General features: G+C 55.7%; 2 protein-coding genes across 9 annotated transcripts; one reads left to right on the top strand and one right to left on the bottom strand.

Annotated features, from left to right (window-relative positions):
* The first annotated feature begins 2,776 nt into the window (after positions 1 to 2,776).
* On the top strand, positions 2,777 to 41,873 carry SNPH (syntaphilin). 6 transcript variants are annotated; one of them, XM_053926621.2, is made up of 6 exons: positions 2,777 to 2,923; positions 3,179 to 3,285; positions 30,279 to 30,375; positions 31,086 to 31,193; positions 34,413 to 34,562; positions 37,586 to 41,873. In XM_053926621.2, exons 3-6 carry the CDS (start codon positions 30,326 to 30,328, stop codon positions 38,754 to 38,756), a joined length of 1,479 nt encoding a protein of 492 aa, XP_053782596.1. In that variant the 5' UTR covers positions 2,777 to 2,923; positions 3,179 to 3,285; positions 30,279 to 30,325; the 3' UTR covers positions 38,757 to 41,873. The 6 variants fall into 6 exon arrangements, with proteins under 6 accessions (XP_053782596.1, XP_071077877.1, XP_071077876.1 ...); XM_071221776.1 differs by lacking the exon at positions 2,777 to 2,923 and adding an exon at positions 29,002 to 29,111 and having other exon boundaries at positions 3,197 to 3,285; positions 29,780 to 30,375; XM_071221775.1 differs by lacking the exon at positions 2,777 to 2,923 and adding an exon at positions 29,002 to 29,029 and having other exon boundaries at positions 3,197 to 3,285; positions 29,780 to 30,375.
* A 500-nt stretch (positions 41,874 to 42,373) lies between these two features.
* Positions 42,374 to 58,517, bottom strand: SDCBP2 (syndecan binding protein 2). 3 transcript variants are annotated; one of them, XM_024559492.3, is made up of 9 exons: positions 58,430 to 58,517; positions 51,273 to 51,345; positions 50,566 to 50,635; positions 49,710 to 49,810; positions 46,181 to 46,339; positions 45,436 to 45,611; positions 45,186 to 45,357; positions 43,139 to 43,230; positions 42,374 to 42,891 (listed from the first exon to the last, which is right to left on the bottom strand). In XM_024559492.3, exons 2-9 carry the CDS (start codon positions 51,324 to 51,326, stop codon positions 42,837 to 42,839), a joined length of 879 nt encoding a protein of 292 aa, XP_024415260.1. In that variant the 5' UTR covers positions 51,327 to 51,345; positions 58,430 to 58,517; the 3' UTR covers positions 42,374 to 42,836. The 3 variants fall into 3 exon arrangements, with proteins under 3 accessions (XP_024415260.1, XP_045050829.2, XP_045050831.1); XM_045194894.3 differs by lacking the exon at positions 58,430 to 58,517 and adding an exon at positions 58,088 to 58,132; XM_045194896.3 differs by lacking the exon at positions 58,430 to 58,517 and adding an exon at positions 52,063 to 52,085.
* Positions 58,518 to 68,940: the final 10,423 nt, after the last annotated feature.

Here is a 68,940-nt window from a genome sequence, read left to right on the forward strand (position 1 = left end):
GTACTGCTGCCGTCCATGGCTTCAGTGAGAAATCCGGTTATTCAAATCACTACTCCTGTATAATTAACACGTCATTTTTCTCTGACTGCTTTCAACAGTTTTTCTTTGTTTTTAGTTTTGAAAAGTAACTGGAAGTTATTATTTTTTCTATGGTATCATTATTACTATTTGGTTTGTCCTCTTTGGGATTCACCAGAAGGCCGGAGCTTGGAGCTTTGTTCTGTTCTGCTCTGCTCTGTTTTGCTGCCTTCTTCCCACAACTGACCCCGCACCTGGAGCCTAATGGTGGGAGAACAGAAAGAGACAAAAACAGCAGAGGCTCATCCTCTCAGCACCACAGCTACCCCGATGGGAAAGCTTCTCCTTCCTCAGAGCTTGCGGCCCCTGTGGGTCCCTGTCGTCCCCATCGACAGGATTGCCTGCAGGCTGGGTCATGAGACCACAGAGAAAAAGACTGGAAAAGAAAAGAAAAACTACTTCCCCCACTCCCCCTGAGCACTAGGGGTCTGCTTTCCTGATGCTCACGTCAGAACTAGGGAGCCCGTTTGAGAGCTTTCTTTGTGTTGATTATTTAATTCCAGGTTTTGCCTGCCTTCATGAGACCAGGGGATATCAGAGGAAATAAAAATGGTAAGTTCACTAGTGTGGTGGTAAGTCAAATTCTGGCCTTCCCCAATTTGCCTGCTAGTATTTGCTCTCCAGAGTCCTCAGGTAGTTGCTCTGTGCATTTTGTTCAGGCTTCCTACACCATTCACTGGGAGGGGTGTGCTTGGCCAAAACCGGAATCAAAATTGCCTTGAAACTAAACAAATTGAAGTATTTTCCAATTAGTACAAAGCAAAACTACTGATTTTTTAGACTACTTTTGTTTAATGCTTAAAATTCTCATTTGCTGTGATTTACATTGTAACTACACACTGGTTCTTTCAATCCCATGCTTTCCGATGCTGAGGAGCGGGCTCTTTCCTAGTTAACACCATTCCAGATGGGAGAACTGGGGACGGAGGTGCTCTAACTGAGGGAAGTTCCTTGTGGAGGTTGCTGGGAAATGTAGTCTTCTAGGTATCGAGCAAAAAACCAACACACATGGGGGACAGACAAAAAAGTATATTTTTAATGAGAATCTCAGTAATTATCCCCTGATAAACAAACATTAATTACACAGCTTCCTTTGGTTTTACTTTAAGTGTAAAAAAAGTCACATACTATGTAGGTGGGCCTTAGAGCAGATAAAACATTTTATCAATTAACTTGGACAATACAACATTAGGGTTTGGTGGGGTTTTTTTAGGCAGCAGGCCTTATTTCACATGGCTTTTTCAACTACAGTTTCCTATTCCTGCTACAGTTGCTCTCCATGTTTTCCCACAAAGCATAATGTGCCGATGGTCATTGGTCCTCTGATTAGAAAATTCAATTTAATGAACAGAGGGAGAAATATAGCCAAGGATGTATAGGCCTTTGTTGCAGGAGTATAGGCATTGTTATAAAGTGATTTACCCCAAACCAGAGCTACAGAAAAAAGATTTAACTTTGAAAAGTCACCATTAATTATTTTATTTAATTATTCTTTTCCACGTACATTAGAAATAGTAACCAGGCCAGTACTGCAGAGTCGCTGTATAAAATCAGGGAAGTCACTTCACGAATCTTCTGGAAAAGTCTGCCTAGGGTGGAGAAGAGGAGAGGGTCCCAAGGGCAGCCTTGCCACAAGGAGACAGCGACTTACGGACCTAGTGTTCTTACAGAAGAACAGGGCCTGGCGCCACGCGTGCTGCTGGCTCAATCACTTGGTCAGGATTTAGGAAACACCTACTCCAGGCGCTAAGGACACAGTAGTGGGGGACAAAACAGAGTACCTTCCCTCACAGAGTGTACATTCTAGTGGGGGTGACAATGACAGACTAACAAACAGTTAATACACATCAGCTGGTGGAGAGATGCGTGGAAAGGAGGGCAGAGGAAGTGGGGAAGAAGAGCGGTCGTGAAGGCCTCCCAAACAGCGACGCTTGTCAGGGATCTGGAAGAGGAGAGGGTGGCTTTGAGCAGCCCAACGACTGACCCCATCGCCAGGGCTGGTTCAGAAGGGGGTAGCCCCTTCCCACTGCTCCCCACTTCCCACACGGGCACCAGCCAAGAAACCAGGCCCTCCGGCTGCCTAGCTAGGAGTGGAAGGGCGAATTCCAGTTTTCTGGACTTCCCCCCACGCTTTCCCCGGTTTCTCCTGTGACAGTGACGGGAGACAGAGAGAAACGACGTTTCACGAACGTTCACTTTAGATTGTGATTGTTTACATTTCCGTCTTTCCAATGATTCACCATCTTCACTTCGAAGAAAAACATTTTCGTTGTCAGGTATTGAAGATTCTTGCTATCATTTTTCTTAGCAGTCCAGTGCAGTCGTCTTTAAATCACCCTGGTACTCGGAGGTACTCGGTTTCGGGGGTGAGAAATGTTCCTAAGACAATCGGATCAAATTGCTATCGCACGCCAGCCGACTGTGTGCGGGGAGGCGACGTTGCACCGTTGTCCCACGTTGCAGGCCAGAAAGCCGAGGCTCGGCGCGGTCGGGGGCTCGCCAGGGGTCGCACCGCCGGTCCGCGAACCCGCACACTTCCGGCGCCGCCCCGCGGCCCAGCCGCGAGCACCGGCGCGTGTGCAGGTGCACGCGCCTCGGTTCCCACGCCCTTCGGAGCGAGGTGCCAACTATCTCTTTAAGGAGGAAAGTGAAGACCGGCCGCTTACGCAGCCGCCGGCGAGCCGCGGACTGGCTCGTCCCTTCCACCCGCGTCCCCTCCCCTGCCCGCCCCTCCCTCCCGGCAGCCCCAGCCCCGGCGCGCGCCCTGGGAGCCGCTTCCAGCAGGGGCTCCGAGAGCAGTCCGGCGGCCCTGGCGGGGCAGCCGAGGCCATGGAAGCCTCCGCAGGTGATGACGGGACCCCGGGGACCTCCGGGGCCGCCCCCCCCCGCTGCGCCGCACGCAGCCCAGAGGGCCAAGTGCGGGGTGGGGGAGGGGAGACGCGGACCGCACCGGGGAGCAGAGCGAGCGCCCGGCAGGCAGCTTGCCCGCCCAGCTCCGCGGCTGCGGCGGCCCAGCTGTCTGCGGCCGAGGGCTCAGCTACCCGCGTGTCCCCGCCCGCGTTCATCCGCACCTGTCTGTCCTTTTCCCCCACCGCCGCAGGTTGCTGATCGGGGCCAGGCAGCTGCAGCAGCGACTGCAGAGGCGCTGCGCCAAGCCGGGCCGGAGTGGTGCGAGCCGGCCGAGCTGCGGAGGGCGAGTGGACACAGGTGAGGAGGCCGCGGCGAGCCAGAAGGGACCCCTGCGCTGCACCGCGGTGGATGGCGGGCGGGGGCCCTCTCGCTGCGGTAGAATCCTCAGAGGGCACCAGCCGAGGAGGGGTTAACTGTGACTCATTCTCACCCTCCTTCATTCCCCTACATCCTTCTAATTGCACCCCCCCTACCACCACCACCACCCTGAAATTCACAACTAGAGGGTGCTGATTGCAACGGGGAAGATGCCCAAGGTGGGCGATTAGGGGGTTTTAGGGTCTACCCTATTCCTATTTGTTTTCCTCTTCCAGCATTTGGCAAACATTTACGCCTCTTTCCTCTTGGAGGAGGAGAGGGGATACCTGGGGGTGGGAGCAGGATGGAACCCCACACCCAACCCAAGGTCAAGGGCTAGTGACTGCCTCCTTCCCATAATCCCCCACCCCCCTGAGAAGCATCAGGGCCCTGCAGTAGATCTGGAAAAAAATGCCCATGACCTCTAGGGTGGGAGATCGCGGAGTCTACCGGGAGCCTCCATGGGATGTGGAGCCGGGCTGTTTGGAACGCCTACTGGCCTGGGAAGCCCCATATGTATCCCTGTCCTCAGCCCGGCAGATGAGGAGAGGCCGGTTACACACCGCCGGCTTCCTCTGCCTGCTCTGCCGGTCTGGAGGTGTGGGATGGGCTGGAGTTGCTCGCCGAGAAAAGGCGATCTCCGCAAGCAGGGTGGTGTGGGGAAAGTGCTGCATATTGGGGTTCTGGTCCCTTTGCCTGCTACTAGGCCACTAGTAGCCATTTTAAAATTCTTCAGGCGTGGGTGTCTGCCTGCTCCTCTGTTCAATGCAGGACTTGAATTGGATGGTCCGTCCAATTCTCACGTGCCACTCAAGCAGCTCTAACACCTCAGGGGGACCTCTGTCTTAAAGCAACCTGGGGTTTAAACTTGAGCGTATGAAATAATTAGGGTTTCCTCAGTTGATCTCTTTCAACTCTGGGCTTCTCAAGTGAAACATTGACCTTGTGGGTCTCGTGGAACGGAAGGTGTAAGGCAGTCCTAGGCGGGCGTCCCTGTGCCCTCACTAGGGAAACCTCGGTCAAGTTACTTGCCTTCCCAAGCTTCAGTTTCCTCATCTGTAAATCTGGAAGGAGGGCACATGTATCACAGGGTTGATGTTAGAGTTAAAAGAAACACTTAAAATTGCACATGTGCCTGGCACAGAGTAGGTTCTCAGAGACACAGGACTTAGGAGACAGACTGGGGAAAAAGGAGTAGCTTCTTGCAGTCCTCTCCCCACCCCACCCCTGCCAGTCTCTTCTCCACCCCTGTGGCTGGTGTCCCTGCCCGGGGACAGCGAATGCCAGGGTGTGCTGAGCTGCTGGGCTGAGGGCCTAGGAAGCAACCAGGAGACACAAATGTTTCCACTGCAAGGACTGTGACATCATTTTAGCAAATCATGGTCCCAAGGAGGCACAGAAAGCCCAGCACTGGCTTTGGAAAATCTTGGCTTCTGAGAGCAGAGTCTCTAGGAGAACAGCAGCCTCAGACTCTTGTGTGCCAGCGGAGGGGCGGGGACCAAGGCTTCCTGATTTCAGATGGACCCCAGCGCTGCTCCCTTACCCTCCCCGGAGTCTCGCACTAGAGTCTCCCTGAGACGAGGCGGCTGAGTTTTGGGTGTCCATATTTTCTATTCTTTATCTTTGCTCCTGCTGTCATTTTCAGCCTCACATTCACCCTTTCCTGCTCTGGCGTGTTCCATAGACAGTCTGCCTCTTGACTTCGTGGTAAAGAAGGCTCCCCATGGGGAGGGGCAGGACGTTTTGCTGCTGTGCCATTTGGGCGAAAAGAAGTTGTGATGTCTCCACTGCCCTATACCCTCCCGGCAGAGGCCCCCTTTCCTCTCTGCGTCTCCAACCTCTAGGCCATGGCTAGGCGCAAAGTAGGTCTTCAGTAAGTTTGAGGAAATGACGTCCCTAAGCCAACTAGGTTAGGGAGCAGTTGCTGGAGCGTGTGGATGGTGCAGGTGAGAGCACTTTGAAGCACAGGGCACAGTGCAGTTGTTGGCAGTCATTTCTGTTACGATACTGTTACCATCACGATTGCCAGCGGCCACCAGTGGTTTTACCCTCTCAAGTCAGGTTTGAGGGGCTAGATGTGCCCACGAGAGTGGCATTGTCAGTAAGCAGATGGTGCTAAGATGACCGCCAAGGGAAGACAATTGGGAAGAGTGATCCCGGCCACGTGCTGTGTTTGGGGTGGGGGTGGCAGTTAAGAAGAATCAATGGGCCAAAATAGACGCACAGTAGATAATCAGGAGACCCAGGTCCCAAGTCTCATTCTGCCGTCTCATCGCATGACCTTGGGCCAATCACACCTCCACTCTAGACCCCTGGGTCTCTAGCTTTGACGGGGGAGGACTGGACTACCTGATCCCTAAGGTCCCCCTGGTTCTGACGGTTTTTTCTAGTGGATGTTGTTGAATAAAATTGAGACCAGTATTACTCTCAGTACCGTTGATGGAGTACCAGACCACTACTATCGCAGGTAACCCTCATAACAAAGTGTACCTAATTGAAAGGTGACGAGGCTGGGGCTTAGAGAGATTGACTCGCCGAAGATTGCACAGCTGGAAGTGGCAGAACTGCTCTCTGACGGCAGGTCTGTCTGACTAGGAGGAGCGCGCTCTTGCAGAAGTTTCGCTGCCTCCCTGTCAGACCTTGCTGTCATCGCTGTGAGCTGTGTGTGCGCTGCACGGCACGTGTGTGCAGGGGTTTGAGAAGGGAAAGGCGTTTCCCCAAAGTGATTACCGCAGAAGACTGGCTGGGCTGAGGAGCGCGTAAGTCAGTGCTGAGAAGCCTTCCCTCCACCGCGAGCCCCGCTGTGCAGGCGGTGGGTGCCTCTTTACCACGGAGGACGGCTAAGGGTGAATGACAGTCACGACAGACACGCTTGCTGAGCGCGTCCTGTGTGTGGTGCTGTTTTACACGGGCTCACTTTTTTATTGCTCAGTTGATCCTGTTATGTGGGCACTAGGGTTTCACCCATTTTACGAGGGAGAGGCAAGGGGTCTCGCCCAGAGTCACACAGCTAATCTGTTGTGAAACCCGAGAAGGCTTTGCCGGAAGTGTGCTGCGCTGGGAGTCAGGGAGACTCCCATTGACTGGGTAGCTTTGCAGAAGCCAGTTCCCTCTGAATGTCCGTGCTCCCATCCCCCAAATGGTCCTGATGCATCTACTGGCTCTAAAAGGCCTGAATGCCACCTTGGCCCAGAATAGGAGTGGAGGGGAATCCTTATCTAGCTAAACATCAATCAGCATTTGTTTATTTGTTAGTCACGCCCGGGATAAGTGCACAGGACACAAGAAAGAGTAAGAGTTCACCTTCACTTTAAGAAGCTCGTAGCTGACACGGGGAGACAAATACTTAGCAGTCTAGGAACTGAGATGGCACTGACATGGGGTGGCGTGGGTCACGGAGGGGTGGTCTTTCCCACTCAGGGGTCAGGAGAGCATTAGAGAGATGACACCTTTGTCGTCTCCTTATTTTCGGCATTGAGTTTGTGTGATGAGGAGGAGGACGATGATGATGATGGTACATGTTCTACCCAGCTTCGGATATTACCAAACAGTTTTAGAGACTTGTTGGTTTTTGAACCCAAAACGTGGCCACAGACGTCTGAGGGACAACTCAAGCTCACTCTGTGGCACAGTTCCGGTGGAACTTGCATTTGTCCCAGGTGGGCCCAAACCTTCCCTGTCCTCAGGGGCTTACAGAGACAGGGCTCTGACGTTCCTCTGGGAAGGCCTGGCCGGTGCCTACAACCATGCGTAGGCTTGGGGACTTCTTCCTCACATCCCTTCTCAGCCTTCCTCCCACCTGAAGCACCCAGCCCCTGGAGAGGTGAGGGCATTTACCCAGGATTACTCAGCAAGGCTGGGAGCACAGCTGTGGCCTGATGGGAATGGCACTTCTCAGCCGCGTGCAGTCATTCTGCATCCGGGTCACCAGGGGCCTCAGGGGCCATTCCTGCGCTGGATGGGCAGCTCGCACCGAGTGAAGGCTTGGCACAGGTGCTGTGAAGCTCAAGCGGGGCCCTGGGCAGGGAGATGCCTGTGTTCCCTCAGCTGCTTTGCAGCTCTTAATAAGCGGATGTTCATGGAGTGTTCCATCACACGCTCCGCACCGTCCTCCAAATCGAGGTGCTGAGTCCGTCAGAAGGGACTCTCTGGGAAGCAGCCTGGTGCAGTGGGAAGAGCCAGCGCTGAGGAGTTGGGGGACTCACCTCGGCTCTGCCCGCTCTGCCGCAGGCTCCCTGGGTGGCCTGAGGCACAGCCCTTGCGTTCCCACACCTGCAAAATGAGAGTCAAAGGTGAGCTCCAAGGGCTTTTCAAGCTCTGACTGGCTCACAACTCAGCCACTCTTCCTTCTGTTCTGTAGCCACTTCAGGGGGAATGAGAGTGGATAGGGCACCGATGACTGTAACTGGAGGAAGAATGAGATAACCATAGCAAGAGGGGTGAACAAATGCTTTGTGGGTTTGCTGCAGGGAGAGGGCTTGAACTGGGAGAAAGGCCCCATTCAAAAGCTGCCCCGTCAGCATCAGGAGGAGGTGCAGGTACAGGCGGTTTGCCGGCTTTGAACCAGGAGGAGCTGCAGAAGCACGCTGGCATTCTGGGACGGGAAGGCTTTATAGCAGAGTGGTGGCCCCCACACTTAGATTGCAAATATAAGTACATGGGGGGATCTCTCCTGGGTTGGCCAACGTTTTATTTTGCCATATAAGGACATTCAAATGACGTTTATTAGCACCACGCTCTTACCAACTGAGCTCACCAGCCATCCTCAGGTGACATTTAGAGTCCTGTTTATTATCCCTGTCATATAGTGAAAGAGTATTTTAATACCTCTGTCCCCAAAGAAAGAAGGCGATATGATACCAGGGAAGGAAGAGGTACTCCTTCACATGGAAGGCATTTTGCTTTACTAGACGCTCACTGCATTGCCCATATTTTGCTCATTTTCCTGCAGACCAGTGTCCTTGTGTTTGCCTTTGGGTTCGGGCTGCTTGGGTTTGGATCCTGGCCAGGTTCTGTTTCTCTCAGAGCCTCTGTTTCCTCATCTGAAAAAGGGGGAATGATGCTGTCTACCTCATAAGGTCATCAGGAAGTCCGTATGCCATCATTAAGCACGTAAAGCGAGGGACCTCAAACCCAGCTGTCTGCACAGGCAACAGGGGTTGGGCGGTTTGGGGGTTACAGCAAATTGAAAAGTGCTTGCTTGAAGGAGGCAGCTGCTAGCTGGCTCCTGGGCCCAGTGTCATCAGAGGTTCTGATTTATACAGAAATCTGGATGTTTGTGACACCTCTTAATGTTTAACATGTGGTCAACTAGGCAACATTTTAAATGCACCTACTAAACTGTGTCTGGGGCAGGTCATCCGTCTGTGTCCTGTGGTGTAAAGTTCCAGATGCTGGCCGCGTAGTGCCTGGCCGATGTCAGCTGAGCATGAGGGCGGAGGAGGGAGACAGGGCTGCAGGGGGGGCCTGGGCCAGGGCCTGCCTTGGCTGTGAGGCTGGGCACCACGTTCCTTTGGCGGCTGGTGATCGTCTGCTTCTGGGCCCGCCGCTTCAAAGGCCTTGTTTGTGTCCCTTTCGGTGGCCCTCTCGGGATTGAGTCTCTAGGGACCGAGGTCTCCAGACACCTCTGTGCCCCCTTAAAGTTGGCACTGGCCGGGCTTCCCTAGCCCAGGGTCTTTGGGAGCTTGGTCGGCAGCCTCAGAAGTGGGAACTTGGCTGATGGCCCGTGCAGCCTGGCACAGAAGCCACCTTGAGAGACGGGCGTGGTGAGAGACTCTGGCAGCTCCTCCGTGGGAGGGAGGGGTGGCTCCTGGCCTTTGGAAGCCACCCTGGCCTTGCTGCCAAGGTCCTGCCACCCTCTTCTTGGGCTGTGTGAGGTCTGGGCCATAAACAGTATCTGTATGTACAGCTCTGACACACGACCACCCCCTAGGAGAAGTGGGGACCTGGTTGTGGAGCAAGCCTAGAGCATCCTCAGAGAAAGCCCTCGCGGAGTTCCTGATGAGTAGGAGGAGCCGCACTGACTCGGTCTCGGGGCATCCTGGGATTCAGATTGGAGCCTCTAATGACAGTTTATACTGTGTGGCTCCAGTTAATCAAATATTCATCATGCGCCTACCACGGTGAGGCTTTATCCCGGCCACTGTGGGAAAATGCAGAGATGTGTTTACATCCATTCGTTCCACCAACATGCACGGAGCATCCAGGCACCCAGTCGCGGTCCCTACCCTCAGGGAGCTTTTTGGCCTGATAAAGATACACGAAGGGTGCGCAGGGCCTGACTCATCAGAATATTAATAGCAGCTGCCATTTGGTGAGTCATCTGAATATTGGGCACCAGCCGTGCAGCCCCCGTTTCAGAGGGTGGATATGGAGATTGAATTCGGGGCACACGACACGCTGCCCTCCACACAGAGATGCTCAGCGAGAAGGTAGCTGCGTCGTGCTCCCCTGGAGCACTGGGCAGCTCCAGAAGGAAGGTCCAGATGCTGATGGGGTGGAGAGAACAGGAAGCGGCCAACAGTTCAGGCCCACTAAGCACAGGGTACGGACGCGGTATAGGCGAGGGCGCTGAGGCCCAGAGAGGGCGTGGTCTGCCCTGGTACACAGCTGCCGTGGGGCGGAGCGTCCACGCCAGTGCTGGGCTGTTCAGCCTCAAAGCTCCGTCTCTCTCCTAAGCCATGTTGCCTCTAAATTAGTAATTAATGAGCAGAATGACGAAACTACCACACACGAATGGTGAAACACGGCTCCACCGGTGAGGGAGGAGGTTTTTACAGTTAAGAACAGTGGGGCTATCGGAAAGAGGAAACTGGCCGGAGTTACAGAACCATGAAGCGGTGGTAGGGTCGAGACCCCCACCCAGGCATACTGGATGCGGCTTCCCGCACTGTCGGGACAGAACAGTCTTCAGGGGTTAAAGATAATTGTCTGCAGGTACTCAAAGTACTGTCACAGCAGGGCTCCTGGGCTGAGCACGTAGGTCCGAACATTCTAAAAGGAATTCGTGCAAGGGGGATGGAGTTTGGAGTGGTTGTGCTTGACAGTCTTACAGCCCAGAGAATCTGGAATTCCAGTAGGACCAGTCACAGGTGTTACAAGTGGTGGGTGCCACCACTGGTGTTCCCAGGAGAAAGAATAACTGTAGGCTGGGGCTATCTAGGAAGACTTCCTGGAGGAGGAGGAAGAAGTAGTGCAAGATCTAAAGGTCTGGCAGAGTAAGGGCTGGGGAAAGGGAGAGCAGTGGGACTGTGTAAGGTAAACAAACCCTAGGGAAGTGAGCGCACTGGTCTGGCTGGGCCACAGGGCTGGTGCCCCCTGTTCTCTTGAGCTTTTTAAATGGCGGGAATGGAGGCATGGTGAATCCTGGGTCTTTCCCAAAGTCTCATTAGGAGGCCAGTTCGGCTCCACTTCTACCTCTTACCTCTCCTCATTGTGCCACTCACCTCCCTCCCAGCCTCCCTTTCAGCAGTGGCCAGCTTTGGACACTGAGTTCCACTGGGAGGCAGTCATGCCAAACTTCGCCTCTGCGGTGAAGGCTGTGGGAGAGCCTAGGATGGACGGCCTAGGCCATCTTCTTCACATTTGGGGCACAGAGCCAGGGTCCGGCAGAGCCTTGGCTCCTTCCACTGAGGCAGCCCTGGGCCTCCTAGGAGCTACTTGCTGCTCAGGGTGAGCACTGGCTTCAGAGCCAGGCCTGGGTCATCTCCAGTTCTGCTACTCGTTAACCTGGGATCTCAGACAAATTCCTTACCCCCGGAGCCATGTTCCCATCCTCCAAAGAGGGATCTGCTAGTTCCTCTGTGAGGAAGGGCCTGGAATACAGCAGGTGTCTGCTCTCTATGCGCCTCAGTTGCTGCCCTGCCCCGCTGCAGCCCAGCTCTTGTCCAGGCTGATGAAGACGGCAACGCTACACAGCAGGTGCAGGGACGTGTAACCTTGTAGCATCATCCTACAGCTCTGCGGAGGGAAGTACTGGTACAGAAGAGGAAATGGAGCCACAGGGAATTTAAGCAGCCCACCCAAGGTCCCACAGCCGTTACGTGTGGCTGAGCTACCAAGTCCCTGGCACCAGAGCCCACGTCCCCCACGACCACCACTACTACCCTTTTTCTTCCTTTGCTTTCTCGTTCTTTCTCTCCCTCTCTCTGTTCTCTCAGGCCTGTGAATATCCATTCCTCCCTCCTTGGTCCTTAGCTCAGCTCGTAAGAGTGATTTTACCAGCCCGGGGCCTCACTGGAGGGAGCCTGCATGAGACCTAGAGAAGGGCATTGGGATGCTTCGTCACCTCAGACATGTCCCTAAGGGGCCCTTGGATGCAGGCTTCCCCAGGTCAGTCGCACTCTCTCATTGGGCCATTCCTTTCCACCTCAGCTACCTGTACTCACCCCAGTTCCCTCCTCCTAAAATTTTCTTCCTGCCACCACTGCTGTCTCCCGTGCTCCTGTCTGTCTCAAGGCCCAGCCCAAATGCCACTTTCAGGGCCCCTCTCCGGACCCCCACAGCCCCTTCACAGAGCCCAGGCTCTTAGGCACCATGCACCTGGCCCCTCCCCGCTCACCCTTCCCTGCCCTGCAGGGCCTGGCCTTGCTGGGTGGTAGCGGGGCCCGGACTGGAGCTGCAGGACAGCCAGAGCCAGCTCCCCGTTCTGTGGCTTCCTGCTGGCAAGCTGCTCTCCACCCCCACAGGAGGGGGCCTCTCGCTCTGAGGGTCTTGTGCCTGGGAGGCGAGGAGCCTGAGTTTGGTGGGACTGGCAGGAGATTGTCACCAGCCAGGTGAAGGAAACCAGGATCCAAACCTAGGCGGCGGCAGACCCTTTGCCTGGAGAAGTGGAGAATGGAAAGCATGGGCTTGGGAGCCAGACGCACCTGGCTGCCATCTCGGTCTCTGCCACGGACTCACCTGGTGACCGTGGGCAAGTCGCTTGCCTTCTCAGACCCTTTGCTTCCTCAGTAGTGAAAACAGGCATCATAATCACAACCCCGGCCTCTTCGGAGCAAAACTGGCCTGAGAATTAAAATAGACTAGAAGTCCTACATGTGTGAGCATCCTGCACAGGGTTTAACACACAGTAGGTGCTTCATAAATGGCATATCCTTCCATCCACAGCCAGAAAGAAAGAACTTTATAACTTCTCTAGTTTTCCAAAGATCCATTGCATCTTCGGTTGGTAGTGAGCTCCCCTCTCACCAGAGGTATTCAAAACGGGCCTGAGGAATGTTATTCAGAGAAATGGAGCTTCAAACAGGTGGCTGTTGGGCGTTCAAACCTTCATTCTTCCCTGCTGTGAATGCCTGTGATTCCATGAAGACTTGACTCAGATCTCATTAGTCAATTATTAGAAATCAGTTGGGGTTTGGCAGGGACGTCCGTTTAACACAGATAAAGGATGCTGTTGGAGTTGTGCGCTACCTGAAGGCTGTCTCCCGAGAGGTGACGAGGCTGGAAACAAAGTCAGGCCCAGAGAGAGCTCTGATAGATCCAGTGAAGGGAGCCTGGCTGAGGCACTCGGGGCACGTGGCTACATGTGCAGGCTGAATATCGGGAAGGCTCTGCCGTGACTGATAGAATGAACCGCCTAAGGCAAGGACTGTTTGATTAACCTCTGGTTCGCAGTGCCCAGCTCCAGCCAGGCACACAGGAAGTACTCTGGACAAAATAAAATGAGCGAATGCAAAGTAGCCTTGGTGCCCCTAGCAGATCGAATCCTGGCTTGAGAGGCTCTTAGAGTAACCCTAGAGGCCAAGTGGAAGCTTCGTACTCAACGCACGTGGGTGCACACGCGTGTGTCTGGCTTCCTAAGTGAGACCTGTCCTGCTGGCTGCTGCTCCTCCTCTTTCCCCTTCCCCTCCTTCTCCTGTGCCAGCTGTATGGGATCGTTGTCAGCACACAACAAGCTGCACATATTTAAAGTGTACGATTCAGTTAGTTTTTGCATAGTATACAACCCACAAAACCATCGCCACAGTTAGTAATGAGCGCATGCGTCTTCCCCAAAAGTTTCCTCTTGCCCCTTTGCAGTTCCTCCCTCTGTGCCCCCCCCATCCCAGCCACCCCGCCCCAGGCAACCACTGATCTGCTCTTACTATGGATGACTTCGTGTTCTCTAGAATTTTACATAAATGGAATCATACAGTATGCACGCTTTTTTTGGTCTGGCATCTTTCCCTCGGCTTAATTATTTGAGATTCCTGTTGTTGTGTACATCAGTAGTTTATCCCTTTTTACCGCTGACAGCACTCCACTGCATGGAGGGATAAGCCATGGTTCATTTATTTCTTCACTTGTTGGACATTTGGAGGTTTCTTTAGAAATAAAGCCGCCAGAAGCACTTGTGTATAAGTCTTTGTGTAGGAATATACTTCCCTGTTCTCTTGGGTAAATACCTAGGAGTGGAGTGGCTGAATTATTCCGTAAATCTATGGTTAAGTCTTTAAGAAACTGCCCAGGTGTCTCCGAAGTGGCTGCGCCACCAGCGAGCGAGAGCTTGGGCCCCTCCACACCCTCGCCAGCACTTCGTAAATTTAACCATTCCAACAGGTGTGTATCGTAGCTCCTTGTGGCTTAATCTGCATTTTTCAATGAGTAATGATGTTGAGCACCTTTTATGGGCTTATTTGTCATCCATATGCCTTCTTTGGTGAAGCGTCTGTTTAAATATTTTGCCCACTTTAAACCTTTAAGCATTTGGTTGTTGGTCATCTTATTATTGCGTTGTAACAGTTCTTTACATATTATGGATACAAGTTCTTTGGCAAGTGTATATTTTACAAATATTTCCTCCCAGTCTGAGTCTTGCCACAGAGGGCCCTGTGGGAGGTTGGGGCTCTGTGCATACGTGTGTGCACGCGTGTGAATGTGTACGTGTGAGAGAAAGAGACGCAGAGAGAGACTGGCTTCCTGAGAGACTCCTGCTTCTGGATCCAGCTCCTCCCCGCCATCATCTAGAATCACAGAAAGACAGCGCCCACAGGTACTTTAAGGTCACACGTCTCACCAGCTTCATTTTGCAAACAGGGCACCTGAGTGCTTGAGATCCCATGGGGCACAGGTCAGAGCTCACACAGACCTCTGGCCTCCAGAAGGAGCAGGCCCAGGGCTGGATGCCTTGGCTTCTTTTACCCCTGTGACTCTGGGTGAGCCGGGTAACTTCCCCGAGCTTCTCTCACCCCGGCTGTGACGTGGGCACAGCAGTGCCTGCCTGTGCGTGAGTGGCCGGGGCCAGCCTTCTGGCCGACTGTCCCTACTGCCATCCGAAGGCCTTTGGGAGGCAGAGGCGGGGAGCCACGCTGGGCCGGGTTTGGGGATGTGCTGGCTGGAGCAGAGCTGGGAGCGTCTCCTGCTCCGCCCTGGGCTGTGTGGCGCCTGGCTGAGGGCGTCGTCACCTCTTCCGCCCCGCACAGCTCACCAGCAGCACACACGCTTCAGCCAAATGCTTCTGTGTGGGTGAGTGTGCACATGAGTGTGTGAATGTGTGTGCATGAGTGTGAGTGTCTGTGGGCTTAGGAACTCTCCAGAGACGGTCTCCAGGTGATGTGTGTAAACAGCCTGGGTCCTATTGGTGTGAGAAGTACTCCAAAAAGAGCGAGTGCAGTGCCCTCCCGGGGGAAGTGATGGGGGGCGGACGCGAACTCTGTGTCCGGTGAAGCTATGCCCAGGCGTCCGTGCCTGAATTGGGCTTCGGAAGAGAAGCAGGTAGAGGGACCTTGGAAGGGTTTTCAAGGCAAGAGGGCACCACACAGGCAGAAGCATGGCGAACCCACAAAGTGAGCCCGGGAGAGGATGTGCTGGGAGACAGCTGACAGGACAGCAGAGGTCAGGTGTCACAACAGCTCTGTGAGGTGGGGGTGCTGTCTCCATTCTACACATGGGGACCCTGCGGCACCACGAGATCGAGAGAGTGTGTCCTTAGTCCTGTGGGTCAGTGGCAGAGCTGAGTGTCGTGGCCCCCGCTGCTGTGCTCTGTCTGCTGCGTCTCCGGGGAGATGAATGGCGAGCCCTCCCACGGCCCCTTGTCCTGGTCCCTGGCTAGTGCGCAGGACTCAGGACTCCAGGGCACCTGGTTGGCCGCCTGGCTCCCTTCAGCAGGTGTTGTCTGGGCCTTGATTCTCAGCGCAGCCCTTTCCCGGCCCCTGGGAAGACTCCCAGCACTGAATGAGTGGCGCCCACCTCGCTGGTGGCGCTCGTGGGCTGCAGGACAGCTAGCCAGGTTCTCAAGCCCAGGCGTTGCCGCTGACAGTGCACGAGCCAGAACTACTGCTGTTGCTCTGGGGACTGGTGTGTGTGCAGCTGGCTATATTGCCATCCTTGAACAAAAATGGGGTTCTGTTATTAAGGGAGGGGGGCACCGAACATTCAGTGGGCAGTGATTAGCCTCCATCACCCCCACCTACCGGTGCCAGAGGCCCGGGTGCCGCCCACGGTTCTGCCCTGTCCCACGTTCCCCACAGCCAGCCCAACGCCCTGCGGCCCTGGGGCCCCGGAGAGCTACCTCCTACGTCTCCCTTGAATCCATCTTTGCTTCTCTCCCCTCCTCTCCTCCACTTCCGTCTCACTGTCCTGGTGCGTCTCAGCAGAGCTGGTCCAGGCTTGTCTCCTGTAACTAAACCTGACCTTGCCATTCCTCTGCCCAGGACTTTCTCCTGCAGGCTCAGACGGTGGTGCTCCCAGCCTTGCGCCCTGCTCCCCTCCTGCCCCCACACTCTCCCCTCTAGCCCCTTGGCTCCTACCCCTTCATGCCTCTGCAAGGTTAACCCGTCCCCCGCTTTGAATCTGGAGTGCTCCTGCGCAGGCGGCTGCGCGTCCATCCCTCAGAACCCTGCGCAAGGGTCCCTCCCCTTGAGCTCTGCACGGACACTCTCGCCCTCCTCCGCCCAGCCCCTTCCTGACCCGGTAACTGGGACTGTCAGAGGAGGACCCGGCACAGGGGACACTCGGTAAATACGGACTGAGTGGCCCTCCCAGAGCTGCCACAGAGAAGCACTGCCATCACGAGAGGGAAGACGCCTTGGGGGGACTTGCTTTCAGTCTTGGATCTGGGCCACCCCTAGGCCGGGTCTCTCCTGGGGGCCTCGGTTTTCCCCTCAGCCACAGGGCCGAAGAGACACAGAAAGGTCATCTGGGATAATTCTTGAGTTTGAACTTGAACCCTTTGCCTTTTAGGAGGTAAGGCTAAGTGCCAGGGGTATTGTGGAGGGGAAAATACAGCGGACACGCCTGAGTTATGGGGGGGGAGTCAGCCGGCGACTCAGGCCTCTAGGAAACCAGGTTGGCAGCATCTGCATACTTTCTGACCCTGCAAACCCACTGGGGACCCGTCCCGAGGAAATGAATCTAAATATGGAAGCACAATCATGCACAAAGATACCTATTACAGCGTTCTTTTTGAGGGAGAAAGTCTAAATGTTCCACCAACGGGGAGTGTTAACTGCGAAGGAGCCATGAAATGAAATATTATGCAGCCCATAAAATAATTCTAATGAAGCATATGCCATATTACGGGCAATTAAACTATGTTAAATTTTTTTAAAGATACAAAGGTTCATATATGCCATGGTTATAACGGTATGAAACTAACTCTACCCCCTCCAAAAAAAAGTTTTCTTCTGTGCCTAGAAAAAAAACTGGAAGAGGCAGCAAGAAAACTCATCAGTGGTTTAAGTGGCAAAACTGAAAGTTTTTTTTTAAAGGTATACGCTACTCTTAGACTGTAATAACTACTTTCATAAATATATTTAACATTTGAAAAACGCCCAGGCAGAGGTAAGGGAGCACATTTTAATGCATGACCTTCTTGGGATGAATTATTCACTCGTCTCTGGGCCTTGGTTTATAAAACAAGGGGGGGAAGCTAGTGTTCGCTGGGCAGTTTGTGCCAGGCCCTTCGCCGCACTATCTAATGAAATCGCCGCTGTTGAAACCCTGTTTTGCAGATGAGGGAGCTACAGTTCATGGTCGGTCTGCTTAGAACTAGGTTCCCAGCTGCATCCTGCCCGAGGACAGAGCCCCTGCGCTGCGGGCCACCCCAGGGCCCCTATGATTGTGATGGTCCCTGCCTGCTCAGCGGGAGAGGCAGGTGGGAGGGACACCTGAGAGCGCTGTGTCAACAGAGCCGCGCAGAAGTTTCTCTTACGGGGCGGGGCGGGGCGGGGCGGGGAGGGCGCGGTGTGCCAGCAGGCGGGGAGAGGAGCTGTTCGCTGCCTGCAGCCAGAGCCCGTGCTCTCGGCTGTGCCTCTCTAACCCAGCAGCCTCTTCCTGCACAGGTCGTTCGTCCCCCTCAGCCCAAGTCCCCTGTCATGTGTTCCCGGCCTCCTTGTGCACCCCAGCGCCCCGAATTCAGAGCTGCAAGCCTAGGGCTCCAGTGCTAGGCAGCTTCCACAACAGCCCAGGTGCGAGAGCAAGAGCTCTGATAAAACGCTGGCCCACCTTTGCCGTGCTGGAATGAGATGCACGGGCTGCAGGATCTTTGGGGTCTTTTAAGGCAAGCTAGAAATCTGGACCTATTAAAATAGGAAAGCTTTCAATCTGTAAACACTGACTAAAATTAAAATACACGCACATACAAGGAAAGTTGTTTACGGGCATGATGGGAACTGGGCTGCCAGTCTGGGACCTCTGTGGTCGCCCGCCGTTGAGCCCCTTCTGGCTTGACGCTCCAGCTCCAGTTCTGGTTCTGGTTCCAGTTCCTGCTGCACACACCCCGCTGGAGACAGTGCTGGGCAGGAGGAGGCCAGGCCTGCGAGAGCAGGAAGGTCGGTGTGCCGAGGAGGAAGAGGCCCTAAGATTGGCTCTTGGGGCCCCTGCATACACCCTAGGCAAACACGCAGGCCTTAAAAGGCTCTGTCCTGCTGCCGGCCAGAAACTGTGTCCCAGCTGTGGCTTGTGGGTTGCTGTGTGCCAGACGCTGTGCTTGGCAGTTTGACCCCACTTTCTGGTCATGGCGACGATTAACAGATGAGGAAAGTGGCCCTGACTGTGACTGGGCTGAAGGCGCCTAACGCCCGGTGAACGCAAGCGCATCTGACTACCCGCTGAGCACACGCGTGACAGTCATTCACCCCAGCTGGTGCCAAGGGCAGCGTTCGGGACAGGCAGCGGAGAGCACGCAGATGAGTGTGATTATGTGTGCACACTTGTGCGTGAACACAGCTAGACCTACTGTGGGCACATCTGTGGATTCTCATTGTTTGTAGTAGCTGCATTCTACAGAGCCGCCGCAGACCCTGAACTAGGGAGGACCGAAACCTCGCTCCTGAGAACACAGGGCCAGGTCCCTGCGAGCCTCTGGGCACAGCAGCTGCATCAGCTGCTCAATACATAACCTCACTTTCTGAGTATTTCTCTTTAAAGACACCTTCCTCAGTATAGATTGTTGATTCACTCCTACTGAGCTCGTGCCAACAGCCTATAATTTATACCTGAATGGAGCTTCTCTGACACCTTTTCTCCGTCGGGCACATGACAGGGACGCTAGACAGCATGTCAGCCCTGCACCCGCAGGCCACGTCAAACAGCAACATCACCAAACGGCACGTGACATTAATAGACCGCAGAACGGAAGCTTGTTGAAGGAACTGAGAAACAGACAAGCAGGTTGCCTTGTTCCACCTCAGCGGGAAACTGGGCGTCGGGCAACTCACGTGTTTCTGCTGCTCAGCGCGGGTCCGGGAATGACCGCAAGAACCCCGGGCGCCGACCTGAGGGTTACTAATAAATGGGAGGGAGTGGGTGAATTCACAGATACAGAATCCGCAAATCACGAGGATCAGCTGTGTGTCTCTCACCTTTTTCTGGGGCTGCCGTCGGAGTTCAGGGTTGCTGACTAATTGGATTTGCTGAGTGTGGGTGTCGTTTGGAGGGGCCGCTGGCATCGGCTCTGGGTCCCACTCTCGGTGTTGCCACCTACTTGCCATGCGCCCTCATGCAGGTTCACTGGTCTCTGCAGCCCGAGCTTCCCCGGGGGTAAAATGGAGAGAACGCCCTCTAGCGTTGGGGGGCTACGTAAGAGAGAATTGAGAGAATCGATGCAGAGCACACTCAAGACGGTGCCTGGCCAGATGCTGATGAAACGGCAGCTCGGAGGCTATGCCGCTCGAATCCATGCTTTCCCAGAAGATGCAGTTAGTTATAGGAGTTAAGCCCTCGGGCCCCTGCTGGATGCTAAAGACTCAGAGGAGACTGATACCCTCCGGCTCATAATCTAGTAGGAGAGACAAGCCACCTAAATGGATACTATGTGGCAAGAAAAAACCTATAATACTGTGAACAAAGAGCCACAGAGCTTTTTTTGCCCCGTTTTTGATTTACTAAGGAGCTTGCCCTCACTTGGGCGGGGCCATCAGTGAGTGTAGACCCACGTGTTTATTCAGCAAATATTTGCTGAAGGCCTGTGGGGTACTAGGCACTGGGAATTAATAAAGAACAAAATGGGCAAATATCTTTACCTTTCTGGAGCTCATATTCTAGGGACAGTAAGCAACATAAATGCGTAAATATATTAGCTGTTGCTAAGAACTGTGGAGGAAATAACGCATGGGAAGGAAGAGAGGGAGTGCTGGGGGACTGAGGGTTGTAATTTAAATGAAGTGGGCAAGGATGGGCCACTGAGAAGGTGAGGTTGGAGCAAAGACCCAAAGGGAGAGAGAGTAGGCTGGGCAGAGGGAACAGTACGTGCGAAGGCCCTGAGTGCCTGCGGGCAGAGTGGCTAGAGCCGCGTGAATGAGGGGCAGTGGTAGGCGGGTCAGAGAGAGAAGGGGGCGGGGCTTTACGTTAGCCACAGTAAGGACTTGGGCTGCTGTTCCAATCCAGGAGCTTGCAGTCTCCCTAACCATGAGAACAAGATGGGAGCATTTGAAAAGGTTTCGAGCGGAGGAGTGACATGATCTGATTCATACTGTAAAAGGATCCCTCTGGCCACTGCGTCAAGGTGGCAGGGGTGAGACTGCTGCATCGTCCTGGACAGAGGTGGTGGCGTGGACCAGGGAGGGAGCATAAGGTGCTGAGTGGCGCCACATTCAGATCGAGTTCCTACTTTGGACAAGGTCACTTTCAGATGCTCTGTTAGATCAAAGCGGCAATGTGCTGGAATTCTCTTGTTTAGTAGACAATGATTGGTTAGTGACTTTTTTCCTACTGCACAGCGCATGTCCGGAATGACTGCAAGAACCACGGGCGCCGACTTGAGGGTTGCCAATAAATTGGAGGGAGTGGGTGAATTCACAGATACAGAATCCGCAAACCAGGAGGATCAGCTGTGTATCTTTCATCTTTTTCTGGGGCTGCCGTTGGAGTTCAGGGTTGCTGACTAATTGGATTTGCTGAGTGCGGGTGTCGTTTGGAGGGGCCGCTGGCATCGGTTCTGGGTCCCACTCTCAGCGTTGCCACCGACTTGCCATGCGCCCTCATGCAGGTTCACTGGTCTCTGCAGCCAGTAGGCTTAAGTAGGTATAAACGATTCTGTAATCAAGGACCCCTGAGATACAAACTGTTACAACATTTCAGATTAAGATTTTGGAGTGGGATAAAGATGTAATTATATACAAAGAACATTAAGAGTAAGACTGTATTTAGGTGGCTCTAGCCAAGGGCCCAGTTGGTTGGAGCATCGTCCTGTACACCAAAATGTCTCGTGAGGTTGATCCCTGGCCAGGGCACACACCTAGGTGGCAGGTTCAGTCCCCTGTCAGGACGCGTAGGGGAGGCAACCGATGAACGTTTCTCTCTCACATGAATGTCTCCCTCTCTCTTTCTCTTTCTCCCCCCACCTCTCTAAAATCAATAAGCATATCCTTGGGTAAGGATTGGTTTAAAAGACTGTATTTGGGGGAATAAATCATCACCACAGGTCATGGAGTGCTTCCCCTCTGCCAGGCCCATGTGAGGCATCAGGCATGCGCTCTCGCTGACCACGGCCACACTTGGGCAGGGCGGTCATCGCCCCGCCTTACAGATGGTGCTGTGGCTTAAAGAAGTGAAGTGCCATTCCCACTGCCATGAAGGTGGTGCGTGGTGGAGTTTGGAATCCAAACCCAGGCGTATTTGAGCCCAAAGCCACAATTTCTTTCTGTTAGCTTGGCCGGCCTCTCAGCAACAAAGGGCTTTTTAAATAGGACACAGATATTTACAGGATCTCCCTTTTAAAAGATTTTTAAATGTTCACTTTAGCTAAATTAAGGCATGTGACAGCTTCTCCAGAGAGGGAAGACTTCTTGGAAGAGGGCTTTGTAATTCCCAGACGTCTTCCGGCAAGCCCGAGTCGTGTGGGATCCTGTCGAAGGCCCTGGACCTTAGCGAAGGCAAATGAATTCAGCCTGACATGGGAAATGCCATTGGAAATCAGCTGGGCAGGAGTCAGCTGCTCGGATGGCCGAGAAGCTGGCAGCTGGGGAGCAGAGGATCTGGGAGGAGAGAGAAAGCTTCTGACTCCATGGGTGGCAACTCCACGCAGAGCCTCCAGGAACTGCAAGGAGATGGATGAGACTTGGCTTCCAACAGGAGCAGTGTGTCCAGAGTTGGTGGTGGGACCGGGATCAGCTGGCTTTCAGCCTCATGCGCCTGCTCCTGTAGCTCACACTGTGGCCTTTGGCAAGTCCTCTGTTTTCTGCTTAGAAAATGTGGCAGTTGGACCAGATTGTCATGAGATGCCAGGAGAGGGCAAGAGAGGAAATGAATGTGAGTGAGAGAGACAATATGAATGAAGTGAGTTTGCGGGGTTCCGTTTTGGATTCCCAGGAAGACAGAAGCTCTCTGATTTCAGGTGGAGTCAGAAACTATCTCCATGGAACAGGACAGTGGTCCCAGGCAGAGCGGACACATCGCCACATCCCCATAGCTCTCCGGTCCTGTGTTCCACGGCTCCTTCACCCTCGCGTCCCCAAAGCACGGGACACACAGGGCAACTTGGGTGGGCTCCGAGGGCATTGGCTTTCCTCTGTCTTAGGACCCCCCCGCACCCCCCTTCCCTACAGCAAATCCCATGCCAAAATATTCCTCAGCATTCATTTTAGGGAGGGCTTTATTTCTCCTAAAGAATCGGTCTGCTTCCCACTCCCTCTTAACCATGGGAACAAGAAGACTGGGCATAATTTCGCGTTTTGCATCGGTGACCAGGAAGCTCGGCGTCAAATCTGAACCTTGTTATTGCTGCTGCTGTGGTTGTGTTTGTGGTCGGGCTGTGGCATTCCCTTCTTCCCGGGCCTTGGATTCAATGTCTGTTTTACTACATATCCTTTGTGAGCTGCCTTAGAATGGGTGAGACTCCTCCTGTCTTGCCTCCAGGCTTTCCTTCCCTGACTTCTTTACTCATAAAGCTATGCTTTGCTCTTATTTTACCACACTTTTGCCTGGATTCAAATGCGAGGAAGGGTTGGGGGCTGTGGTGCAGAAGCTGCGACACTAGGTCACTGGAGTCGGGAGTGGCCGCCAGCCCAGGCTCCAACCCCGCTTGCTAGGCAACCTCAGACAAATCACAGGCTCTCTCTGGGGGTCAGTTTCTCTCATAAAACGATGGGCTGTGACAAAGTCTACCCAAGATCCTTCCCATTCTAGAATTCTGAGAGTGTGTTAGCCTCTCAGAATTGTTGGTACTTGGGATAAAAGCAGGGAGGGCACCAACACAAGGGCCCTGAAAACCAGCACAGAGATCTGGAAAAAAGGGAGAATCCACAGAGATGGAGGCTCCTTCCTCTTCCCCCTCCTGTGATGCCTTAGAGCTGGAACCTCAGGAGCAGGGGCAGGTCCAGGAGCCGGGCTGAGGCTTGGCAGCTCTGTCAGCCGGGAAGCCCAGGGAAGCATATGCTGCAGCCAAGGTCGCTGAAGGGCCTCCATCTGCCAGGAGCCACTTGCCAGGCAGCCACCGAGCTGGGACTGGCCCCACAGTCCCTCTGTTTCCGACACCTCCCTGTGGCTGTCTGCAGAGGGGCTGCCCTAGCACACAGCCGGCTGGTGGAGGGATGGAAACCGGTGTTCCACCTGCTGCTTCTCCCCATGTTGGAGGCCTGCCAGACGTTGCCCTGGAGAGCCACCCACGGCAGGTGGCCTGGCAGAGGTGCCCGGAATTTCAGGCTCACCCCCTGGGCCTGCTCTGACCTCAGGGATAAAGCAAAGACTATCTCTGAGGAAGAAAGAGAGAGATGCCCTTCAAGAAGTGGTGGTTGTAATAACAAGAAGTGTTCAGTCTTCCCATTGCCCAAGAACATCCCCCATCCCTCCATTCCTTGCCTTGGCTGGATCCTGAAGAGACAGGCAGGGTCAGGAGGGAGATTCCCACCGATTACACTAGGCAGCTGAGACTGCAAGAGGTTAAGGCCCACGGAGGGGGACCATATGATGTGACTCGGGGAGCTGAGGGCCTCTCAGTGGTGGGCTAGCACAGGACCCACTGGGCTAAAGACTGGGTCACAGCTGCTGTGGGAAGAACTGAGAACAGTGGTTCCTCACAGTGAGGGCTTCTCCTTGGCCCCTGTGGCTGATCCTTGGAGGAACAAGAAAAGACTGACACAGTCTTCCTCACCCTGCCTTCCTCCTGTTTCTGTGATGCCTGCTTTTCTGGAAGCATGAGGAGGCCAGGATGGAGGGCTATAACCCCCTCATCTCACTGTGGTCTGAGAGTCTCCTGGGAAGGTGGAGTTTCCTCTTTCTTGCAGCCTTTAAATGACCCATGTCCCAGATCTCTTGTATCGTGAGGCCTTCCTGACGCAGTAGCAATGCAGATGCTCGTGACCCGGAAGTCCAAGGCATGACCTTGAGTGATCTTACAGCCTCTGCAGCTTGGGGTTTCCCGTGTATCACACGGAATAGGCTCTGCCTGGCCTCCTCCCTCCACAGGGGATCAGATGGGGTGTGCATTTGCAAAGCCTTCCCAAGGGGCGGTCTCAGTTGCTGTCTCCTCCAGGCCGACCTGGAGTCAGGGCTCCAGGGAAGAGCCTGAAGTCAGGAATACGGAGCGGGGCTGGTTCTAGTTCCTGGCCCGTCAGCATCCCAGGCAGTTTCCTTCCCCTCCCTGGACCGTGCCTGTCCGTTCACAACTGTTCAGTTAAAGCAGACATTTTCTAGATTTTTAAGTTTGTTTTTATTGAGATATCATTCACATACCATAAAATTCACCTTTTTAAAATGTGCAAGTCAAGGGTTCCCAGTGTATTCCCGAAGTTGTGCATCCGTCCCCAGTATCTAATTTCAAAACATTTTTGTCAGTCCAGAAAGAAACTTCATACCAATCAAGTCATTTCCTATTTCTCCTGCCCCCAGCCCTTGGCAACCACTAATCTGCGCTCTCTCTCTCTCTGTCTCTATGGATTTACCTGTTCTGGACATTTCCTATAAATGGAATCATGCGATACGTGGTCTTTGTGTTCGGCTTCTTTCATTTAGCCTAAGGTTCAGCCTGCGTGCATGCATGTGGCAGAATGTGTCAGGATCTCATTCGTTTTCATGACTAGGCGACATTCCGCTCTGTGTACACACTGCACTTGCTTCCCCATCATCCGCCAGCGGGTACCCTCCTTCTGGCTGTCGTGAGTAGTGCTGAATGAGCTTCCCGGGCAGGTCTTGTTTGAGCACCTACTTCCTGTTCTCTGGGGCACGCACCCACTGGTGGGGCTGCTGGGTCACGTGGCAACTCTTTGTTTAACTTCTGAGGAACCGCAGACCATTTTCCAGAGCAGCCGCACCATTTTACGTCCCACCAGCGGTGCGCGAAGGTTCCCATTTCTCCACATTCTCACTGACACTTGCCCATCGTTTTTATTATGGCCATCCTAGTAGACGTGAAGTAGTATCTCATTGTGGGAAATATGTTTTGTGTAGATTTTCAACCCACAAAACCTCTGTAAAAAGTGGTCTTCCTTCAGACGGTCCATACATGGATCACATACAAGAGGGGCCTCCTCGGGTGTGCCGGGGAGGAGGCCGGGGCTCGCCCCTCAGCAGCCCCAGAGGCTCGTTCTCGGGGGCCGTCCAGACCGCTGGGCTCCGTGCCCTCCAAGCCCTGGAATCCCAGTCTGGCTGCCAGTCTCAGCCTGGTTGCTGGGGAAGCCAGTCAGCCTTGGCCCCGCTGCAGGCCTGCCCTGCCATTGTGCTGGGGTTGCCCCGGTGAGGAGGAGGGGTCCAGGGGCTCCCATCTGTGGTTCCACCTCCGGGGGGCAGCTCGGGCAGGAGACAGGAAGCAAGCTGGAGAAATGAACCCCCTTCCCAAGTCCAGGAAGAATGGTCCGGGGTCTCGCTGACAGTGAGAAGGAATGTGGTGGCTGATGGGGTGGCGAAGCCAGTGGAGGGTTTACTGACCTCAGCTGCTGCCGGAGCCAGTGTGGCTGCTGGGACACTCCCAGGCTGGTCCTTCATCTCCCACTTCTCTCTGCATTAGCATTCTAGGAGTGCCCGCTGGGCACTCTGCTGTCTGATCGGTGGGATGTTCTGTGTTCTGTGTTGCCTTAGCAGCAAGAGGACCTCCCCCCATCCCTGCCCCCCAGGCTCTATTCTGTCGGTCGTGATGCTCTGCTTTCCACAGCTACAGAGGCTTGAGTCCTCAGGCACAGATTGCTCCGTTCCCTTGGCCGGATTTTAGGGCAGCTTTCTTCTTCTGTTGCTGGCTAATGCTTTGAAAAAAAGATAATTTATAGTAATCGCAGGGACCTTCACTTAGCTAGAATATTGGATTAACTCAAGGACCTGGTTTCTCCCCCATGACTTGCTGATTCAGTAAAATGCCATAGTGTCTCTTGGAAGAATGAAGCTTCCCAATTTTGCAGCTGTGGAATCGGAAGCCCAGGAGTCCTCGTCATCGAAGGGGAAGAAAGCATCCACTGGAGGTCCATCATTTCATTCACGGCCCTAGAATCCTGTAATTCCAGAATCAGCATGTTGGATCCAGAAACGTCTTAGAGACCATCTAATCCCACCCGTTGGCCTTTCAGATGTGCCTGTTTGAACCATTGTGTTACTTGCAGCTGTGTGTTGATGGTGCTTGTTATTCTGAAATTCCTCGGAGGGAGATGTTCCAGCCGAGCGCGGCATGCCAAGGGGCCCAGTCAGGAAGTGCCAGGAGAGGTCCCGGCGTGTGGCGTATGTGCGAGGACAGGGCAGGGACGGTGCTGCAGGGTGGGCAGATGGCCCATGCAGAGATGTGGGAGCGAATAACAGGGCTCCCTGGGGGTCAGCAGGCAGCGAGAGCAGGTTGGAAAGGGTACAGAGGAGAGGGCCCTGAGCCCCGGGATCAAGAGTTTGCCCTGATCTTACTTAATGGGAGGCCTCTGATGAATATGAGGAAGTTTCAGGCCCTCTTCTCCGTTGCTCCCGCTGCCGCCCTGCTCTGGGCCCTTCTGGTTTCTCACCTGGGAGTTTCTGATAACCTCCTAATTCCTCTCCCTGCTTCTGTTCTCATCCCTTTGCAGCCCTACTCCACAAAGGCCCCCTACCCACAGGCTTTCTAAAATGCAAATCTGATTGTGTTCCTCCATCTTTTAAGGTCCTTCTGTGACTCCCCGTGGCCTGCAGGACAAGGTCCTGGCTTATGTAGCTCTGTGGGGTTGGGCCTCACCGTGTGCAGCTCACCCCGCACTGTGACCCTGTCCTCACCAGGCGTCCCAGTTTGTCCTAAGGCACTCTGCTGTTGGGTTGTGGCCTTTGCCCAGGCTTCCTTCTTCCTACTCACTTTCTCTGCCTGGTGAACTCCTATTCACCCTTCAAGACCCAGTGTAAATTTCTGTTAGAAGCAGCTTTCCCTGACCTTCCTGAGGCCACCCTTGTGCCCTGAATGCATTTCCGTTTTGAAGCTCACATTACATTGCAGTGGTGTGCTTCCAGAATACTGGCAGTCTCTACTTCTGAGTGGTGGTTGTGTGACGGGCGCCGGGCTGAGCCCCATGCGTGCATTACCCGTGTTATCCTCACAGTGACATGTGAGGCGCACTCTGGCATGGCCCCACGTACGGATGAGGAAGCTCACACTCAGAGAAGCGGCGTCACTTGCCCAAGCCTTGCAGCTGGAGGGCGGCAGAGCCGGGATTCGAGCCCAGATCTGTCCGGCTCTATTTCTGCATCTTCCCTCCGCTGTTTCCTAGATCCTGCAGTGTCCCCTGCACCCCTGTTGTAGGTCCTCAGGAAGTGCTGGGTGTGTGAGGGGCTGATCAGAGGGGTGACGCGGTGGGGTGGCCATGGGGGAGTGGGGGGAGCTGGAGTGGGAAGGGGCTGGCCTGACTCTGGGTTGAGGTGATGGGAGACTATGAGCCTAGCTCCTCATGGCTCAGGGTTTGCTTTCCACCCTCCATTCCAAGTGACAGCCTCTGGCCACCCCAGAGGCTGGCTTGTGGGACTCCAGGCCGAGCAGGCAGCACAGTGACAAATGCCATAGCAACCTGCCTCCTCTCTGGGGCCTACAGAGGAGGGAGGAACTGAGAGAGCACAGCCCCACACTGAGACTTCTAAGGTGGATCCTAGAGAGGTGGCTCCCTGTGGGCCTGGGTGACTTCTGTCCTCCCATGAGGGACCCCTGCCTACAAGGTCCGGTCCCTGCAGGGGAAATGCCACTTCCACCTCCGTCCTGGATGAATGGCTGTCTCTGGCCTCCCAGGAGACTGTTGGCTCCATCCAGATACAGACGCAGTCCCCTTCCCACCCCCGGCCAGAGAGGAAGGAAGAGGGCACTCAAGAGGAGGAGGCGAAGGGTTGCCAAGCAAGGTAGGAGCAGACAGCGGGGACAAAGCCCTCATTGTACCACGGCCACACGCAGCTCCAGGGCACTCCAGGCATCTCGCTTGCCTAGGCCTAGAATCCCACCTGGCCTTTCCGGGCTAAGCCACTTAGCGGCCCTCATCCAAGCTGGCCTGGAAGCGCGAGGCTCGTCCTCAGATCTGAGTCCTGCCTCTACTGCGAAGTCCTCCTGAAGGCACAGTCTCCTCTTTGCATCCTCCCGAAAGCCAGAGGCAGGGCGTGATGATGGGAAGGTGGCAGTGAAGCCAGGCTGGCTGGGGCTAGAAACCGGGGTCTGTCAGACCCACAGCTGCGCAACCTTGGCCGAAATGTGATAACAAATCCTGACTGCCTTGAAGGATTCATCTTTGAAGAAGTGGGCCGGGGGTCACAAAAGCACCCAGCACGGCCACCTGGCCACAAAGGGCTTAGTCTATGTGCTTGGGCAGGCGGCAGTCAGCCCCGGGTAGCCTTCCTGACAAGTGTGGGGGCACCATTGTCGCTGCAGCCCCTGTCCCATGGCTCCTCCTCCAGGTGCCGGCCCTACAGTTCCCAGAGGCCCTGCCTGGGGGACTGGGGTGTGATGGGTGAGACATGTTGCCAAGCAGGGATGAGCAGCTCAGGTGACAGGCAGGGTGTCGGAGGCTCCTGCACCGGCATCTGACACCTCTGCACAGACAATGCTGGCTGTGTCCAGGCCCTTCGGGGGGAACAGGCTGCCTCTGTGTCACAGCCAGGAAACAGGCCACCTGAGTAGCACCTTTGTCTGCTGAGGAGGCAGCCCGCAGCTGGCCGGGATGACCAGGCTTCCCACCCCAGGAGGCCCTGATGTGGGAAGGGGCGGTGCCCTTGGCTGGGGACTCCAGGGTTTGAGATCCAGCCCCCCACCATCAAGGGGGTGTGACTTGGGCAAGTCCCTTTGGTCTTGGACTCCTCATCTGTAAAGGGACTAATCACAGCACTTCCTCATAGGGTTGTTGAGAGGAGTCGATGGCGTGATGTACGTAACGTGCTTGGCCTGGAGCCTGACGGCCGGCGGGGCTTGGTGGACGCTTGTTTCCCAGCATGGGGGAAAGTGTGAGGTGCCGTGTCCTCAGCCGAGTGTCCTGTAACCCAGGCTACTGTCCGTAGTCCCTGCTCTGATGTGGAAGAAGAGAACGGGGGTCTCTGGAGCTGGCCCAGGACTAGCATGTGGGCTGCAGAGAACCCAGGCCCCCCGACCTCGGACTCCAGGAGCCTGTGCAGCCTCCTCCCTGTCCAGCAGGGGATGTCCCCCTCCTTAAACTCCTGTAAGGCTGTCCTTGGAGCCCAAGACCTTCCCAGGAGAGGGGCCTAGTGACTCCTCGGCAGAAGCCAGAGGGCTTGAGTCTCCCTACCCACTTGTCAAGAGTGCCAAGGATGGGTCTCTGCAGACACAGTCCCTTCCCACTGGGCCCAGCCCACCGAGACACCCCCGTAGGAGGGCTCCTGTCCCCACCAACCCCAGCCCTCATCTGCTCTGAGCCTGTCCCTGGGTGCCTGGTGCATGCAACAGTCAGCATGCGCTTTTGCCGACGGGTGCAGCCCTGCTTGTGTGCGGGAGGGCCCGGCTGCATGTCCTGCACCATGCGTAGGTCCCCTGAGCATGCTCCCTGAGACCCGCTCAGCACGTCTTGGAATGTCAGGGCCGTGGTGCCTTCCGTGACTGTGTGTATCCATGTGTCTTTCTACACGTGTGCTGGTGTGTTGGTCTGTCTTGTCTCCCCTGTAGACGGGAAGCCCGAGCCACATGCCAACAGGCACTCTGGGAAGGTGACGTCAAGACTAGCCCAGCATAATCTGGGGCTCCTGGTCCTGCTGCAGGAGTCCTCCGGCCTGCAGCCCCCGCAGAGGAGGGAGGATTGACCAGCGCGGGGGTGGGGTCCAAGTGTCAGGGGTCTGGGGGCCTGGCTCCTAGCATAGAGGAGGCAGCGCTGCGCCGGCGGTCGGAGGCCCTGCCCCGATGCCCGTGTGACCTTGGGCAAGGCCTTCATTCCCTGTGGGGCACGGCCACTCGTCTGGAGGACACAGGGTTGGACTGGTGATTTCTGGCTGCCCCGAGGCTCTGCCAACAACTTTAAGTCGGGTGGCAGGACCAGCTGTGGCCAGAGCCTGGGTGTCCTGCTGAAGGGTGAGAGGAGACGCCATGCCGGGCAGCGGCCCCAGCGAGAGGATGACGTGGCCCGGCCCGGCCCTCCCCACGGCACCCCCAACGCGCCCTCTCTCCTCAGCCCCCGGGACACCACCCATCCCGCCCCTCACCCGGACCCGCAGCCTCATGGCCATGTCCCTGTCGGGCAGTAGACGGGCCTCTGCTGGATCCCGCAGGTGAGTCTCCCCCTTGCCCAGAACCTTGGCCTCAGAGGACGGGGAGGGGAGAGGGACGGCACCCACTCCGCCACCAACTTGCAACATGTCTTCAGACAAGTCATTTCCCTAGCTTTCCTGTCTTTAGAATGGGCTTGCTCACACGCGCCTCCTCCTGGAGCTATTCAAGGGCTCAGATGACACAGTGTCTGTAAAGTTCTCTGACGCTGTGAACCGTTGGGTTCCTGCTGACATCAGTGTTGTGTGGTCGTCACCATTGCCGAAGGGTGTCCTGCAGTCCTCCACTCCGCTTGCCGGGCCTCCCTTCATTTCCACCCCTGTGTGCTCCTCCTGTTGCTACACCTGCCTGCCCCTTCTTCTCCCGCTGGGACTCAGCCCCTGCAGGGGCCTCCTCCTCTGGGCTCGGCGGACCCTGGAAGTTGAGGCCCCTTTAAGGGCAGATGGGGCCCCAGCCTTGGCCTCCACCCTGCCCAGCCTCCATTCTTGTCTCGGGGAGCCAGGAGGACCAATCTCCTTCTGGGTTTCCATCTTGATTTACACTGTCTGTTCTGTGACCCCTGTCTGTGCATCCCCGTTTCCCCTCTGCTTCTCTCTCGGCGGTGACCCCGAAGTCGGGGCCCTCTGGGCCGCAGCGGCCTGGCAGTGTTTGCCCACTGTCCCCAGCTGCCCATCGGCCAGAACGAGCACCTGCCTCTTCTTCCCGCCTCCAGGCGCACCTCTCCACCCGTGAGCGTGCGGGATGCCTACGGCACCTCTTCCCTCAGCAGCAGCAGCAACTCCGGCTCCTGCAAGGGCAGTGACAGCAGCCCCACGCCCAGGTAACTGCCCTGTCCCACCCGCCTGGCCCAGCCCATGCTGCTGGGAGCCTGGGAGCCCTGGGGGAGGGGGAAGTGGGTGTGATAACCATCCCCAACGCTCATTGGCTTGCAACCTTAACCAAGTCACTTCCTCTGTCTGTGCCTCAGTTCTTGTGTCTGTAAGACGGGTGTGATACTGCCCAGCTGTACATAAGTAGACTGTGTCTTAGACAAACTAGGAGTGATGCTTTCAGAATAAGGAGCCAGAGGCAGGCTGCTCTCTGAAATGTCAGAAGCCCAGTCTCCTGCCCCCTGCTCCGCAGTCCTCGGTGTACAGCTCTTGTCCTTGGTGTCACCAGGTGGCTCCTACACCTGCAGGTTGATGTCCAGGAAGGACAGAGGTAGAGAGCCCAGAGCCCCTGACCCCCCCCCACCCAGGGGCTCACGTGTTCTGACAAGGGACGCCTTCCCCAGCGAGTTCTGTGTGCACCTTGCTGGCTGGAACTGGGCGATGTGGCCGACAAGCAGCAGGACCAGGTAGCGGGGACAGTTAGTGTTCTCCCCGGTCTGAGGTGGGAGGGCAGCTTGCAGCTTCTGCCCTCTTCCTTTCCCCGGGGGACACTCTACAGTTGAAAGGTAGAGCGGGTTTGGAAAGCAAAGCGTGTGACCAAGGCTATGCTGTGCTCCCAGGAAAGGCGAACAGAGACTCTCAAAGCAGGATGGGGTTGGGGAGGCAGGGGGAGGGGAGGGGGCCTCTAAGAGCAGGAAGTTAGAGCCAGAATGATGGCAGACTCCTGTTTCCCCAGCTCTGAAATGCTGGCGGAGGCACAAGAATGCGGGCTTGGGGTTTGGTCACCTCCCACCTCCATTCCGTGACGTGTAACGTGGAGCTGACCACCTGGAGGCTTCAGTGGGTTGCTGCCTCTCAGTGGCCCGTAGCTGCTGCCTGCCGTCATTCGGACTCTGGTCCTACTTGGGAGTCGTGGGCCAGAGGACTCGGCCTGCAGCCCATGGGGCCAGAGTACCCCCCGCAACTCTTGTCTTGCCCCTTCCAGCGGAGAGGGTGTTGTTTGTGTGAAGCGGTGCCCGGCTCGTGCTGAGGCAACAGTTCTCAGGGTTTTCCACTGTGGCATGACTGGTGGGTGATGCGTGGGATGGGTGACACATGGGGTGGGCAACACACAGGATGGGTAACATGGGATGGGTGACACGGGATGGGTGACATGGGATGGGTGATATGTGGGGTGGGTGACACATGGGATGGGTGACACATGGGATGGGTGACACACAGGATCGGTAACATGGGATGGGTGACGCACGCGTGCAGGCCCCAGCACTCCGTCTGCAACCCTGCTCCAAAACACGAGGTGTGAGTAATCATGTACTTTTTAACACTTAACGTATTAAAAAGTACATGACTGGCAACTTTAACGCTTTAGTTTCAGGGGCAGATTTTTATGGTGCCGGTCATAACTGCAGCCCCTGGGGACAGTCCCTACCCCAGGGCTGACAGCTGCCTCGGTGGAAGAAGGGTCTTCTTGCCCCCGATGAGAGCTGCCGTTGCCGGGGGAGCAGGGGGCCAGGCGTTCCAAGTCATGAGTCGCTGAGAGACAGAAATTGTAGTCAATTTTTCTTCTTATCTATATATAAAATTTCCCCACAAAGATAGAGCCAGTGACTAAAACTGTGCGAGTGTTAAATGTTATGTCGGGGGCAATGCTCACGAGAGGGAATGAAACAGCTCAAATAGTTACTTTCTCTGAGCCTCACCACTTCCTCGCTTAACTAATCCCGGTCCCTCCAGCCCGGGCATGGGGACAAGACCCCTCTCTCTCACCACAGGGCTGTGCCCCTCCAACCAAAGCCCCTGCAGGGCCCGAGGACACACACAGGACCGGCGCATGGGGCTTCGGGGCCTCCGGGGTCTGTGGCGCTTGCTGGCTGGCTTCTCTTTTGGAAAGAGTTTTCCTAGAGTCCCCCAGAGGGGTACCCGCTGAGCTCCCAGCCCACGCCATCCCTCTGCCCTCGGCCACCCAGAAACTAGGATCGCATGTGATTTGACCGGAGGTAAACGTGGGGACCATTCGTTGAGTGCGGAGAAGATTGTTTCTATCTCCCCACCTCTATGGCTGCTTTCTCTTCAACAGTTTACAGTGAGCAAGTATGTTTTCCTCCATAAACATTAGGCAGCCTCTACCAGACTTTTAAAACTGCCTCCAGCTGCAGCCGATGGCCTTCACCGGGGCCTGTCTTTTCCAGGCCCGTGATATGTCACTGCCCTTACCTACACCTGGGAGTCCCCGTCCCCTAGAAGTGCAGAGTTGGGTGGCAGCAAGCCTCCTGCCAAGCTGTGTGAGAACATGTCTGGGTTGAGGCCAAGATACAAGGGGGGTTCCTCTGTGGACAGGAGCCCAGCAGGTGGGAAGCCGGGAGTCGAGGAGGCCAGGCCACGGTCTGCTAGCGAAGTTGGGGTGCCCTCCTTCCCTGGGTGCAAGCCTCAGCCTCCCTCCTCTGCTGCACCAGTGGCACCAGGGTGTGTCACCGTACACGCATCTGTGCTGCCCCGCACTGGGAGCACGGGGCCTCTGGAGCAGTGCTGCCACCTCAGACTCAGGGTGCAGCGTATTGGTGCCTAGAGCCACCAGTGTCCATGCGTGTGTTCCCACGTGCCCCAGAGGAAAGGGGCGCGTGCATTTGTATGGGCGCATGCATGGGCTGCTGCCTGTGAGGCAGCAGAGAGACGATGGGATGCGCAGGCGCGCACAGGTGTACATTCACGTATGTGGGCGTGCAGGCGCAAATGGACTGGGAATCCACGTACTCGGATATGCACTCAAGTGAATGTGCCTGTGCAGATTAGGAGAAGGGAGGGGTCGTCCCAGCCCAGCTTCCAGCCCCAAACTCGTTCTCTGGGTTGGGAGGCTGGATCCCGGAGCTCTCGCTGGGGCTGGACGGAGGGACATGGTGCCAGGCTTGTGCGCCTGTTCTCCAGCACGTCTCCCCCACCCCAATGAGAGGAGCCGGAACTCCCCGCCCTGACACTGTGGTCTTCACTCAGAAGAACTCTGATAAAGCCCACCACCTTCCAGAAAAGGGCTGGGTGTTCTCCAGCTCCCACGGGCCCTGGTCGGGGAGGCCTGACCTAGAACCCTCTGGTGGTGGGAGGACCAGGAGGGCGAGGCTGGCCTCCAGTTGCTGTTCTTTTCTCCGTCCCTCCTGGTGACAAGCGTCCCCTTGCAGGCGCTCCTTGAAGTACATGCTGTGCAGCGACAACCATGGCATCAAGCCGCCCACCCCTGAGCAGTACCTGACCCCTCTGCAGCAGAAGGAGGTGTGCATCCGGCACCTGAAGGCCAGGCTGAAGGACACGCAGGACAGGCTCCAGGACCGGTGAGCAGCGGCCACGCTCCACACTCCAAGGAGCCAGGGCCCTGGGGCCCCTCTGGGAGGAAGGGGCGGCTGGGGGCTCCTTTCCCAGCAAAGCCCAGCTGGAGCCCATGTCCGCAGCACCTGCCTGCCCCATCCTTCCCGCAGCTGCTCTCCTTGACTAGGTAGCTACTTGGGGTCAGGGCAGGAGCAGTGCCCCTGTGAGGGCTTGTCAGACTTCCCCCAGGCCTGTCCTAGCTTTGGCCTGGCAACCCCTTTTGGCCCTTTTTTCTCCCTGGCTCCTCCCTGGCTCCTCCCCACCTGCGGAGGTGGGGCACAGGGCTATCTTCCTGGCTTCCCTTCTCTCTGGGGAAGAAACAACCCATTGGCCCTGCTGGTCACCAGGGAACTCTCGACCTACCCATTTGGGCCCCAGAAGCCTTCCTCCTCATCTGCTTCTAGATGGTGCATAGTCAGGAGAAACCTGTGCTGAGCTCCCACCCGGCCCAGGGGTCTCCCAGGATCCCGCTCAGGCCCCTGTGAGTGCGTTCTCCAGACCCAAGGGCTGCGGCTTCCCCTCCCGGCCTCTCCCTCCCGGGCTGGTGGCTTCCTCCGCATGATGGAAGCTTCGAGCTGCCCCCCGATCTCCTCATCCCCTTGACCCTCTTCTCCAGACTGTGTTGATTCTAACGTGCAGCTGAGCGGGAGCTGGCGAGCACACCAGGCTACCCCGACCGCATCTTCCGTGATCTTTCCTTTTCTCTATACCACGACTTTATCGAGATGTATTCACATACCACACCATGCGATTAATTTTACTGTGCTCACAGAACTCTGCAACCATTACCCATATCTGATTCCAGAACACTCTATCACCCCACAAAGAAACCCCACTCCCAGTGGCAACTGTGCCCCTCTTCTCTGCAGTCACCCCAGTCCCTGGCAGCCACGAATCTTTCTGCCCCTCCATATTTGTCCATTCTGGACATTGCAGATAAATGGAAGCATCCAGCACGCACGGCCGCGTCTTCCTTGACCAGAGCGCAGCCAGTCCAGTGTGGGATTGTTGCGGTTTGACCTGTGGGAGTTACAGGTGGCCTCCTGTGGACCTCCCTGTCTGGAGAGCCAGGACTGCTGTTTTTATTTCCCCTGGCCTTCTCAGCGATGCCCCCGGTCTGCTTGGCTGTCCACACTAATGTCCTCAGGAAGGAGACGGCCCATCTCACGGCTTCCCTTCTAGGCCTGGCCTTGCGGCTCAGAGCGGCATCTGCTGTGTGGTTAGGCAGGATGCCCCGTGATGATGGGCCTACACCTCGATCCCTGGCCCCCTCCTGCCTGCGGCCCTGGCAGGAACCTGCGGCACTACTTCACCTGCTTTAGGGTCACGCGACACGCACTCTCCGCTTACTCAGTTTGGTGCCGGCCGATCCAGCAGCAGCCTACCTTCTCCTGAAAAATCTCACAGCTTTCGGAGGCTCTGTCCCCACTTCCTGCAGTGGCCTTTCTTGCTTCCTTGGCAAACTTACCCTTCAGGACGCAGTTCAGAAATAATGTCCTAGGCAAGGCTGGGAGGCCGTACCTCCCAGGGGTCCTGCTGGCTCCAAGGAGAGGGGACAGGGCCTGCAGAGCTGAGCATGCGCAGGTCCTTCATCCAGACTCGCTCTTCCTCCCTGGGCTCAGTGTCAGCGAGGAGGGAGCTTGGATGGAGAGAGCCCCCACCCTGATATGGGAGGAAGGAGGGGCGAGTACCCCCGTACCTGTCGGCATGGCTGCTGTTGCCGTTCTGAGTGGCTCTCGCTGCCATCACCGAGTTGTGTCCCGTGAGTGGTCTGTCCCCTTCTGGGTGCTGCGGTCAATGACCTTGGTGGCCGCTGCAGCCCCGCAGCCCAGGCCCTTCAGCAGACTGCGGCGTGAGGTTCCTGGGCCCCTCCCCTGAACTGAATTCTCGATCTCATGTTGGAAATACACAGGGCTCAATCTGGACCACCGCTGCGACGGGCTCTCCTGACCCCAAAGGGACGTCGGGCCCGTGGTGGGTTTCGTGCGCACGGAAGCAGGGTGCGGCTGCACCCCGCGTCACTGAGAGCTGGGCGGAGGCCGGCCGCCCAGGGCAGGATTTCTTGTCTCGCTCCCTTCTCACTGCTAGCAGCCTGCCTGGCTTTACTTCTGGACTTGATGGCACCGTTGCCTAACTCGCCCCCCATCCTGAGCCGTCCCGCCCCCAAATCATCCATGACTCAGGGATTTGAAAGGCCTGCGAGTTTCCGGACGGAGGAGTCGGCCGACTGTCTGCTTTGCCTGGCACTTGCCTCTCCTCTCAGGAGAAGCTGTGTGCCTTTTCCACGCTGTTTTGTTTTGTTTTTTTGCTTTCCTCTTCACCGTGGACACAAAAAAGAAATGCCTACCTGGATAAAAGAACACCGCCCTGTCTTCACCCTTCTCCTCTGATTCATCCACTTCTCCTCCCACCCCGGGAGGGAAGGTGGTAACTGCTCTCGTGAAAACCAAGGTTGCCCACTGCCGCCTCCCTGGGGCCTCTGGCCAAATACCCCTCCATGTAAAATTTCCACAGCCGAGCCGGCTTTAATAGGAGGCCACGTCCCCTTCTACAGAGCAGAGCTTTTAGGGTTCATTTTGTTGTTTGATGTTAAGATTTTTGAGGACGTATTAGGTTTTTATAGCAGTAGCATTTTTAAATTGAAAATCTTTATTGTCTGGTCTCTTCTGTAGGTAATAGATTTAAACATGGACGATCAGCAGCATTTCGACCTCTGGGGTGGGAATGCCTGGTGTCTGTTACCGCCATTTCTTCTTCCCCCCACCCAGGAGGAGGCCTCTCCAGTCTTCACCACCTGACCCCTCTCCCAGGCCCCCTCAGTCCCCCGGGGGAGTAAAGACAAGAAGGAAGGAGGCGTGGAGTAGTTCCTTCTGTTTTTAGCTCTGTGACAACAGCACAGGCCCTCAGAGCTTGGTGACAGTCCCTCCTTGCCTGTCCTCGGGGCGGTGCCAGGCCAGGCAGTGAGTATGTGCGTCTCATCTGCCCACAGGGACACAGAGATCGATGACCTGAAGACGCAGCTGTCACGCATGCAGGAGGACTGGATCGAGGAGGAGTGCCACCGCGTGGAAGCCCAGCTGGCCTTGAAGGAAGCCCGCAAGGAGATCAAGCAGCTCAAGCAGGTCATCGACACTGTCAAGAACAACCTGATTGACAAGGACAAGGGGCTGCAGAAGTACTTCGTGGACATCAACATCCAGAACAAGAAGCTGGAGACACTGCTGCACAGCATGGAGGTGGCCCAGAATGGCACGGCCAAGGAGGACGGCACCGGGGAGTCAGCTGGCGGCTCGCCCGCCCGCTCCCTCACCCGCAGCTCCACCTACACCAAGCTCAGCGACCCAGCCGTCTGTGGGGACCGGCCCCCTGGGGACCACCCCGGCTCCTACACTGAGGACGGGGCTGACAGTGGCTTCGTGGCAAATGATGACACAATGAGCCGGACGGATGTACTGGAGGCCAGCAGCCTGCTGTCGTCGGGGGTGGACTGTGGCCCCGAGGAGGCCTCCCCAAACAGCTCCTTTAGTCTGGCTCCCCGCTTCCCGGCCGGCAGCGCCTACGCAAAGCTGCTCTGCGGCACGGAGGCCGGTGTGCAGGCCAGCTGCATGCAGGAGCGCGCCATCCAGACAGACTTCGTGCAGTACCAGCCTGACCCAGACGCCATCCTGGAGAAGGTGGCCATGGCCCAGGTCTGCGGGGCAGGTCCCCAGTCTGGGGACAGGTGCCTGGAGCCGGATCCCCACCCCCCAGGGCCCAGAGACCCCAACTCAGCAGTGGTGGTGACGGTGGGTGATGAGCTTGAGGTCCCAGAGCCCATCACTCGTGGGCCGACCCCACACCAGCCTGGTGCCAACCCCAGCTCCCGCCTGTCGGTGAGCGTGGCGTGCCCCGTGGAAGAGGAGGAGGAGGCGGCTTCCGCTGAGAAGGAGCCCAAGAGCTACTGGAGCCGCCACTACATTGTGGATCTGCTGGCCGTGGTGGTGCCGGCCGTGCCCACGGTGGCCTGGCTCTGCCGCTCCCAGCGGCGCCAGGGCCAGCCCATTTACAACATCAGCTCCCTGCTGCGGGGCTGCTGCACCGTGGCCTTGCACTCCATCCGCAGGATCAGCTGCCGCTCACTCGGCCCCAGCACAGGGGGCGGTGGCAGCTCCCAGCTCTGAGGAGGCCGTCCCAGCCAGTGGCTCGGTGGCCTGACCACTGATTGTAGGGGTGCCGTCCTCCCTCTCACACATTCCCGTGGGGCTTCATCTTATTTATTTAGTTTTTGATTTGGAAGTGGTTCTTTCAGGATGTTAGCAGTGCCAGGGGCTAGGAGTCAGGGGCTTGGGGGAAGTCATCCCACAGCTTGGACAGGAGAGAAGGGAAGGGAGACCCAGGGCAGGGAGGCACGCGGTGGGACAAAGTGCAGGGAGGGAACTGGTGAAGTCCTCAACCCAGCCCCGTCCGCTTGCCCCTTCACAAGGGCAGCCCCTGCTCAGGAAGCCTCTGGTGTATTGATCTGGGGAGGCCGGGCCTCGGCTGCCCCACCCCCACCCCTCCACATCCTGTTCAGTCCCCTGATCACTCCATGCCACCCCTTGCCCTCGGCCCAGCTTCGGGGCCAATGTTATTGCCTCAGAAGAGGCAGCTGCGACCCAAAGTACAGGCACCTGGCCCAGGACTCCGAGCAGGGTCTGGAACTGCCGGGCCTGGGCTAGAGCCCCATCCTCTTCAGTCTGCCCGCACTTGGGTGGAAAGCCAGTGATGGGCAAGAGGTGGCAGAGGGCAGTGTGGGCTCTGTGTCTGTCTGTCTGTCCCAGACCTTCCCCATTTCCCCCTGGCGCTCCTGGGTGTGTCTGATGATTCTGTGAACGCTAAGCCAGGCAGGCTCGGTGCTGGGGTAGGAAGGCTCCCCTCCAGAGAGTTTGCCAGCCAGCACAGGGAGAGGAGGTGGGGCTGGCAGGTCAGGGCTCCAGTCCTCCAGCCTGGCCTGCGGAGATGGGGCCCTGCGGTCTGGGAGGCCTGGCGGGACTCAGCTGTCCTCAGCTGGTACGAAAAGCCAGAGACCATGACAGCCCCTGGAGCTCACCCCAACTTTCTCTGGGGCCTCAGGCCCAACTTCTGCTTTGCACTATATTCACTTTGGGGCTTGGTTCCCATGCATCCCCGGATCTCCTGCAAGGCGGCTGCTTACTTTCTAGGGTGAGGGTTCCTGAATCTTAGACTTATCTGCCTCAGGGGGGATTTCTGGCAGGACGAATGGTGAGCTGAGGCACTGAAGCCGTGACGTCGTCCAGGCCAAAGCAAGTGCCCTGGGACCTGTCCCGGGTTGGGGTGAGGCGGGGCCAGCGGGAGCCCTGCAGCCCCCTGCTCCCAGCCAGAGCGCAGTAGGCCTGGGACAGTTCACTGTCCTCCCTCCTTCCCCGGGACCCCATCTGGGCCCCCAGCAAAGCTGCTGACATTTTACTACCATTATTACAAAGCAAATCCAATCATTTCTCCCTGCGGGGTTTCCACCCATCTGGTTGTCCCATCCACTCTTCAGAGGCAGGCCCCACATTTGGGGGGGTCGGTGGGACCCTGTGTCCTACTCACCCCTCGGGCCTAGGGGCCACTCTGGTTCTCTGCCAAGGTTGCTTGCCCACCCCTGCTGCTCCAGCAGCCGTTTCCTGACTCATGGGCTCTGCCCTTCCTTTCTCTGCCCCCCACTCGAGGCGGGGTGCCTGCATGCACTGGGAGTGGGCCACCACCCAGCCATCGGGGCAGCAGTCCCCTGCCACGCGCTTTGTGCCTCCAAAGCTCCCTCACCTCGGCCGGGGCCTCAGACCAGCCATCCTCTGTGGAGCGCCCCTGCCCCAGCCGAATGAAACCCGAACTCCTGGGGCCTGGCCAGGGCTGCCCCAAGGGCACTGGGGTCGTGGCACAGAGGGGCAGCGGGCAAACCCAATCCAAAGCCAAGCCGGGACTGGCGCGGCACCAGCATCCTGTGCCGTGTACTCACGGAGCTGCGTAGTGTCTCCTTAGAAATAGTCAAAGCTTTGCTGACAAAATAAATGTATGACTCTACTTGACAACATAAAATCTATTTTTCACCGCTGGCATTTATTGGAGCTGCACAGCCCCTCTGCTCCCATCCGTGTCTTCCTGTCTGTGGCCTTCCTGTTGTGTCTTGTGTTTCGGTGGACGTGGTCAGGGCTGGGGCCACAGTCCACGCTGTCCCAGCTACTGGAGAAGCCCCTGGTGAAGGTCTGGTCAGGGCTTGGACCCCAGGCCTCCCGGTGAGGTGAGTGGGGCCAGCTGCCGCCCTGTAAGCCTGCTCCAGCCGGAGACCTGCCTGTCCGGGCCCTGGGGGCCTTCACCCACAGCACCGAGGGTCCTCTCTTTGGGGGTGGGGTCTTGTGGGGCCTTTGACAGGCTTTTCTTCTTCGAGTTCGTGGAGGAGGCAGCTTACCGGCCAGCCCTGGGGCAGACCCTGAGGCCCTGGTGGTCAGTGGCCTAGGGGGCTCCCGCGTGTGTGCGTGTGTGTGCTCAGTGTCCGCATCTATGCAAAATGTGCAGCTCCAGGCGGCGGAGGTGCAGCGGCCTGTCCCCGACTGTGCAGGGCACAGAACGGGGGGGCTGGAGGGCAAGGCCAGGGGCCGGGCTGTGGAGTGCTCATCCTCCAGGTACCTGCTTAATACCTCCTCCTGTTGGGCTGTGACCTTCCCCTCCTGCCCTCGGCTCCTGGAGCAGAAATCTCTGGGGCCTCCCGTTTCCCTAGCCTCGGCCAGAGCTGATTAGATCCTAAGGGACAGTGTTTCCAGGAGCCACTCTGGAACTGCTGGTCCCTTGGAGCCCAGCAGCCGGAAGTGGCTTCTTAATTGTAGCGCCCAGGCCAGAGCAGCTGCCGCTTCTCCAGTCCAGGCTCAGGCAGTCATCGGAGTCGAGGCCGGGACTCTGCACACAGAGCTGGCCTCGGGCGGAGTTCACTGACACCTTAGCTTTTCACTGTACACCCTCCCCGACCCCCACATGCGCAGGAGTGTCTGACAGCGCCTTGGGGACGGGTGGGCAAGTGACCTGGTTCTGGGGCAAAGGCCTACTGAGGGGCCTCTGCCCAGTTAACTCATGATCCCCTCTCTGACCTAGGGGCACAGTGCAAACGCGTCCCGGCGCACTCTCACATTCTGCCATCCCCTCGGCAGGATTCGGGGGATCGGGAAGGGGCAGGGATGGAGGGGTAGTCACTTTTGTCTCCTTTGTCCTTCTGTTCCGACAGAGCTGTCCCTGCAGCAGACAGCTCTGAATTAAAGCATGAAAACACACAGGACCCTCAGCCTGCTTTCTTTATGTGGTTTTTCTCCCAAGGGGGCGGGGTGGTACAGGGGGCTCAAGCTGTCCCCTCCTGCACGGGAGGCAGAACCCGCACCTGGGAGAAGCCGAGCGGTAGAGAGCTTTCCCAAGCTCAAGGGAACGGGAGAGCCGCATGCTGGTTCAGCTCTGCCGTGCAGCTGCTGTGGGCAGCTGGGCCACCGCTCCTCTCAGGCACCCCTGAAGTCGTTCTCACGCCAGTTCTGCACATGCGGAAGCAGTCTGCAGCGGTGCTCCAAACCGGTGCCGCTCCTCCAGAGCCCCGCACTGGTCCCCCACTCTAGTCCCCGCTCCTCAGACTGGCGGGCAGCGAGTGCCAGCGGCAGGGCCGAAGCCTGCGCGCAGAGGCAGTGTGTGGAAAAGGCCGTGGTCACATGATTGCCTAAAAGAAACCAGCCCTGGCATGTCACGGGACCGGAATTCTGGGATTTTCAATTACTTTTCAGGAAGGAATTTTATTTAAAACCAAAGCTTCACTCAAAAGACAGGCGTTACAACTATGTACAGTTTGTGACCAAGATCAAGTGAAGGAAAAAGAAAAAATTCTTGCAAAAAATGTTTCTGTTCTCAGTACGTGGGACTGTTTTTCTTGTAGAGGCAAAATCTTGAGAGGGGCCAAGCTGCCCCTTCAAGAAGCGCTTAGCCAGCCTGCCTGTGTGCCCAGCATTTCGCCCAGCTCAGGGAGCAGGCTGCCCGTGGGCCCTGCCCCTGCCTTAGTGCAGGAGTCTGAGGGTCCAAGGAAGCCCATGTCGTTAAGTGACAGGCAACATGATCCGATGTCACCCCACCTGGAACACACCTCCGTTGAGACACCCCCGGCCCCAGGCAGCAGGCTTCTGCAACTGGCCCTCCTCCGAGGACTCTCTCTTTCCTGCTGGAGGGTGGGAGGGCCGAGCTGCCCTCCTGTGACTTCAGACATCTGGGACGGAATGGTCCATGCTGTGGTGGAGCAGGGTCGGGGACAGCCTGCAAACGGCAATGGCGACAGTGGCCAGAGCTGCCAGTGCCTTCCCCTCCTCCCCCACAGCTTGTGCATCCCACATGGGCCTCCACTCTGATTTCTAAGACTTTCAAATCACCAGGAGCCACTGGCCACCATGGAGGGAGGGTGGGGTAGGGGAGGGCAGGAGGGGCAGCTTACTGCGTGAGCCTGGAGGAAGCGGGGTGGTGGAGGGGTGGGGAGGTGAGGGGAGAGGGAGAAGGGCCGCCTTACTTTTTGACCATGTGCTCATAGATCACGGTTGGGATGATGGTCAGGGTGACGACGTTCCCGGCCGTGGCCAGGATCTCTGCAACCTTTTTGTCCTACAGAGGAGGCAAGTGAGCGGTCACCCTGGGGCCCAGAGGCAACCCTGTGGAGGGGTCAGTGTGGCGCCTGCTAGGGGACGCCGCTGCCACCCAACTGCAGTGGTCAGGCCGCCCCTCCGGTAAGAGTCCCAGGCAGACACGCAGGGGAGGCTCTGCTGGAGCAAGCATGCGGCCTCTCCCCGAGAATCCCCCTGGTAGAACGAGCATGCAGCTCCCCACCCTCACCTCGAGGGCCAGTCCCAGGGGCCTGGCCTGTAACAGGGCCTTACAAGCATTACTGCTCTCCTTCCCTCCCCCACTTAGGCCTCAGAATCTCACCAGGCCCCGTCTTCGATCCCATCTCCCTGGCCCCAGTCACACTGGGGTTCTGGCCCCAAAGCAGGAAGAGAACAGCCAGGCAGTGGGGGACATCAGGGGCACCCTGCCCCCACCCAGCCCCTGTCGGCTGGCCAGCCTGAGCTGAACCCGCAGGGGACGTCTTCCTCTTACATCTGTTCTCCAGTACGAAGGGAAAGGCCCACAGAAGCCACTGAGATCCCACCGGGGAGCACAGGAAATGAGAGTCTCCACGCAAAGTACGCCAAGCAGGCCAAATGCCTCTGGCCCTCAGTCGGAGGCTAATGCCCTTGACTTCACTCTATCTGTGACTTGGTTTGTGTTTTCTTCGCTGTCCCAGGGTAAGTGGGAGAAGACGTGCTAGGTAGAACTAGTGATGGCCACTGAGCGAAAGTAGATAAACCTTGAAAAGACAGTTCAGGAAGCATAGCTGTCTGGGGCCATTCAGACAAGGGACAAGCCCCATCGTGAGAGCCTCACAACAGCTGTGGTTTGGTGGGATAACCAGTAAATCCAGAGTGAAGCCTGGAGCCGCCAGAAAGGAGAGGGCCGTCAACACGCATAGCGTGGCTGCTCCTCAGCCATTAGGGTCAATGAGCTGTAATGTTTTGAAAGGGTGCATTCACTACTATCGGAAAGAGCCGGCTGCGCAGAATTGGTATTAGTGTACTCGGCATTTTAGGTTTAGTAGGTTCCCTGTGGATTGTCCTGCCTGATCCCTGAGAGGGGAGATGCAGGAGGAGGGACCTTGGACAGACCTTAGGAAGAACTTCCTGAACCACCAGAACCAGCCTCCAGGGAAGGTGGGGGCGACTGTCAAGCAGAGGGAAGCAGCCATGTGACTGGAATGGCTCAGCGAGGGCCCCTGGGAGGGGTGGGGACTGGCCTAAAAGACCATGGCAGCTGTGGAATGAATGGCACCACCCAGGCCACTTCCCCAGGGGAACCCCTGCCACGTGAGCCCAAGGCTGCAGGAGGCCAAGGGACCCTCATCTAAATTACACCTGGGATGAGCACACTCGTACGTAGACCAGGGGGCATAAGTCAGGATAAAATCACTTTCGTTCAGAGTCCAAAAGCCACCCGACTCGTCATCACCCATGGTCCCTTCCCTGAAGGCACCCACCCCACAGTCCACACCCACAGCACTGACTCCAGACCACCGGTTCCTTCTTATGTTTCAAAGATAAAAGTCGCCACGCTCACCCCTCTTGAGAAATGAACAGAGGTCAGTAATGGATTTCTGAATAGCAATTTCTAAAATATTCCTATCGCATGAGCCAGGATGCAAACAGAAGCACCACACAAAGGAGGGAGGTATTTATGCAGCCAGTAGCCACCTGGGCACCTGTGTCCTCTCACGGGTCATCACGCTTCCTCTTCCTGCCACGTCATTGGCCTCCATGTGTCAATATCAACACTAACATTTACTGAGCACTTACTATGTGCCCAAAGTTTTATGTCCTTATTATCTTATTGAATCCTTGTAGCAACCTCAGGATGAAGAAACTGAGGCTCAGATGGAACGGCAACCTGCCTAGGGACATGGGCCCTTCCACCGCCCAACAGCCTCCCAGCCCCTGAAGTTCTGGGGCAGAGCCGGGCCGCTGGCCTACCTTCAGCCCAATGACATTCTGCCCATTCACTTCGCACAGGCAGTGGTTGGTGAGGAGCCCGTTGCGGGCCGCAGAACTGCCTTTGACTATAGAGACCACCTTCCCCTTCTTGATGACGAAGCCCACGTGGCCAGTGCCGTCCTTGTGCATGGTGACAGTCCGCTGGAATGGCCTGCCGGGAAGGGACAGTGAGTTGGACCTGGGACGTGGCTGGAGGCGAACGGAGAGGCTCCTGCGACTGGCTACTCACCTGTCCCGAACGACCATGACGATCTTCTCGGCTGATGCCTTCTTCACCACCCGGTGCGCCTTGTCTGCGCTCCACCCGGCACAGTCTCGCCCATCAATCTGCAGGATCTGGTCTCCAAAGCGCAGCCCCACCAGGGATGCCGGGGTGTTGGCCTGTACCAACTGCACAAAGAGCCCCTAGGGGAGGCAGGGCCCCAGTCAGCTCCCCTCACCCGGAGCCCAGGTCTCTCCTCCCAGCTGTTGTTTTCCTCCTGCTTCTCCGGGGGCCTACCGGGTGCCGGGACTACAGCTCCGCCAGTAGGTGCGCTGGTGACCCCATTATCCTGGGGAGGAAACACTCCAGGCCACACAGCTAGGGAGCAGCTGAGTCAGAGTTTCAACCCCAGCTGGAGGCTGCACCCACAGCCACTAGACAGGACCTAACAGCAGATCCCTGTGAACTGGGGGACAGCCGAAAGGAGGCTCCCCGCACGGGAGCCCCTGAGAGGCTGGTGGCAGGTCTCTGCCGCAATCCAGTACCGCCCGTGGGCCTTGGGGGTGGGGTTGAGAGGAAGAGCCTGGGCTTGGGGGTTAGAAGGGCTTAGCTCCCAGCACACTCTGCATCTTCCTCACTGTGGACGACCACTCCACCCCCACCCCGCCCTGCCCTCTCTGGGCTCGGGTGGCTTGGGCTGCTTAGGGCGCTGTCCTGCACGCGCAGCACCCTCCGAAGGGTCCCTCCTCTTCCGCCCGGCTCCCAGCCCCACCTTGTCGATGGCCCGTAGCCGCAACCCAGTCTTGCCACGCTCATCCTTGCAGAGATGGATCTCCCGCACCCCGGGCTTGATCTCTGCACGCCGCACACCCAGGCTGTTCCCGGACACAGGCGCCACCACCTGGCCCGGCAAGGGGCCAGAGACCACCGTCTGCAGACACCAGGGAAGGAAATGGTCAGCCAGCCCCCGGGCCGAGGAAGGATGGGGAAAGGAGGATTCAATGGTCCCTGGGGCCCATCCCACCCGCAGATCACACACTTCTCTGCTGGAGCCGAAAAACATGACTCCAAGAAGCCACTAGGGGGCACCAAAGTCTACGCCCTTGAGATACAGCCTGGCAAGAGGAGGGCTATCCAGAAAAAAGACCCTCATTTCCCAAGGCTGATTAATAACAGGAAAAGACTCCTTTAAAATTCACGTAAAAATAAAAGAAATATTTCATAGCAATAGTGATCAATGGGAAAAAGTGAGCTGGATTCGGTTTTTGTCTGAAAAAAATTTAAGCTAGAAGTGTAAAAATGAATAAATGCTTTCCCCCTAAGATCCAGAACAAGGCAAGATGCCCAAGCGCACCACCACTATTAAGCATAGCACTGGAAGAACTAGCCAGGGCGATAAGGCAAGAAAAGAAAACAAAAGGCCTACAGATTGGAAAAGAAAAAATAAAATGGTCCTTATTTGCAGATGACATTATGACCTATTAGAAAATGCCAAGGAATCTATGAACCGACTCCTAGAACTAGTAAGTGAATTCAGCAAGGCCACAGGGTACAAGATCGACATACAAAAATCAGGTGTGCTTCGACATACCAACAATGAGCTTGGAGAGTGTATGCCGAAACTTACAAAACGCTGGTGAAAGATACCACCAAAGACAGCAATAAACAGAGAGTCTGCATTCGTGGAGTGAAAGAACAGAGTGAAGCTGCCAGATGTCCCCAAATCGAGAATACAGACTGAATGCAATTTCCATCACGGTACCTATCAGATGTTTTCCAGGTGCAGGCAAGGTTATTCTGGACTGTATGAAAAGACAAAGGAGCTAGAATGGCTAAAACTATCCTGACAAAAAAGGATAAAGTGGGAAGACACATCAACCAAATTGTAAGGCTTACCCTATACTACAGTAATCAAGACAGCGTGGTCTTGGCGAGGGAGGGGCACATTTGGAACAGAACAGAGAGTCCAGAAACAGCCTCATGCAAGTCGGACTAGCTGTGTTTTCTCAGAGAGGCAAGAGCTGTTCGGTGGAGAAAGAAGAGTCTTTTCCCACAAATAGTGCAGCAGCAATTGAACATGCGCAGGCAAAAATGTGACTCTTGACCTACACCTCACCCCTTAAACAAAAGTAACCCAAATTCAATCATAAATTTAAATGCAAAGCATGAAACTATAATAATTTTAGAAGAAAATAAAGGAAAAAACTCTTCAGGACCTAGGGCTTAGTGGAAACTTCTTAGGGCAGCAAAGCATGACTCACAAAAGAAAAACAATCAATACACTGGACCCCACCAAAATTAAAAACATTCGCTCCGCAAGAGACTCTTTCAATAGGAAGAAAAGAGAAGCTACACTCTGGGAGAAAATATTTACAAACCACATATCGTGAGGTAAAATGTAGCCACGAAGGACTTCAGAATAAATAATTCTCAAAACTTGACTTTAAAAAGCATACAATCCATTTAGAAAATAAACAAAAGACATGAAGAAACATTTTACTGAAAAGAATATACAGATGGCAAAGAAAATTAGGAAAAGATGTTCAACATCGCCAGCCACAAGGGAAACTCAAATGAAGACCATGGCAAGACATCACTGCGCCCATGATAATGGCTAAAGCTAAAAACAGTGGTCCCGCCAAGTCCTGGAGAGCAGGTGAAGGAACCGGAGTGCTCGTGTGTTGCCGACAGGAAAATAAAATGGTCAAGCCGCTCTAGAAACAGTGTAGCGGTCTCTTTAAGAATCGAAACATTCATTTATCATTAATCCAGCAATTGCACACCTGGGCATTTACCCCAGAAAAACGAAAACTTATGTTCACACAAAACCCTTAATCTGCAGTAGCCCCGCACTGGACACAACTGAAATGTCCCTCCGCAGGTTAGACAAACGACGGTGCGTCCATACCACGGAGCACCTCTCAGCAGTAAAAAGGGGTGCACTACTGATGCGCACGACGACCCAGAAGGGCCTCCAGGGAGTTACGCTGAGTGAAAAAGCCCGTCTGAAAAGGCCACGCGCTGTAGGATTCCACTTCCGTGACATTCTGAGATGACAAAGTTGTAGGGACAGAGAGCAGAGGAGCGGTTGCCTGGGGCTGGGAATGGTGGGGAGAAGATGGGGGGGGCCTGAGTAGGAGGGGCAGCCTGTGGGCGACCTTTGGGTGGGGAGCTATGCTGATTGTGCCTGGGTCACGTGACTCTGTGCGGGAGGTAAAATGACAGAGAACTCTGACATGCACGCACACCGCGCTAGTGGCAGTGGCTGCTCCGATAGCTCACTCCCGCTGCGGAGGGTGCAGCCCTCGGGGAGACCGGGCGAAGGGTACCGTCTTCAGTACCCTTCTCTGTGCGCGCGGCTTCCGGAGAATCCATGATCATTTAGAAACGAAAATAAAAACAAAACTCTTAAATGTTATAAAATGCATTCAGCTGTCATATTTTTATCGTAACGTAGGTTATGTTCATTCATATCCCAAGTATCGGAACAGAGAGGGTTAAATCAATGAATTAAAACTGAACTACATACACATGACCTTCTCTGCTTCGTGTTTGCATTTTACAGCACGACTATCAAGGGGTCTTAGAGGAACACCCCAGGGGGTGCCTAGTTTTTCTCAGGGCCCCACACGTCCTTACCCTGCCGGAGCCCTCCTGTGAGACCCTCATTTGTCAGAGTCCTTGTGTGTGGCGGTGGCATTTCTCACCATCCCTTCCACCACCCCTTCCGCCACCTTCGTGAAATCCTCCAGACTCAGCAAGACTCACACTTGTGCTTTGCCATTGGTTTTCAGGGGCTCAGGGTGAGCTCAGCAGACAAGGGAGTGGCAAGTGGCCACGGGGATCCAGGGATCCAGAGCTAACTGGGAGGGGCCTGCGTGGGGACTGAGTCTGTAAGTGAACACAGTTCCAAAGTGTTTCTGCGTCTGGGTTTCGTTGGCTCCCTGAGCCACGGAGAGCCGGAACCAAGCAGCATTGTTTCACGTGGGGTCCAGGGCTAGGTGCCAGCTCCTCCCCCTCACCTCTGCCTGTCCCTGCAGCTGCTCCTAAGTCACAGGCAGCCCCTTCAGGAGAAGCCCCCAGACTCAGGCTGGGCTGAATGGCATTCAGCAGCCTGAAGCCAGGAGTCAAAGGGCAGCCCTCCAACCCCAAGGCCCACTGGACGCCATGAAATTCCACAGCACTTACAACAAAGGCTCAGAATGAAAAGAGCCCCCAAGAAACAGAGCTGCAAGACCAAGAAAGGAGGGAGAGTTGGAAGACCTGTGCTCACTTCCAGCAAGAGACAGGTAGGTACCTACACTGGCCGCGTCTGGAATCTGAGGCAGGTTCTGTTGGACTTCTCGGCTGGAGAGGGAAAGACCCATATAATTTTCCAATTCTGCCAGGTTGGGGTACAAAACTGATGGGAAGTGAAGAAGGAAGAAGAAAGGTGTTACTCAAGTACAGAGCTTAGCCACACCTGCCCGGCTCCACCGCAGTCGCTCAGTTTTGAGAAACAGGGCCTGGGGATGCTGTCAGTCCCCAAGAGGGCAGTGTACCCCTGGGAACACTGCGTGTCCCCGGAGCACGGCCGCGGCGGCAGAGGAAGCAGGGACACACACTGGTGATGTGGTCCTCTCCTCAGAAGGTCCGAGGGGCAGCCGTCTGCCTTCCCCAGGAGCAGCCTGGGACGCCGAGACCCTCATGTACTGCCTTGGTGTTTAGCTCAACTGGCTTTACTTGGCACGGGCCAGACACCCAACACAAAGTTCAGGGCTGCCGTTGCGGCCATGAGGCCCTGCTCTTAAGAAATCCACAGCCGAAGGGAGGCAGGCGTCTGCCCCAAGGGCGGCTCCATGGGCTGTGTGCCCAGGGAGGAGGGAGAGAGTTGGGCCTGAGTTCAAGTTTGCTGCAACAAAACCTGAATCAGGACTGCCACCAACAACTCTAGGGGCTGCCACAAACATCCTGGTCCCCTCATGCAGCACCAGAGAAGAAGGCCCCAAATGCGGAAAGTGCGTGCCGTCTCGAAGCCACAGTTGTCCCCGTGTCCCAGTCCAGTGAAGGTGAGCCGTGCCCAGAGCGCACAGCACAGCGGCAGGCAAGAGACCAGCACCCGGAAATAGCCAGAAGAGGTCACCGTCGGTCAGGAGCGCCCCCACCCCGCTCACTCACCTGAAGGCTTGGGGGCAGCTGTCGCCTGCATGGGCAAGGTGGGCATCGTGGGTGTGTCTGTGGCCTGGGCCTGGGCAGAGGTGGGGGTGGGGTGCTGGTCAGTTGTGTCTGGGCCCCACCCCCCCGAACCCTTGGAACCTGGGAGTCAGGGCATTACGTGTTCTGGCGGGCTTCAGGGGGGTGTTCATGGAGCTCAGGTCATGTGCAAATGTGGTTTCTGGACATGTCCACGCTTCCAAGGGAGGTTCATGGTCATTCCCCACAAGCCACCAAATGTCATGACCCATTTTCTCCCTGAGGCAGCCGGAGCATTAAAGCCCAAGTCCCAACCAAGCTCTTAGCAGAAAAGTTCCGAAGTCTCAAAATCCACTGCGCCCACAGGTGGGATGGAAAGAAAAAGGGGCGAGGGGGCCGAGCAGGTCAAATGCCTGCCGGGCAGCATGGGGCCCGAACCTGGGTGGAGGAAGCACTGGGATGGAGCGGGCACGAGAGAGGCCTGTCTGAAGCTGTTTGGTCTTCGCCATTTTTGCTATAACTCCGTTGCCCTGACCTCTGGGCACCTGTCCCACCAGCAGACCCTTCAGTGGTGACCAGCATGCCTCGGGCCCCCACCACCCACCAACTTCCAGGACAAGTTTCCTTTAGTTACCCTGGGGTATCCTGAAGGCTCCACCAGGGGCGCAGGCTAGCATGGCCTGGCGGCTTACCTGAATGGCTCGGTCTACCTTCAGGTCCTCCAGAGATGGGTACAGGGTAGACATGGCTGCTCCTTGAAACACCCTGCAGGGCACAGAGGGTAAGGAGGGGTCAGAAGAGACACGGATGCCCGCCTCCTATCCGCCTGCCACTCGGCACTCTCAGGATGAGAAAGGTATCAGGAAGGCATAATTACCCCCCATTTTGGAAATGGGGGAACTGGGGGTTGCACACAGGTCTCTTTGGTTCCTGGGCTCATGGCCCCCCACCCTTGCAGAATTCCATCCCACCACATTGAGTTGATTCTGGGCTTTCGAACCTGGGCCCAGGGAACCACCCAGGACATGCCGGTCCGAAACAGCAGCACTAGGGGCCGTGTCCCTGCCTGCCCTGTTTCGAAGATCAGACATGCTTACGAGACCTAAATTCACCCCAGCAGGCGCCTAGTGAGTACCTACTGCATACCAGCCTACGTTAGGGGTTTGCAAAGCACTCCGCCTCAATCACACAGAATTCACTACAGTGGCGAGTGGGTGGGGCCTTAGCGTGACAACAGAAAGGCAGCGGGCCCTTTAGAATTCCTTCCCAGTCCCCACACCCCTTTTCACCTCTGGGCATTTGAGTCCCTGCTGTGTAACGCCCATTCCCAGCTTGACCTTGGCCACAGAGAAGTAAGACCAACAGAAATCCTTAAAAACAGGCATACAAACTGTTGCAAAATTTTTAAGCTCAACAGAGCTTTGCTCCTAAGGGAGGAGGGAATGGAGGTTTGGGGGAGCAGCATGAACATTTACTAAATACCTTCCGACTGCCCCAGAGGAGAATCAGTAGGACCTTGCAGCGCAGTACCCGAAGAAACTCAAAGGAATTACACGTGTTGCTTTATTTCCTTCCTGGATGGGATATGAGGAAGGAGGTACTTTTGTATCCTTGAATAAATCAAGCTTTTTCATGTCTCTAGGTCTTTGCATGTGTTATTGCCTCTGTCTGGAATACTCCTCCCCCTTCCACTTCCTGCTGCCTGGCTAACTCCTCATCATCATATTCGTGTCCCACATCAGAGCACTCTTCTTTCAGGAAGCCTGCCTCGGTGTGTGCTCTCTTCCCCATGTCCTTACTCCTGCTGATTACTCACTGTTCCTGTAGTTGCCTCTTTACTTGTCCATCTACCTTGTTTGATTGGGAGTCCAAAGGGGCTGGAACTGGGGCCTTCTCATTCGCTACAGAAACCCCAGCCCCAGCATGGACACTAACTCAATAATATCGCCAGAAGCAGTAAATTCTGCCCGGAAGGGTAGGGGGAGAAAAAGAGAGAGAAAGAAGGAAAGAAACATCGATTGGTTGCCGCCCTTACGTGCTCTAACCGGGGATTGAACCCTCAACCTAGGTATGTGCCCTGACTGGGGATCAAACGCACAACCTTTCAGTGTACGGGACAAAATTCCTACCAACGAAGCCACCCGACCAGGGCTCACAGTCTTGCTATTTGTTCTTTATCTGAATTAGTGCCAACATTTTAAAATATGGCAACATAAAATTCTTCACTTCTAATTGTATTGAAAAACAAAAATATTTGGCGATGCAAGAGCAACTATTATGCAAACAGCACTGAGCCGGGCCTGAGCTGCAGCCTACCTCCTAGATGAGGCTGCACAGCTTTCTGATTTCCCCAAGCACCCACACAGCAGATTTGCTTGACCTGCATGGCTCCTGGAGGCAGGTAATTCCAGATCCTTGCCCTACCCTGGCCTTCAGGGCAGAAATGATCATTTCATGAGGTCAGCGATTGTCCTAGGGGGAGAGGGAGACTGACTCTGACCTCCTTTTGACCCACCGGAGCCTTCCCCACTGTGCACATACTCTGGGCATGTGCTTGAGACAGTCCTCAGCAACGTACCATCTGCCAAAACATGCCCCGCCACCAGGATCATGCATGACAAGCAGATGTGAAAGTAAGAGGCCATCCCTGACCTGTTTTTTCCAACGCTGAAGCCGCAGAGCGGTTATATTTTTAGCAGCTGCCCTCTGGGAGAGCAGAATCAGAGATGCACTTCCTGGAAATCACTCCCAGGCCAGGACCATGCAACCCTTTCTCCCCTTCTGTGACACTTTCAACACGGCCACCTGCTCTGGGGCCCAACTCAGTTTGGGGCTCTGGGCAGAATCAAGAAGCAGGCATCCCCCTGCCTGTCAGCAGTTGGTGATATAGTGGGGAACGACCCCCTGCCCGCAAACATGCTCTGCGTCTCACCCGATCAACCATCCATTCATGCGCAGCATTTGCGTGTCCTCTGCGTGCCGGGGACCCTGGACCTGTTCCAATCATGCCGGTCCCTCTGCTTGGCACAGCGCCCCGCTCCACCTGGCGCTCTTTCAAGTCTCAGCTGCAATGCTACTTCCCTGCTGTTTTTTCAGGTCATGGGACCCTCTGCTAGTGGGCTGGGTCTTCTTTTGTTCCTAACCCTGACTTGTACTGCCTCTATTGTCAAGCTATTTATCACAGTATATGATTAATATCTGGGTATTTTCTCCTAACGGAGCCAACCTCAGAAGGGCAAGGGCTTTGTCCTCTTCACCACACTAGGCCTCCCCACCAAAAGTGCCCAGCATGTACAGTGAATGCTGGCAAAAATTATTTATCCGTGGAAAACCACGGATAAATCAGTGGTTTTCCAAAGACCAGAGTGGAAATTCGTGTGGGCATGTTTGGGGGTCATAAGACTGAGGGAACACTACCAGCCTGTAGGAAGCAGGGAGCAGAGATCTGGGCCACTTGTAATGCACAGAATAATTCACCACAAATTGTCCTCGGTCCTTTCCAACATCCTGCAAACCTTCAGGTGGGCAAGCACCTGTTGTAACCCGTTTGATGTACAAATACAACGGCTTCCCCCAGTTTTAACATAGAATATATACTATCCAAAAATGCGTATGCCAGGTTAACGAGGGAAGTTATGTTTTCTTCTGTTCACTATTTCAGAAAGTCACAGTGGATCCTTCTCACCACGGGTTAGTCACCAGAACACACCCATATGTGTCTGCATTGATAGCTGTCACAGTGATTACACGCTTTTACACAACACATTTAGCCTTCAACTTAAATCGTCAAATACAAACTGTTGGAAAAATTCATTTGAATATCGTGTTTTATTAAATGCAAATGTGATCAGTTTAAGGTAGGTGCAAGCATGATCGGGCGTAATCCAGTCTGAGCTTTTACATAGTGAAATGCATAATCTATTATTGTAAATTACTTTCACTGCTCTCGTTTCTCCTTTGTAATAAGGTAGGGACTGATATTTTTACCCAGAGGAAGGGCCACTGTGGAGGAACCCGCCCCCTCCCTCCCTCAGTTCCCGCTCTGTCAAATGCGAGCGGCCAAGCACAAACTCCATGCACTGGGGCACCAGAGAAAGCCCCAACGGCCCCCAGGGGTTAATCTCCCCAGGCCTGAGTTTCCCAATGTGTCAAACCGATCAACGATTTCCAAACGACTGAGACTCCCAACCCCAAGTTCGATCCCAGCCCCTCCGGAAGCGACCTCTTCCGGTTGCTATGGACTACGGCGGCTGTGCAGAGGCCCCGCCAAGCCGCTAGGGCACGCTACGGCATCTAAGGCGCATGCGTCTCGCTCCAGGCCAGCGCACCGCTAGAAGCGACTCCCAGAATGCCCCGCGGTTGCGGGGTGGAAACCGGCTCCTTTCGCGCTGGATTGGTTTTCGGCGTGTTGAGTTACTAGAGTTTACTTGGCCTCTCGCTTTCTTCAAGCGCCCGTAGCTGGCGCTGCATCCACAAAAGAGACCAAGTAAAGCAGCAGATTAAGGGACGGGAAGGCTCAGCCAGGCTCCGTGTGCTCTTTACCGGACTGGAGGCTGCGCAAGTCAAGTCGCGCATTAGAGGAGCTAGTGCCCCTTGGAGGGCCATTTATGGCGCTCACTGCTGACAAGATTCTGTACTAGGACAGCCGTGGCAGAGGAGGAGGGCAAAGTCAGCACGCCTGCGTTACTCGAACTGAGCAGGAATCCTCCCCCTCGCTCCCTAGGATTTTGAAGGGCCTTCGATAGACTATTTCCTTCCCGTTGTGACGTCCCTCCCATTCTCTCATGGGTTTCCTGTCTGGCCCCGACTCCTGAATGACAAGTGCCCCGCCTCGCTCCACACTGATTCACCCTGCAATCTCAGCCTGGTGACTGAGTGATTTGGGCCCCCGCTGCCGGAGTAGGGGACTTGTGCTTGGCCGAACAGATCATTTCCAATCGCAAAGTTGGACCCACTGCTCATTATAAGGGATTCGGGCAGCTGAGCCTATGAGGTGCAAGACAAAAGACTAGGACAACGAGGAAGGCCCCTTGGAGGAAGGAAGGAGTCCCTGGGAAGACTGAATTCTGGAGGGCTCAGGAGCATGGCAGGGGAGTATCCTCTTCCGGGGATAAGCGGGCCCAGCCTGAGAGCCCAGCTGCCTTCCAGATCTTTGCTGTCTCCTGAACTCATTTCCCCCAGCTTTGCTGCCCCTCTACAACAGCCCTTAAATCCGGCCCATGGTCTGAGCCAGAAATCTGTGTTACACTCAGCTCCTGCTCTTGAAGCATCCCTACCCAGCACTTGCCCTTAAGATAAATCTCACACTCAAACTTTGTATTCAAATTTCCATGACCTGACTCCTCACCCTATTCTTCCACACTCATCCTGCATTTCATTCATTCCAGACTGCTGATCCTAAAACTCACCCTGCTTGTTGTTCGTGACGTTGTACTTTTGTGGATGCTGTTCACTTTGTCCTGAATGCCATTCACCCCTTTTCTCTCCCCCTTGTTCATCTGGTGAACTCAGGGGTTCTAAGTTTTCCCCCAAGTGTCCACACCCACAGCCTCCCTTCTCGAGACCACAGAATCTCATATTCAACTATTCATCATTCATTCAACTAATATTGGTTAAGCACCTGCTGTGAACAGTGCCTTTGGCATTTCTGGGTCAGATATACACTGTTCTGTATTTGTTTGCCTGTCTCCCTCTCTGGGTCTCGAACGAAGTGGAAAAGCAGACGCAGAGGGAAAAGAAAGCCCAAAAAAGTCCTTTGAAGAAAAACACTGGGCCTAGAAAGGGAGCAAAATCTGCCAAATGTGGCAGGTTGGAAGTCTCGCTCCTCCACTCTGACCATGGAAGAATTTGCTCAGCTTGGTACCGATAGATTCCTGTAATTAGCCCCTCCAAAAGGAAAAGAACCTATCTCACCCATAGGAGTCTTGTCCCAGGCACTTTCCAGAGTTTCCATCCCTGAGCTTCAGCACTTTTTGATACAAAAAGTATCAAAACAATAAGAACACCCACAACAAGTCAGCTGTCAGGCCCTCGATTCAGCAGGGCTGAAAGGGGTCAGCAGCCCCCATCTTTGGACTTGCGGTGAGAACTCTCCTCTGGAACACTTTGTTCCGAAGAGCTGAAACTAGGGGCCTCCCACTTGTTCTGTGGACAACTCATCCATCCTTCACAAGACTGTGCGGGAGGGAAGCGTGGGTTAGTGTCAGAGGAAGAGCTCTTGGGAGGCCAAATTAGCCCAGGGATATTGTGAGTCGGAAAGAAAGAGGCTGTTGCTAGGCCACCAGCTCGTACTCTACCCGCTCCTCAGGGTGTACTGCAGGCTGGAGAGAATATGGGGGTTTCTTTGGAGAAGGCATATGCTCCCCAGACCAGACCCAGGAGGGGCAGGGCAGGGGCACGGACCTTGGGGACAGGCAGGACTAAGTCCAGATTGCTGCTTCTGCCTCGTGGGAGCAAGCACCCACAAATCCTTTTGAATGCCTTCTTTTGTGATATGGGTAACAATATTTGCATCACAAAGTTACCGTGGAGATTAAAAGATTCTTAAAAAGAGAGAAGCTACATATGGAAAGCACTTAGCGCAGTGTCTAGCACAGAAGGGCACACAGTAATCATGAGCTGCTGCTCATTCAGTACCTTCACTGAGCACCTAAGGCCCAGTGCTATTTTAGGTGCCAGTAATAAGGCAGTGAACAACACTTGACCTTGAGGAGTATTGACTGTCTAGCTGGGGGTAAATAAGTGCACACTCTGTGTTAGATGGTGGGAAGCGATGGGGAGCAAGAGTACACTGGAGGGTAGAACGTCAGGAGGTCCAGGAGAGCCTTACTGCTTTGGAGCTGGGGGTGATGGGGGACTTGGGTAAAAGCCTAAAGGGTAGGGAAAAGCGCTCTGGCTGAGGACACTGCCACTGCGGTGGCGCTGAGGCAGGGGCGCCTGTTGTGTTTAGGAACCTCTGACCAGTGAGGCTGCAGTTAGTGGCTCGGGGGAGTAGCCGGAGAGGAGGTTGGGAAGTAGTAGAGGGGCCTGATCCTGGAGGGCTTGTGGGTCATGGCAGGGACTTGGCATGCACCCCGGTGAGATGGGGCCCCTGCAGAATCTCGAGCCACAGAGTGACATGGTCCAACTTTTATTTCAGTAGGTCCCCCTCTGGCTGACATGTATAGAGAATAGAGAAACGGGGGACACAGGGAGCCCAGGTGAAAAGGGACAGTGGTACAAGAATTGTTATTAGCTGGGGCCACTGTGTGCAAAGCAGCCAATGCAGGGCCCACCCAGCATACCAGCCTGCGTTTAAACGCCGTTCGTTTTCTGTGTGGAGGGCACCTACCTGCCTCCATGTCCGTTATCTCATTCAGTTCCCTTGACTTTGGGGGGCCACTTTGAGTCTCCAAATGAGGAAACCAGTGGTTAGGTGAAGCCACTGGCCTAAGGGGTTTGTTCCTTGCCGTGGGAGGGGGGCTGTTGATAGAACAGCTTCAGGCAGAGAAGTAACAAAAACTGACACCTGTGCTCCCAGCTCCTGGTGGAAATCGGCTTCCTTTGGTCTGGACTTCCAAGGGCCCACTTCGAGGAGCAAAGTATGAGTCCCATCTCCTTGAGCACCCTCGTGGACAGTCAGAAGGAGCCGGGGGCTCCCGTCTAAATAAAGAAGATATCTCAGCCCCCAAACCTGGCCCAGGCCTGGGCTCAGAAGAGGAAACCCCAGTTTACACTTCGATCCCATAGGGAAGCACCTTGAAAGGAAATTGCCTGGGAAATCCCAGAAGGCTGAGGACAGGGTGAGAACAAAGCCAGCTTATCTCAGTCCCAGTCTCTAGGGGTGGCGGGGTGGGGGTGCAGCTCTTACCTGCTGGCCAGGAGCTGCGACACGTCCTTCTCCAGCCACTGCTAAGAGTCTCTGTGCTTCCCCTGGAGGGTTGTGGCCCTTGTCTCAGCAGGGTTCCTACCCTTGAAAGGGTGGGGCCCTGGTCAGCTGACTCACCCAGGCCTGGGACTGGCCCAGGTAATTCTTCCTGGCAGGGTAAACACAAAAGTCACCAGGCCCAGAGGACGGCTTTGGCCTTCATCTAGGTGTCGAGGCGGGGTCAGGGGCACACACAGCTGCTACTGTTGGGAAAGCAGATTTGGATTGGATGCCAGTCCTGCTGGACGTGAGGACAGTCGGATGGGTACCCATGGTCTTGAAAAATTGTAACCCAGCACTTCCTCTTCTAGGGACTTGTTTAAAAGTAAAAATAAAAAACAAGTAGGACCCATCACCATGTTGCTTATTATAGGGAATTCTAGGAATCCCGAGCGCCCACCACCGGGGTCCGGTTCTGTCAATCGGTGTCTCTGGGAGATCACGCGGCTCTCGAAGCCAGTCACAGAGGAAGCCACAAGGAAATGTCCCTGAGAGAGAGGGGAGACACTGGAAAGTCAGTGTTGTGACGTTCCTCTTGTAACTCGTTCTCATTTTTTGAAAAGTGGATACGCTCCGAAAACAGTCTGGGAGGACACAGACCAAAATGCTGAAAATCTGGGTGCTGGGTGGGGTTCGGTTTGTACTTTTGTGGATATCCCAAGGCAGTCAGGTTTGGTTTGGTTTTTGAAGTTAGTTTTTGCTTCGAATGCTTATAATTTTTGCAAGGAGGAAACAAATTAAATTTGCTTTAAAAAGGAATTTAGATTGGTTGTGTCCAGGAAGGGGAACTAAGGGGCTTTGTGCTGGGGTGGGAGGGGATTTTTTTTTTTTAAATGATTTTATTTATTTTTAGAAAGAGAGGAAGGAAAAGAGGTAGAGAGGAAGAGAAACAGCAATGTGTGGTTGCCTCTCACATGCCCCCTACTGGGTGCCTGGCCCACAACCCAGGCATGTGCCCTGACTGGGAATCGAACCAGTGACCCTTTGGGGATTGAGCATTGCAGGCCGCCGCTCAATCCACTGAGCTACAGCAGCCAGGGCTGGATTTATTTTTATAGCACATTTTTTGGTGCCTTTTAAATTTTGAAACATTTGAATGTATTACATAACCCAACAATACTCATACAAAATTAAACAGAAAGGGGGGTGGATTTCATTTAGTTCCTGGTAGGGTTAGTTGCACAGAGGAGCCTGTCACTCCTGGGAAGGGACTGGAGACCTGTGGGCGGGGCAGTCCCCTGCGAGTGACGGCAGGGCACCCACGCAGGGTGGGGCGAGTATCTGGCTGCTCACCAGGCCAGGCAGGCCCACATCGCAGGCCCACGTCACAGTCCCTGGGACAAGCCCGGGTGGAGCTGCACTCGCCATGGGTGTCAGGTCCTGACCGGGGCACCGGCTGGTCCTCGGCCCCAAGGAGGAGACCACGGTTCCTTTGAGGAGCATATGGCCGAGAGTCCCACACAGGAACTGTGACAGGGACAATAGCAACAAAAGCACTTGTTACTGAGTGCTGTGGGCGAAAGTGGGCCACACACTAAACCTGACCAGCTCAGGGGAGGCCTGCGTGGCGGCCTTACAAACTCAGACTGAAGGAACCACATAGGATGGTCTGAACATAAAAATTCCTATAGTGGGTCTTGGGGGCAGTCACATCCTCGGCCTGTGGCTCCCTTGGCAAAGTCAGTCTTTACCTTAAGGGAGCCCGTCTATTGTCCTTTACGTTGAAGATAACAATATTTTTGAAACGTCGGGGTACCTTTTCCAGGCCCTGACCACGGAACCCCCGGTGTTGGCTTACGTCCCGCGTACCATCGCTGTGCGCTGAGTGTGAGCCCCCACCAGTGTGACAGAACTGTGTGTCTCTGTTTTACTTTTTATCCAAACCCAGAGATGTCTTCCGTTTTCCTCCTCCCACCCCCTCAACCCCCCCGCCAGTGAGCTTCACGGAAGCCCCGTTGCATCTTCTCTTTGGTGCCAATGTCCGCAGCGAGCTGCAACGGCCGTCCTCCGGAGCACTTTCTCACCTTGTTGAGATTTTGCTTCCCAGCAATCGTCAGTTCGGTCCAAATAAACTCATAAAAACCCTCTACCGGTCCCGACGTTCCTTCCGTCCCTCCTGCAGAGCAGAAGGTGCGGCCCCAGGTGCTTCAAAGGCCTCAGCTCGGGCTCCTTTCTTGCCTGTGGAGCAGGGGTGAGAGGCACAGCCCTTCTGCAAGTCCCACAGTTGGAAAATGGCTCTGAGGTCTTGTCTTCTCTTCCTCAAGGAAAATGCTGCTTGCAGCTGAAGTGGGAACACACCCAGGGCTGTGCCACATGGTCACGCAGCATGACATAAGCCATGAGCAATGGGCCCCCCTTAGGCCAGGTCTTCAAGGGCAAAGAAAAGTAAGAAATAGATCCCAACCAAACCAAGTGACAGCCCTCCCCCTCCACACACACACCCCTCATGGTCTAAAAGGGCCTTTAAGAGACGATGGAGAAAAACCAGCCCAGAAGGGCAAAGGACTTGCCTGTGGTCACACAGCACCTCTTAGGACTTAGGACCAGGTCCCTGAACCCCGACTTACACACAGGGCCTGTCTTTTCATTCCAGTGTTCTAGCCACCCCCACCTCTAACTTACCCCTACTCCAGCCACTGAGAAGTACCTTTCATTGGGTGTGACCTTGCTGAAAGCCTCCAGGAGCCCCCACCTAAGGTTCAAAGGGGGTGGGCTATGGTCAGGCCCAAGCTCCCAGACCTGACATTGAGGCCTCCGTGCTCCACCCCCAGCCCCGTTTATCACCTTTTCTACCCTGTCCCCCCAACACCTCTGCCCCAGCCAGGCTGGAATCCCCTCCCGTCCCCACTTCAGCCCACCACCCCTTTGCCTGTGCTGCTGCTTCTGGAAGGCTTGCCCTGCCCCCACTGCACACAGCCAGGTCCACTGGGCTTCCCTTCCAGGGCACTCCCCTGGCCATCACGTGTCCCACCCCGCCTCGGAGTGCAGGGTCGGACGTTCCAGCTGGTTCTGTGACAGCAACCACCTTGTGTTGCTCACGCGCACTGTGGGCTGCCAACCAGACCCCAAGTTCCTTGAGGGCAGGGCCTAGAAATTCTTCCCCTGCAGTGGCTGTTTTCAAAATAAAAATTGGAACATGTGTTCTAACTAGGATGTATCGCTGCTTCCTTACCATTTGTATGAACAACCTTCAAAAGTAAAACGAGTGTCCACTATACAGCGAACGCCCAGAAACTTCCTAACGGCGCCCTTGGCAGACCTGAGTAATCAGCCTCTTCACTCCCTGCTGAGCCCAGAAGTGGCTCAGAATCCTCTGACAACGATGTCGATGTCGCAGGCAGCTGCTGCCACTTGGACTTGGCCCATGAGGTGGAACATTCCTGTGCCCCCTGCTGGGTGCTCCGTGAGGGCGGGGCTTGTCTGTGAGGCTCCACCCCTAGCGCCGAGCACCCTGCCAGGCACACAGTGGGCTCTCGGTGCCTATTTATTGGATGAGTAAGTGCCCTTCCTGGGAAAGTCCATCACAGTAACAAACAATGGCTCACTCATTTAAGAGATGGGTGGGCAGGAGACATCGTCAGTCCCAGATCTGTGACGCTGCACAAGTTACCAAACCTCTCTGAGTGACAGTTTCCACATCCATGGAGGGGAATACTGGGACCTGCTTCACAGGCTGTGTTGAGGATGGAATGAATTAGTCACAAGCAGTGCCCGGGACACCACTGGCACTCCGTAAGTGCCAGCATGCGGCTTCCCCGTGGAATCAGTCCAGCTGTAAGCTACAGAAACACAAGTTACCTGGTTCGGGTGGCAATGCTCTTACCTGAAGAAGGGGGAACGCTTGGTTGCTGGGCAGAGAGCAGGACCAGCTGCATGCCCCTGCCCTCTGTGTGGGATCTGGGTGGGATGGCAAACCCCGGTTACGGCGCCACGGCCGCATCCCTGCCATTGAATGAAGACAACAGGAAGAAGCTGTCTGTTGGGCTCCTCCATGCTGGGCACTGCGCTGGGCCCAGGGTGTAACCTGGTCTCTCTATTGCTCACAGCAGCCCCAGACCCCGAGAGTGAGGCACCCTGTCCAAGGCCACATGCCCGAGCGGAAAGGCCAGCCCTTGACTGTGAACTGAGTGGAGCTGCCTGGGCAGCCGAGTCACAGATGTCCTGGGTAGCAGCTGAGGACCCTAGAGGGTCGAAGGCCTGGTGAGCTGAAGTGCTACAGTCCCTCACACTTGCACCCCACTTAGCCCTACCCATCACCTAAGCCCCTTGCCTGGAAGCACGGGGACCCTGGCCTGTAACGCCCTCACAGCATGTGACATCCTGAAGGGGCCACAGCTTAGGCTCCAACCCCTGCCGTTAGGCCATGTGACCTTGGGCAAGTGACCTCTCTGGGCCTCAGCTTCCTTGCCTGTGAGATGGGGAAAATGATTTCACTTCGTTTCTATTAGCACAAATAAAATGCTCGCTTACTGCCTGGCTCAGGGGGAGGGCTAACTACATGTGAACTGTTACATATCCATCCGTGTTGTTGGATTGTTGCATTACCCAGGGGAGAAAAATGTATCCATCTCGGTTCTCAATGTGACAGAACATCAGATACACAGAAATTACCTGCATCCTTCCTGGCCCCTAGGCTCAGGTTGGATTGCCCCTGAGATTGTTACTCCAAAAGCTTCCAGTGGGAGAGAAGCTAACGTGCCCCTGCCAAAGCAGCCCAGCCATCTGCACCTCACCTCCTGCATCCTCCCCTCAGATCCTACATTTCTCCAAGTGCAGTGGCCCCAGCCACCTACAGCAGAGACCTCTCTCTAGGCAGGGGACACGTTAAAAAGACAGATCCCAGGGCCCCCCAGCCTTATTGGATCTGATGCCCCTCTCCAAGCTGACGCTGACACAAACAACAACATAAGTACTATTTCACTCCTCCTTCCTGACCTGGTTTCTCATCACATCCAGTGGCTCAATATGCTAGGCCTGGGGCAAGGGACTTCCCATCCCTCACGTCCTTTAAACCTGTGGGGTGTGTGACCGATAGGGAAACTGAGGCTCAGAGGTATGCTGTGGGCCCAAGATCACACGTGTAAGTTGTGGAACTGGGGTTCGAACCCAGAACTGGCCCGCTTTCCCCTTGCAAACGTGTACTCTCCTGTTTATTGGCTTCTGCCACTCTGGCTCTGGGCTTGGGTCTTATTTTGTAATTGCCTGGGGAAAGCAGGCCAGAGACGCAGATGCAGCATCCACACGCACAGGGAGGGCAAGGCCAGCCGTTCAGAGAACAGCCTTAAAGGGAGCACCGGCAGCATTTGGGCCTGGGGAGACCCTGGGGGTTTGTGGTCATTATCAACAGAAACTGGCCGTGGGTGACTTAAGTAGCAAAGGAACGTATTCAAGGACGCTGGGGAGCCCACAGGCCCAGGGAGTCAGAGAACCCAGCTTGGAGGACCTAGGGCCTCGGTCCCCCGCCACGGGGCATCGATGTGGCTGGCTGTCCCGCCGCCACCCAGACTTGATCAGTCCCTGCGGAACCTGTCCCCAGTGACTCCAGACACTGCACGCAGGCACTGCCAGAATGGGCCTGTGTGCCCCCGCCTCCGTGGGTCGTGGATTCCCCAAAGGTCAGCGCCGGGGGCTTGTGACTGGTAGAATCTAAATCATACGCCCAGGTCCTCAGAGCAGGGTGTGTTGGTAAACAGGCTCTCCTCTTTTGGAAGCATCATTAGGTGGGGGATTCACTCCGCATGGGGAGGGGGTTTGCAACTGGGGGACCAGTAAGAATGCAAATGTCACGGAGACCAGGAATGGATAGGGGACGACCCACCCATTACTGAAGGGCGGCTCCACACCAGGCTCCGGACTAAGGGCCTGCACCCATCAGCATAATCCCTGTCTACAAGAATCACGCCCAGTGTGCAGATGAGAAAGCTCAGGCCCAGGATCACAAGGCCCTGAGTGGTGGGTCATGCTGTTGGACCCAGAGCTGCCAGACACCTGACCGGGTGGGGCTCCTGACCACCAAGACACATGTCCCTGCTCTTTGCTTCCTGTGACCGGGAGTGACCTGCTCAGCCAGACTGCACACTGGCCCTTTCCTGCCTCCAGCCTGCCACCCTGCTCAGAGCAGGAAGGCCCTTCAGCACCCCTGCGGGGGAGGCGGGGTTGATATCACTGCCTCAATTCATAGTGGGGGAGCCTGGGGACGGGTTGGGGGGCTGTCTGGCTCACAGAGCAGTCAGCGCAGGGCTGGAGTCCCTCCCACTGGACTTCCCTCACTTACTCTCTGCCCCACATCTTGGGGGGCCCGGCTGCCCTTCCAAAGGCCTCTGGGAGAGCCTGGTAGGAAAACTTGCACCCTTGTCTTGCTCATGCTGCAGAAGGCTGTGGGGTGGGGGAGCGTGGGATCTGGGGGCGCTTGGGCAGGAGAAGGGAGGCGAAGAGAATTCTGGAATGTATGTTCACAACCCCATTTCTCCAGTTGTCTGAGTTGCTTTGCCCGAGTGGCCCCGCTCCATGGCCAGAGAAAGTGTCCCCAGTCCCCTCGGACCATCCGGAGAGAACTCTTCCAAGCCGCTCCTGTGACTGACTTGATACAGTGGGGCGTCTCTAGCTGGGCATCTTCCTAGAGAGTCAACTTCAGAGGAGATTTTGTGAGGCCTTCATTATGTACTAAAACATCATCCCAATCTTTGCAATTTTCACACATGCTGCAGACTCTCTGCACCACCCAGAAGGCTGCTGGAGATGCAGATGTGACGACAACTACATTCCAGGCAGCGGGAGAAGGAAGCAGAACAAAAAGTTTGCCTCCCACCCAGCCGGCCTCCTCTTGGATGCCCACCAGGAGGTCCAGGGAGATCAGCTTACATAGTTAGGCGGCAAGAATTTAATCACAGGGTCACACAGCTGCACAGGAGGCTGGGAAATGGAGTCTGTGTGCTAGGCACAATGCCAGATAATATCGGGGTTCTGTTAGAAAGGAAAAGGGGGAGAACAGATGGCAGGCAATCATCAGTTTCAGCTACTCACCCCAAGATGTGCTAAGATCCAGCAGGGGCCAGCTCTCCGGCACGCCAGTCCCCGCTGAGCCCAGACTCCACAGACGCCCAGCCTGAGCACTGGGCATTGTACAGCCAGAGCCAGGCCTCCCCCACCAGCTCCTGCACCCAGGAGGCCACATCCCTCCCCTTCCTCATCTCAGGGCCAGCTACCCAGCAACTGGAGACCACCTGTATAGCCCAGGGCCAACCGGAACTGTTCCCCCTGCCCTGCATTGCCCACAGAAACCTCAGTCAAGGCCATGGTCCTGGCAGCCTCCGCCCCAACTCCTGCCTGCTGATGGCGCTGGTGTTTTCCCACGTGGCCCCTGTGGCAAGCGCGCCTCCTGTCCCCAGGACCTGTAAGTATAAGAAACTTGGTTTTCCTGACGTTCTCCTCTGTGGCTGCACCTGACTGAACATCGCATGAAAGAGTACAAAACAGGTCTCCAGACACGGAAGGTCCTCTGCGCCATCTCTCGGCTCCCATCTTGGTTTTGCTTTCTGGAGCTTTGGACTAGTCAAGGTGCGCTGGGTCACGCTGCCTGGCAGGGCTCTTCACGGCTTCTCACTCCAGGGCCCAGGGCGCTGTGGCTGCCACCATCTGTCTCCAAGGCTGTCGGTAGCCTCCGCAGAGGGAGAGTGTCTCCACCTGGCAATAAAATGTGCCAGGCTGAGGAGCAAATGTCACTTCTCATACTTCCGTGGCCAGGGCTAGTCACATGACCCTACTCAATCACCAGGGCTCAGGGAGACGCCATCCCACCGCAGATGCGTGAGGACAGAGCATGGGAAATAATACAGAGAATGACACCGATGACGACCTCAGGCCTCTGCTCAGGGTGTCTGCCAGTTGGCTGTGATCACCTGTGCAGGGGCAGGGGTAGCAACTGTGTCCTGGGGTGGGGGTGTGACCACCTGGGGCATGAGATCGCTGAAGGGAAGAAAAGGCAGCTGATGTTCCAGAGCCCAGGGCTGTGGCACCCAACAGCCCTACCCTCTGATCTGGCAGGAGCCTCAGGTCCCACTGCTGTAAAATCGGACATGTGTCCTGACGTGTGGGACCTTAGTGACCATTAAATGAAATAGATGAGTAACATGGGGAATCGTGCCTTTAGACTCCCAACAGCCTTCCACAGAAGGCGACTCTTTTTGGTGGAACAGCCTGCCCCTACTGAGCCCGCTGATGAATTTGGGCAAATTTTAAAGCAGGAGCCAGGCAAAGAGAGGCTTGGAAAATGCTGGCCAGAGAGGCTTATTCCAAGGCTGTGTGTGTTTACAGAGGCACAATATATTCCTAAAATGTCTCTGGGGGTGACTTTATTTGGGACGGCTTTGAGGAAGTGGATGGACATTACGGGAGCATTCAAGCCCCCGCCCCACACCTGCCCCCATCACAACTGGGGACGGTCGAGACTGGGATGCTGTACAGAGGGAAGCTGGAAGGAAGGCAGAGCGCTGGAGACAGGCCCTGCAGGTGCAGTAACCTCCCAGGGAAAGCCTCCTCCTGAGAGGTGTTCTGAGAACTGAGCTAGGCTTTGAAGCTGTGATGGAGGTTTAAGCCCCTGTTCCTCCTCCTGAAATCTTGCATGAACCCCCTCTGTGGACGGGAGGGTAGCCCTGGCACCCCGGCACCCCGGCACTCGGCATGCCGCCCTGTGTTGTCCATGCCGAGTCACAGCCAGCCTGTGAACACAGAGGCGCCCTTTGTGCTCTGAGGCCCGGGTGCGGAGACAGCACGCCAGACGCTTGGGCCTGGGCTTGCCCAGTGGGAAGGCAGGCTGCAAGGCTCCGACTTACTCTCTAGAGCCTCTAAGAGCCTGACCCAGGGTGTGGCCCAGGTCCTCTTCTGAGCAGAGACATGGGGAGAGGGCGACGGAAAGATGAAGGGAACACCTGGAGATCGGGAGGAATCGCACTAACCTATGCGGGCACACCGTTTTGCAGATAAAGCAACCTGAGGCCTGGAGGGGTCAGCTGTCCCATAGTGACCCAACCAGCTGGGGTTGGGGGGTGGGAGGGGGGAGCCACACCTGCCTTCCGAAGCCAGTGGAGCAGGGGTCCCCACCCTCCCCAGGCCTCTGACCATATTGGTCTGGGCCTGTTAGGAACCAGGCCGCACAGCAGGAGGTGAACTTGAATGTAATGCGCTTCAATCATCCCCGAACCATCCCCCACTCCGGTCCGTGGAAAAACCGTCTTCCACAGAACCGGTCCCTGGTGCCAAAAGGATTGGGGGCCGCTGCAGTAGAGGAAGGAAACTGGGGCACAGAGGGGGAAGGCCTTGCCCAAGGTCACACAGCAATTCAGTAGCGAAGCCAGGATGCGAGGGCTCCAGACCCTGCCTCTTCTGGCAGCCAGCCTGGAAAAGCTGCCCAGCCCTTTCACCCGCTTTCTGTCCGGGGCTGGGGGAAGGGGCTGTAGGCAGGGGCGGCGCGATCTTCCGAGGAATCTCTTTGGGCCCGGACACCAGGGGCTACACGACTTCCCCTTGCACCCGGCTGGGAGCTGCATTCTGAAAGCTGACCTTACACTGCACTGTTGAGGGCAGAGCGCTCACGGGGTGGGGGAAGCCAGGCATGGCGCTCAGCCTCCTGCACGCGTGGTCCCATTAAACTTTTATGTGTCCTTGTGAGTTGGGCACCTGTGCTGTTTTCTATTTTTTCAGAGAGGACACAGAGGCCCCAGGACTCACAGCCCAGTGCTCACACTCCCCAGGTGGGTGCTGAAGGCGGGAGGGCCCTGGCTGACTGCCCATAAAGGAGGGAGAGGGGCGCCCGGAGCCCGGATGCCTTCCCTGCCTGGACTGGAGCCACTCCCTCCGGATTCGTGGAGCGGTCAGCGCAGGAAGGCAGGAACAATGGGCAGCCGGCTGCAGCGGGGCACTCGGTTCCGGAGCAGGGCTGTAGGAGACTGTGGGAATGAGGACCCCGCACAGGCGGCTGACAAGATTAACCACTAGCATTGTCTGAGCGCTTACTGTATGCCAGGACCTGAGTTAAACACCTTAGATGGGCTATCTCATGGAATCCTCTTCACCTTACCCCTATTTTTAGCCCTATTTTACAGATGAAGAAATTGAGACACAGGAAGTTTAAGTAAAAGGCCCTAGGTAAGTAAGAGGTGAAAGCCAGATTTGATTGTAAGCAATCTGGCTGCAGATCCTAGGCTCTTAACCGCTGTGGATTTTACACATGCACACACACACACACACACACGCATACTCTCATGCTATATATACCTTTCCCTTCTTCACTTATATCATTGACTGCTTTCTACGTCATAAATATTGTCCTCAATTGCATCCTTGTTTAAAGTCCTACCAGGCTGTTCACGTACCACGGGGAAAGGGCTGGGCCCAGAGCCTCAGGCTGGCCTGCAGTGTGCGGGTTCCCGACTTGGTGCAGGAAAGATTCCACAATG

The sequence above is a fragment of the Desmodus rotundus genome, chromosome 6, assembly GCF_022682495.2.
Source record: "Desmodus rotundus isolate HL8 chromosome 6, HLdesRot8A.1, whole genome shotgun sequence".
NCBI lineage: Eukaryota > Metazoa > Chordata > Mammalia > Chiroptera > Phyllostomidae > Desmodus > Desmodus rotundus.

Coding starts and splice junctions, on each gene's coding strand:
- SNPH (XM_053926617.1), top strand. CDS start 30,194: ATGCCGGGCAGCGGCCCCAGCGAGAGGATGACGTGGCCCGGCCCGGCC. Junction 30,376..31,085: donor GCCTCTGCTGGATCCCGCAG/GTGAGTCTCCCC, acceptor TCCCGCCTCCAG/GCGCACCTCTCCACCCGTGA. Junction 34,563..37,585: donor CAGGACAGGCTCCAGGACCG/GTGAGCAGCGGC, acceptor ATCTGCCCACAG/GGACACAGAGATCGATGACC.
- SDCBP2 (XM_024559492.3), bottom strand. CDS start 51,326: ATGTCTACCCTGTACCCATCTCTGGAGGACCTGAAGGTAGACCGAGCC. Junction 49,811..50,565: donor AGCTGCCCCCAAGCCTTCAG/GTGAGTGAGCGG, acceptor ACTTCCCATCAG/TTTTGTACCCCAACCTGGCA. Junction 45,612..46,180: donor GGCTACGGGCCATCGACAAG/GTGGGGCTGGGA, acceptor TGCCTCCCCTAG/GGGCTCTTTGTGCAGTTGGT.